Source organism: Medicago truncatula, chromosome 4 (genome assembly GCF_003473485.1).
Source record: "Medicago truncatula cultivar Jemalong A17 chromosome 4, MtrunA17r5.0-ANR, whole genome shotgun sequence".
In the NCBI taxonomy this organism is placed as follows: Eukaryota; Viridiplantae; Streptophyta; class Magnoliopsida; order Fabales; family Fabaceae; genus Medicago; species Medicago truncatula.
In genome coordinates, this window is record NC_053045.1 from 20,334,746 (window position 1) to 20,406,834 (window position 72,089).

General features: G+C 35.7%; 2 protein-coding genes and 1 long non-coding RNA gene across 6 annotated transcripts; 1 reads left to right on the forward strand and 2 right to left on the reverse strand.

The window, feature by feature from the left end:
• Positions 1-4,109: 4,109 nt before the first annotated feature.
• On the forward strand, positions 4,110-14,175 carry LOC11434903 (uncharacterized). 3 transcript variants are annotated; one of them, XR_003013179.2, is made up of 4 exons: positions 4,110-4,295; positions 4,382-5,016; positions 11,691-11,771; positions 12,281-14,175. XR_003013179.2 is itself a non-coding variant. In XM_003618253.4 (3 exons), the coding sequence occupies exon 3, from the start codon at positions 13,027-13,029 to the stop codon at positions 13,780-13,782; it is 756 nt and encodes a 251-aa protein (XP_003618301.1). In that variant the 5' UTR covers positions 9,402-10,484; positions 11,691-11,771; positions 12,281-13,026; the 3' UTR covers positions 13,783-14,175. The 3 variants fall into 3 exon arrangements, 2 of the variants coding, with proteins under 2 accessions (XP_003618302.2, XP_003618301.1); XM_003618253.4 differs by lacking the exons at positions 4,110-4,295; positions 4,382-5,016 and adding an exon at positions 9,402-10,484; XM_003618254.4 differs by lacking the exons at positions 11,691-11,771; positions 12,281-14,175 and having other exon boundaries at positions 4,382-5,252.
• A 920-nt stretch (positions 14,176-15,095) lies between these two features.
• On the reverse strand, positions 15,096-17,125 carry LOC11434425 (uncharacterized). 2 transcript variants are annotated; one of them, XR_003013181.1, is made up of 3 exons: positions 16,796-17,125; positions 15,476-15,595; positions 15,096-15,386 (listed from the first exon to the last, which is right to left on the reverse strand). It is a non-coding gene; the product is annotated as an uncharacterized lncRNA (long non-coding RNA). The 2 variants fall into 2 exon arrangements; XR_005645664.1 differs by having other exon boundaries at positions 15,476-16,351.
• Positions 17,126-20,126: 3,001 nt separating this feature from the next.
• LOC11433963 (probable polyol transporter 4) lies at positions 20,127-22,634 on the reverse strand. The gene is made up of 2 exons (XM_003618251.4): positions 22,161-22,634; positions 20,127-21,931 (listed from the first exon to the last, which is right to left on the reverse strand). Exons 1-2 carry the CDS (start codon positions 22,372-22,374, stop codon positions 20,553-20,555), a joined length of 1,593 nt encoding a protein of 530 aa, XP_003618299.1. The 5' UTR covers positions 22,375-22,634; the 3' UTR covers positions 20,127-20,552.
• Between the last annotated feature and the right edge of the window lie 49,455 nt (positions 22,635-72,089).

The following is a 72,089-nucleotide window of genomic DNA, read 5'->3' on the forward strand; positions in this document are numbered from 1 at the left end:
AACAATGTTTTTTTCTAAAACTAGGTCTATCTCTTATATACATCTTCCTAATATCTTATCTTATCTCACTTTCTCCCCCAAAACTATCTAAAATCTCAAAACAGCCCTCAACTAAATACTTTTAATTTCTTATCAAATCTTATTTTATTTAACAATAAAATAAGTCTCATAATCTCATCAAATCATCAAAACACATCAATGTTGGTGTAAGCCCTAGAGGCCAATAGTTTATGTTAAATCTATCTTATGTATCATGACTTTTATTATTGAATAATATATGGCACTCTTTATTATATTTAGATAATGTTAATAAAGTCCTTAGAATAGATAGTTCGTGTAATAATATATTAAGTGTGACTTAATCATGAGATTACATTATCTTATAGAACACTATTCTTAAATGTATCCGTAGTCAAAGCTTTAATATGAATAAAGGATAATAATAAAGCGTCGAGACTATTATGTATGTAGACTGATGACCGCATCTCATGGGTCATAGATATGAGATATTAAGTCTATACATAGATATAAATATTAGAAGTAATATTTATATTGGATTGACCCACTGTGAGAATACTACATAGTAAGTTATGAAATTGTCATAAGATATTCTCACAATGATAATAATGTATATTGCTCTTAGACCTGAAACCACTATGATCTCTAGATGTGGACTCAAGTGCTTTGTTGCCATTCTAACGTTGTCTGTAAAAGGATAACAATAACGTTGGTTGATGGGTACTTGATGAATCATGCTGAGGGGCATGAGTGTTCCAGATGGGATTTGTCCCTCCTCATAAACAGGAGATATATCTTTAGGCCTCTTGATGAAATATGACTATAAATATGCATGGCCATGCCGAACTAAGTCAATATAAGATATTGGACTTATTCGTTAAATAGTATATTTCGGAATCAAGATAAATAAACATTGATCTATACAAGGGTGACGCTATCTATGCCTTGAGATCAATGAAGATATTGAGACAAAGGAGTAATTATACACATATGTGTTATCATGAAAGGTTTCGTCAGATCACTTGACATTCTTGTCACTTGGGTAGCAATGATGTGTTGCTAGATACCGCTCATTGTTTATGGTATTAGATATTAGATTTAATATCATTGCCAACGTGACTAGAACCTAAAGGGTCACACACAAAGAACAGTCAAAAGAGATATATATATAAGTACGACTTATATAAAGGGTGCGCTTAGTAAATAATGCTAATGATTTAGCAAAATTTGCTAAACTCGTATTGGGCTTAGTGAAGTCAAAAACGAGTTTGACTTGCAAAGCACATAAGGAGTTCTATAAATAGAAACCTAGTGCAATAGTTTGCGGTTACGTTTTTCTTTGCAGAAACCCTAGTTCTCTGACTTCCGTCTTCTTGGCTAGCACCGAGGTTTTGGAGGAGCACTGTTCGTGTGGACTCAATAGAGGCTCTGCTGTTTGCTTGGCTGTGATCGAGATTCCAGTTCGCAGATTCCACCGATCGTTTTCAGACTTTCATTCTAAGGTAACAATCGAATCACTGGTTCAAGTTTCAATTCGTAATGATCCAAGGAAAGTAAATCGAAATTTTATTCTGCTGCTTATTCTGTTAATGTCGTTTTACCTTCAATCAAATCATCCAAATCAACCTAAATCATCTTAATTCAACAAAACTCACACATATATTACAAAAAATATAATATAATCGCTTAAACTCGATTAAATAAATAATTAAACGAAAGTGGGCGTTACACAGAATCATATAACACTTTTGTAATCAGTTTTGGGAATTGAATTGGGGAAAATTGGGACTTTTGTTGAAAAACTGCAGAGTTCACGTAGTTGATCTGACGCGACTTGCCAGGGCGAAGAGCTGTTTCGCCTAGCGAGAGAGTCCATCCATTGCTCGCCACAACGAAGGATTGCTCGCCATGGCGAGCTAACCAGTAGGGGAAATTATGATTATTTTAAAACGTTGTTTAGGTCGTGGGTTGGATGGTTTTGAGTGTCTATAGAAAAGACTAGACAAGTTTTTGGATCAAAAAGGGAATTAGGAAGCTTAAAAATGGGGATTTGGTGTGAAAATGATCAAATGGCCGAGAGTACCCAGAATTTGCTCACCACGGCGAGAGACCTACTCGCCATGGCGAATTTCCATTTTTTCTTGAGCTCGCCAGGGCGAGCAGTGCACAGTGGCTGAAGCCACATTTCGTATTTTGTGTACCTAGTCGTACGTACTGTTTGATTGATTCTTTTGGTTGCAATAATGATTATATGCGATTACATTATTTTACCAAGAACATGATTGATTGTTGATTGTTGAATTATGTATGATTGTATTTAAATAGAATGTACAAAAGTTGTTGTGTCACAAGTTGACCATGTTGAGGTGTAAGTCATATTTAAATATGCACTGTTGAGTAGTAGATGTTGTTGTCCATGTTGTAGATGTTGTAGATGAGTTGTATGTTGATATACACAAAGTTGAGTCCATTGCATGCTCATAAACTGTTGAGGGCTCATGCCCTGTGAATGCTTAATCATTCAAACTGTTGAGGGCTTATGCCCTGTGAATGCTAGTTCATTCAAATTGTTGAGGGCTTATGCCCTCTGAATGCTCGTTCATTCAAACGCGTTAAAATGGTACCACATGCATGTGCATTGTCGCATTTGTCGTTGAATCGTTGCATTGTTGTTGTGTCGTTGCATAGTCGTTGTTGTTGTTGTTGTTGGTTGAATTTGTAGATGTTGTTTAAATTAATAAAGTAAGAAACATGACTGTAGAAATATCTGTTATTTATTAGATCATTAAATATAGTGGATGAATTATATACCTATTATCATTGTTTGTGAATCTCACCCCTTTTGCTTGGAAATGTTGCCCTTCGTATGGGTAACTTGCAGGTGATCCAGAGTAGTAGCTGTTAGTTGCTGTTGTGAGTGGACTTTTCCTCACATGTGTCTTAGGTGCTCTGATACGTAACGGGATGAGAAATATTATCGTTGTATTCATCATTCCTTATGTATCATTATGAACCTGTTAGTGTTAGATTAAATCTTTAAGGATATTTATGTTGAGACCATGTGCCAGATTTATTGGAAGTTGTTTAATTGTTGAAAATAATTTCGCTGCGATGATTTGATATGTTTTACCAAAGCTATTATGTAATAAATAGTATTTTATTCTATTTATGGATTTTTGAAAAGTTGTGACATTCCGTTTGTTGATTAACTCTAATTTTAATTAATATTTACGTTGTTGGGTTAACGGGGTGTTACACCCAGTCTCAATGAAAATGGGTTTGCTACCATACTCCTAGTCTTTCGTGTCGGACACCTGCGCAAGTTCAAACCCCTTCACGAATTTGAAGAGGCAGGTCTTCAATCACCATTCATCAAGGCCAAGTTCTCATCAAATGCATAAGTGTTGGTGGCCTTGACGAAATGGTCCCTAGACCAAAACTTGGGGGAACATCATCATCCCCATCAAGGTCCTCAGCCAGGCACATTCTCCAATGATTTTAAAGGACAAAAATTACTATTAACTCATTTTTTATATAATTGTAGAATATTTAATTACTCTAATATATTTACAATTTTACCTTTTTTTATATAAAAAATGAGTTAATGGTCATTTTTGTCTTTGAATGTGTAACTCTTTTAGTCAAAATAGTCTTTAATGTTAAAATACTCTTTTAATACCAGCATTAACTTTTTTTATATATGGATTGATATGACAATAATTAAATATCTATTGAAACGAAATAATAAATAAACGTATTGAAGAAGTGATATGATAATATTAACACATTGTTTTAACGTCAAAAACTATTTTGACTATTATAATTCACAATCATGAACTATTTTAGAATTTCGACACAAATTCATAATAAAAATTATTATTTACCCTATAAAAATATTAATTCTTTTTTTTTTTTTTTGATTATTAAATTCAATCCACTTATCGGGTCAGAAGAAAAAGGTGTGATTATCCCGTGCGTTTAACTCAATTGGCAGGAATATTGCATATTATATGTAAAGCTGGGGTTCGAATTCGAACATCCATCTTTACACAATTTAATTGTGTGACCTCTGACCCAATAGAGTACCTACCAAAATAAAAAAGAAAGGTGTGATTTGAGTTGGCAGAGAAGTGTCGTGAAGAGAAGCCTCCAACGAAGGAAGAAAATGGCAGAAGCAAATAGCAGAGAAGCCCAAAGACGAAGAAGAAGAATTCTCCAACAAGGATCTGATCGTCTTGCCTTCATCAAGGGTCACATCCAAACCCTCCCTCCTACCGGTACCTTTCTTCTTTCATTCAATCATTCAATTCCAAACCCTATAATTCTGAAACTTCAATTTTAATTTATATAATTTTTTTTGCAGATTTTCAAAATCCCGATGCTTCGGAAACAAGCATTACCCATACACCTACTTTTCCTGAACAACAACACACTCAAACTGATGAGATTTTAAGTTTCCCAGATTCTGAAATTCAACCTGAACCTGAGCCTGAACATGTACAACTACTACCACAAACACTTCCAGATTCATTTAATGAAATTCCTCGGCAACAAACACGTGCCGAGGAACCTCGAAGTTTCAATTTCATAAACCCGAGCGACGTGAGTAATGCTATCGATGCATCAAAGACTATCCGTCTTTGTTGTTCAATTATCGTCGCTCTATTGGTTGTTGCATCATATCTAGGTCTCTCATTGATTAAGACTGTGATAAGTTTTAGGCCACTTTACTTGGTTCTGCTTACCAATTCAACGTTTGTTGTTTCGAAACTTATTTCTGGGAAACAACGAGGCGTTAATGAGAGGTCGAGGAGAAGACTGAACGGTACGGATTCTTCTGATCAGTGGAATGGACAACAACTTGCCAAAACATTGGAAATTGGCTTGGTGGTGAAGAGTGTGGTTGATGCCGTGTTCATGGATTGTGCTGTCTATGCTATTGTACTCATATGCAGTCTTTCGTTTGTGCATCCGTAAAACAACGGTTTCTTTTACTTGGTTTGAATTTTGAACCCTTTTTCTTTTGTTCATTGACTTTGGCGTTTTTGTGAATTATCGCTCTGCTAGGATTGTTAACTATTAGTTCACTGATTTCTTTCCATCATGTGTTAATTTGATTGTTTTTTTTTTTTTTTGCTTCGACTACTCATTACACTAACCAAACTGCAATCTAGCAAATACATAAGTTGTTACCTTAGAATGCCTTGAGATTGGAATTAAGGAATGGTTGTTCATTTTGGGCAGTCATATTCTACTTTTTTTAGGTTGAGTGTATAGCAGAATTTGACTATTTTGAATGAGTATTGTATACTAAAACTGGTCAATGAATACAATTTTTTTTTCGTGAATTACCAATTGTTGGCATCAGGCAATTCAGTCCTCCTAAAATCAAGAAAACTTGAAATCACTCATCAAAGTGAAAATCATTGATCACATTAGTTCATTTTTAGTCGGGCGATTTAGTCTCTGAAATTGTTTTAGAGAGACTTGTGTGATTGGGATCTTTCAGTTTTAGAGATTATTTTGAAATGCTGTTAGTTAATTTCTAGGGATAAATTATTTCAGCTCTAAAATTTCTGTAACTAGATTTTCAATTTACTCATTTCTTTCTTATATTGTTTGTTTTTTATATTAGGCCTAACTCATACATACATATCCGGCTTGTAAGGTGAGTGGTGCCACTCTTTATAATATCTAGTCTTACCTTATCATTAAGATATGAGGGACTTAGTTTTTTCAATACCCCCACACCCACACACACACACAGCATATTAGGATCGGTGCATAGATATAAATGGTGGGTAGCCCGAATCATTAGGCTCTGATACCTTGTTAGCTTTTTATATTGGGCCTAACTCATCCCTAGCTGACCGGCTTGTAAGGTGAGTGGTCTAGTCTTTATAAACTCTAGTGGGACCTTATTTTTAAGATATGTGGCACTTGGTTTTTTCAATATATATCCACTAATTTGATGTATATAAAGTACTTGCCATCAAACTGAGGTCAAGGTTTTGGACTTTATTTGATATGAACCGTCTGAGAGGTTGCCATATGAAAGTTTTAGAACTAGATATTTTACAATGTTTGGCATGTTATGCTGCCTAGAAATTACACCAAACCTAGTGTGGAACCTTCTCTCGGATTTTTTCATGCATTAAAGGATAAATATTATTTCACCTGAGGTGGGATGAGACTTGAGGGGAGGGTGTATGAAAGAAATAGAGAGTGAATAAAATGGAGATTTGAAAGTTATAAGACTCGTTTAGTTTGACTTCAAGTTTTGTTTCTTTAGGCTCTAAATGATTGTTTCTTTGGTGTCAACATACATTTAGACCTTTTAAACATTGAACCTAACATAGCATATTATTTGTATCGCTTAAGCTACTATCTCATTGTGAGTCCTGTGGAACATATTAGTTTAAACTATTTAGCATAAATGCTAGTTTTGAATTTGGAAGAGGGTAATTTTGAGTCTGGTTACCTCTATGGAACCTGCCGTGCATATCCGAAACCCTGTTTTTGATATACTGATGCATAGGTTGTAAGGTTTTAATTGGAGAGCCATAGTGACGGGGAGTTAATGGGATCTACAAAGTCCATGCTTTCCTGATCATCAGCTGATAGTGGTACCACACTGATTTTCACAGTGAAGTGGCAATAATCTTCTTCAGCCCTCCCAGGATCTTGAAATGGGTTGATAATTACTATCAACACATTGGAAGGAATATAAAGATTATGATGCCAGATGGATGTTCTATATGCTACTTACTACCTTGTAATGTAGAGGTAAAGATCCTTAGTGTGTGCTGCTTATATAAACCAGATGGAACTCATAAAATCAAGATAACGAAACTGTATTTTATTGAATGACAAAGGCGAGCTCAAAGGCTCTATAATGGTGGAATAACAGAAAAGAAAAAGATAAACCAGAGTGTGAACACTCCTGCTAGAACACAATGCTCCCTAAGCATAGAGATCCTCTCCTAATCAACTTTTAACAATATTTCTTAATGAGTTAAGAATATTCCTTCAAATCAAGGGAAGTACTAACTGACTCTTATTTTAACCTTCTAGAATATGCGTAGGTGTATACGTGTCCTAGTGTATGCGGTTTGTCGTCCTTCACCTGAACCAGAGCCAGAGGCTCTTACATCCTCTTTCACTCTCTTTCCGACTGCTCAGTATTAGTTAAAGCTGACTTTCAATAAGGGAAAATATATGAGGAAATACAGGCACTCTGGTTTTCTGGGTGGGGTTTAGCATGCACAAGGGAAAGATTTGTGCTCCATGCACAAGTTGTGCAAATTAGTGCTGACATTCATTTTCGGCCGTTGATATATTATTATTAAATTCCAACGGTCCAGATCTGTTGCTTTAATCTAACAGGTTACCTGCTGTTTGCAATGTTGGTTTGGTGCTTGCGGCCCCCACCAAGTGATTAATTCATAATATTTTAATTCTCTTTTTGTTGGTTTATATTGGGCTTGGGCTGATATTTTTTCTACATAGGTTTTTTAGAAGAAAAATATGAAAACATTTTTTAGCATATTTTCTGGTACCTATTAAAAATACGAAAAATATTTTTCTGGTACCAATTAAAAATACGAAAAATATTTTTTAGTACCTATTAAAAATATGAAAAAATCTTTTTTCTGCATATTTTTTATTACCTATTAAGAATAACTTCCATTTTATCTTAATTTTTTTTGGCACCTGAAATTGCATTTTGTATGTATATGGAAAAATCTGAAAATGTATAAAAATTTAGTAGAAGTTGTTTTAGTAAATTGGATGCTTGTAATTGGATTTAATTTTTTTTTTTTGGAAAAATTATAAGATGAATAAAATATGTGTAATATTTGGCTAATAAATACACAATCCGGTCGGTATTATAAACAAAATTTAACATTTTAGGTTTTTGTATGTGATGTATATTAATGACCACGTATATCGTTTATTAATTATCGAATTTTAATTTTTGTATTTTGATGAATTTCAGTTGTTGTATTTTTAATCTTAAGTTTTATTAATAAAATTGTATTATGTTATTTTCTATATATAAATATAAAATTAGTTTTGTCGTTATAATATAATATTATTAATGTTTATTTATATTAAAATACAAATTAATTATAATAATAATTAAATACAAATCAAGATGTGATTATCTTTATAAATCGATTAACATTCATCAAAATACTTTTCGTATAAGATTATTTCTATTAGGGTGAGAGTTGTGAACTCTTGATTGATCAATTAACAATCTTCCAGGTAGTTTAGATCGAAGATTCTTCTTGTTGGGGTTGTAAGCTTGATTAATCGATGAACAATTTGATTAGTCATTGAACATTCATTAAAATACTTTTCGTATAAGTTTCTTTCAATATATGTAAGAGTTGTCAGTTTGATAAGTCAGTTTGAAGTCTTGGAAGTAGTTTAGGTCGAAGAATTTGGTCATTAGGGGCAGCATTTTAAGCTTGATTAGTCGGTAAAGAGTTTGATTAGTCATTGAACATTCATCCAAGTACTTTGACTACATGATTCTTTCAGTTGGGATAAGAGTTGTGAGTTTGAAGAGTCATTCTAAAATCTTGGAAGTAGTTTAGGTCGAAGAATCTTGTTATTAGGGTTAGAGTTTTAAGCTTGATTAGTCGGTAAAGAATTTGATTAGTCATTGAACATTCATCCAAGTACTTTGACTACAAGATTCTTTCAGTTGGGGTAAGAGTTGTGACTTTGAAGAGTCGTTATGAAATCATGGAAGTAGTTTAGGTCGAAGAATATTGTCATTAGGGTTAGAGTTTAAGCTTGATTAGTCGATAAAGAATTTGATTAGTCATTGAACATTCATTTGAGTACTTTCACTACAAGATTCTTTCAGTGAGGGAAAGAGTTGTGACTTTGAAGAGTCGTTCTGAAATAGTTTAGGTCGAAGAATGTTGTCATTAGGGTTAGATTTTTAAGCTTGATTAGTCGGTAAAGAGTTTGATTAGTCATTGAACATTCATTTGAGCACTTTCACTGCAAGATTCTTTCAGTTAAAGTAAGAGTTGTGAGTTTCAAGAGTCGTTCTGACATCTTTGAAGTAGTTTAGGTTGAAGAATATTGTCATTATGGCTAGAGTTTTAAGCTTGATTAGTCGGTAAAGAGTTTGATTAGTCATTGAACATTTGTTTGAGTACTTTCACTATAAGATTCTTTCAGTTAGGGTAAGAGTTGTGAGTCTGATCAGTCGTTCTGACATTTTTTTTTTTTTTTTTTGTAAATAATTTAATTTGTTTGGATACAACTATATTATACCTCCTCTAACAAAAATCTATTTTTTAATTTAATTTTTTTTAAAACAGATTTTTTGTTTTTTTTTTTTAAATTAGTTTTTTTTAAAAGAGATTTTTTGTTATAAAATTAGTTCAATCTTTTGACCATTATATTATCTCTCCTCTAACAAAAATCTATTTTTTTTAGAAGCCGCTCTTAACTTTTTATTTGAAGGTGTTTTTAGATTTTTGTTGGATTCTGCCTTTTTTGAAAAACCGTAACAAACGGATGCACAATTTTTAAAATTGAATATTTTTTTTCTTAAAAATACTATAACAAACGAACTCTATATCATAGAACAATTTAAGTTTTTTTTTTTTTTTGTCAAAGACTAAATTAACATGCAAGAATATCATAAGGAAATGAATTAAGTTTTCGCTAAAAGATAAAAAACTTAATTTCATTTTAACCACATTTTTTTGGGGAAATTATTTCACTTTCCCTCTTCTCCTAAAATAATAAAATTTCATCTCCCTCCTTATTTACCCTCCTCGCGATTTTGTCTCTAACATATCGAATTTATTTAATTTTTAAATTAATTTAAAATTTATTAACAGAGGAGTCTCCAAAATACTCCATTCGTCCTGAAATATAAGCAAAAAAAAGCTCATTTTCTTTATCCTAAAATATAAGAAAAAAGATAAATTTTTATTCTAATTAATCTTATTTTTAAAAAAAAATCATCTTTTTCAATAATCTAATTTCACCACTTTGACAAATGGCTCCAACATTTACCCCCATATAATTTTCACAATGAGAGCGCGTGTAATGAAAGTGAAAGTAGCGGCCAATGAAATCCTTTTTTTTTTGAAGGAAGCGCCAATGAAATTTTAGACCGGGAAAGTCCCCTTTTCCAATTTTTCACCTCTAAATACATAATCCAAATCAAAAAAACCATTTCTTTTGTTCCAAACTGAAACCCCTCATTCCACATCTCTCGTTCCAAATCTGCAATGGCCAAATCTAAACATCACTCATTCTTCACCGATTGAAACTGAACCAAATCCCTCTGTTCTTCACCGTTCTCAAATCTCTTGTTCTTCACTGTTCCCAAATCGCAACACTGTTCATGGGTCAAAAAATCTGAACCAAAACCCTCTATCTTAAATCCCAACACTGTTCATCGGGTTCAAAGGGTTGAAGCTTCTGTAAGTCTAATCCCAAAATTTCATTATTCTTCTATTTTGACTTTCTGTGGCATGATTCAGTTACCGTGTTTTCACCTTTTTCACTTGTTATCATTTTTTATGTATTTCTCAAGTTTAATCAAATAGGGTAGTTCAATTTCATAATTTATCTTTGATTTTTTGATTTGTTTTTACTATAATATGTTAGGTTTTAAGAATAAGAACTACTTTTACTTGAAATTTCAATTTATCTAGGGCACACTCTAACAATAAGTAGTAACACTTATTGTAATGAAAAGTGATTTTATTTTTATGGTTAGTCTTTCATAGAGATTTCGTAGGTTTTGGGAGTGTTTGGATTGATGTATTTTCTCTTATATAGTCGCAAAAGTTGTGAGAATGTTGTTTGGCAAGAACTTATGAAAACAACTTATGACATGTTCATAAGCTGTTTTTAACTTATTTTCATAATTCAAAGATAGGTTATGAAAATAGCTAATAGGTTATGCAAATACAATATAACTTGATATTGGCACTAACTAATTGTTTTGTGACAAGAACTTATGAAAACAGCTTATGAACATGTCCATAAGGTGTTTTCAACTTATTTTCATAATCATTGAAGATACTGGCTTAACTTGATTTTCCCATTTGCTCTTTGAGAAGGATACAAAGCTACCTAAGCCACCAAAGTCCCCTGCCAAACCCTAAATTTTGTTACAGTTTGAAGTTTGGAAATTTTGTTATGAATTAAGTTGATCTTTTCAAGTGTTTCCCTTGTTCTGCTCCATTTAATATCTAAGAAACATTAGGGTTCAAAATTGGTTGGGGTCTTGTTCCCAATATTTCTCAACTCTCTTAATAGAACTGGTCTATATATTCCTTACAAGAATCACGAAAGCTCATGAATTCAAATTATCTATCTTATATTTAAGATTGTTTTACTTTTCATTGGACTACACTACTTTTATTCATGTCATATTACCAATTTTACTAGTTGGAACTGAGATGTCTCGGCGTTGCATTTGGCATAGCATAATTGACCCAGTTGAGAACTTCCTTTTGAGTTTGGCATTAAAATATTTATGCATGTTGATGCTTATTTAGTGCTCAATTCTAGTGTAATGTGAAAAAAGAAATAAGACATTTCTAAACATTTAGCGCTGGTATAGTACTTAGTTATAATTGAAATTTGATATCTGACTGGCCGTTCACTGTTCCTATCAGATTTGTCCTGTGTGTGATAAAAATTTAGGGGAGGATGTAATCAGGATGGTGCAGAGTTCAAGCTTCCCAATCTCGCCAAAGGTATTTGTTACCTGTCTTGTGATTTATGTGCTTAAATTGTAACATAGGTTAGTTTCATGTAGGAGTTCGAAAGATATGGGAGGTGCGTGTATATGATATCATACTCTCGAAAATTTAAATGAATCATGTAACTAGAGATTTACTCCATAATCTATCATTATTGGCTTTCGGAATATGCAACCTCTCATTCCAAACTATGAATAAATTTATGTTGCTAGAATTACTTGACTGTTAATGCGGTGTGACAGTGGTTATTATATTCCTGCGATATGGTTTACAATTACATATATTTTTTTCTCTTTGACTATGCTTATTCAATTACTTGCAAATTGTGGAGCAATATCTAACCTGTAACACATTCCATACATTTATGTATTAAATATCCGACGCATTGAATTTTGACTTTGCTTTAGTGTTTTTTGAAATTAGTTATTGAAATAAGGTTTATGAAAAGTATCTTCCTAAACACACCCAATGCTGAAATTCTGGTGATGGTTTTATGTTTGCAGCTCTGGCGGAGCAGAAGTACCGGACACCGGCCATGAAGAGGATGTTCAAGAGAGAAGTAACTAGGCTGCTTTTGCTCAAAAGCTGTTTATTTCAGCTTTATACTCAGAATAATTAATAGAACAATTAGTCAATACATTGTGAGGAATTGCTTAATTACATCTTGAGATAGCTTTGATGCTTGTAAACATTACAACATTGGCTTTTATTCTGGTGCATGAGTTATCATTATAGGATCATACTAAATATTGTTCATATCGGATAGCTAGAAAATTGGATGGTTAGCTCTATTTTGGGGCCATGTGTTAGGTATCCGGTGGTATTGATAGGGTGACTGCTGATGCAGTCAGTTATTTTAATATATAGTTATTTAGGAGCAGTTAGCATTTTGTGTAATATGCAGTATTTGTGTTGATTAGGAGCAGTTAGGCAGTTTATGTAGTAATTTGTATTGATTAGGAGCGGTTACAGGCAGTTTATGCTCTTAGTTGTATAAATAAAGCCATTTGACCACAACAGTAGGAGAGGATTTCAGAATTATTCAATTAGGAACCTTATTGGTTTTGGGCAGAGAGAGAGAGTGATGTCTCTTCTCTGAGGAGCTTTTGCTCTGGGATTACAGAGGGATAATCTTCTGTAATATTTTCTATTCAATCTATAATACTATTTATTCTGTTTCTCTTTAATTCGGGTTCCTATCAATTGGTCCGACCTACCGGATACGAGAAGGAAACCAGTGTTATCGGAGATGGATGGAATATGGACTTTGAAGTATAAACTATCACAATTTACTGGGACGGATCCTGCTGGATGGATCACAAGGGCTGAAATGTTCTTTGCAGATAATGAAATCCACTCATGTGATAAGTTGCAGTGGGCTTTCATGAGTATGGAGGATGAAAAAGCGTTGTTGTGGTTTTATTCTTGGTGCCAAGAGAACCCAGATGCTGACTGGAAGTCATTTTCTATGGCTATGATTAGAGAATTTGGAGCACGTATGGAGCACCGAACAGATAAACAAATGGTGCAAAATCATGATCAAGAATCTGAACCAAAACTGTGGAAGATGGCAGAAAAACACGATGAACCAGTATTAGAGAAGATCATCAACGATGGAGAAGGAAGGTACGTCAATGAAATTTCACCTTCTTCGGAAAAGGTTGTTGATGCAGAAATGGAGAACTTTGAAACAAAGAAGAGTCGCAAGGATAATAGAATTGGGGGAAGAGTATTGAACGAGAAAGGGACAAATGAAGAAACAAAAGCAAGAAGAAAATCTTACATGACAATTAGAAAAAGAGAGCAAGAGGGTGGGGTCTACCCACAACCACCGCCGGAGCCATTCCCTCTGAATTTGAAAGAAAGGAGTTGCAAATATAAAACTTTGTATGTGGCTTGGTTGTTTGAAGGAGGCTTGTCAGGGTTCCAACAATGGGATCCTGGGGGCAAAAGAATTCAAGTTAGTTTCTTTAACTCAGCCTTGAGGACAAGGCTGTTTTTCTAGCGGCCGGTAATGTTAGGTATCCGGTGATATTGATAGGGTGACTGCTGATGCAGTCAGTTATTTTAATATATAGTTATTTAGGAGCAGTTAGCATTTTGTGTAATATGCAGTATTTGTGTTGATTAGGAGCAGTTAGGCAGTTTATGTAGTAATTTGTATTGATTAGGAGCGGTTACAGGCAGTTTATGCTCTTAGTTGTATAAATAAAGCCATTTGACCACAACAGTAGGAGAGGATTTCAGAATTATTCAATTAGGAACCTTATTGGTTTTGGGCAGAGAGAGAGAGTGATGTCTCTTCTCTGAGGAGCTTTTGCTCTGGGATTACAGAGGGATAATCTTCTGTAATATTTTCTATTCAATCTATAATACTATTTATTCTGTTTCTCTTTAATTCGGGTTCCTATCACCATGTGTTACTGATCAATTTAGTGACATTTATATATAAGTTTATGCTTTACATTTCTTTATTATCAGTATGATTTGCATACTTTCATGGGGCAATGTTTTGAAATTTAAATTGGAAATCAAATCGGCAAGACTTCTTGGTCGTGATTCGATAACTAAACCTGATATCCCTACATGGATTGAAGACAGAACTTGTGTTTTTTTTTCGGATAAACGAGGCTACCAAGTTTGGTGGAAATGGAAATAGTGAGCAGCAATACTCACTATGACCTCCTGCATTTTATAATTTATGTTCAGCAAAACTTAGTGATAAAGTATTTTTCGTTTTTGTTAGATATGGTTTGATAGATTTGATAATTGGACTGATGCCTTTGTTTCTTTTATAAACGGATGTCTTTGCTTAGCTTCTAATGAAAATGAACAAAAGTTTTATCTATCTGCTTGAATTGGTCATCTTATCCTAGGTGTAGTGATGCAATGCTTTGCTGCTTTGGAAGGGATGTATTTGTGGCTTTGAGAGGATATAGTTTAATTATAAGTAGCTGAGTTAGGAATATTTAAGCTGTCATATTGTTTGTAAGAGTTGGATCAATGCTTGTAAAAGGGATTTATGTCTACTATAATGTATAATGTAAAACTTTCTTACTCAATAAATTAAGTGACTTTTGTTCTGGAAATTGAGGATATATTTATGGTTATGTTCTGAAGTTGAACAAACTGCCGCGATGAATGAAGTGTCTACTATAATGCTTAATATGATAATGTTATGAAGTTGAACAAACAGCCGTGCTATACACCAAAAACTAGGCCTACTGAAGTTGTTTTAACAGCAGAACTGCAACATGTTTCTGCCAAAAAACCAGAAAAAGAGAAGCAACCATAACAGAAATCCAAAACACCACTGCAGACCCCATAACAGATAACCATCGATTCATAATTTGATACCAAATATCATTGTGTTGTGCATCTATAATGATAATTTCATAAGTACATTTGAGAACACTAACTAAATCAAAGCATAACACTCAATCAATAACACAAAAAGTCAAATTGTTTACAACTGTATCAAGTGCACTTGTTTACACTAAATCAATAACATGTCCAAATGCTTCTTCAAGATGATAGAGATATTTCTTTAAGTGAATCAATGTAAACCAATGGTTTTTCCCTTCCTTGCCATGTAATTTCAGTAGTTTGCTACATCAAACATCCAAAACCAGTTAAATAAATTGACTATCAGTAAAAGTATTAGCATGCTCGAGAATTAAATTTCACTGCGGCCTAACCTTGGCACGAGGTATTGGACTGGCAAGACATTGGTCAAAGTGAATATTTTCCAAAGCTTTCTTGGATATCTCTGGTTGCTCCACCCCAACTTCAGTTAGCACTGACAAATCTGAGCTTCCCTACACACATATGATCAATTTAATGACAATGGATTGTAAATGTGGTAAAAAGATTACAGTTTAAATGATCGATGAAGGTTTTCATGATGGAGACATAGGTTTTGATTGGTAAAAGTAGGAGATAACGGGTAAGCTAGCTGATGACATATAGAGGATAAGTTATCTAACTGATTTTGAAGTGTTTAGTAAAACTAGCGTTTAAACTAAGAAATATAAAATATAAAATGACATAAAAAGATATTTTCAATTAATATTTTTAAAAAAACCAATTAAGATAATGAGGGTAAGTTGAGAGAGAGAAAATGATATGTTAAAAGCTATAAGTTCAAATGCTAATTGAAGTAGCTTACCAAAAACGCTATAAGGTAGTGAAAAAAAAAAAACACTTTAAGCTAGTGAAAGAAGACAGTTACCAAACAAATCTATTTTAACCATACGAACTTATAAGCTCGTGGCGGTTTGGCCTTGTCATCTAGAGCCACGCAACGCAAGAACGGTAATACAAATAAAAATATAATACAAGCATTTCCGAGGCAAGTTAAATATCTCCCTGAACTCAATAATAGAGCTAATAACTAAAAAGTAGAGAGCAAATCGCCTGAATCCAACTTTCTGCATTCCAAGTGCTAAGACCATGCCTTAAAAGAGTGACTTTCTTTGATGAAGTGATTAACTCATTTGTTAGTGATGTTGTTGCTTTTGTGAAATCATATGCACCACCAGTTACAGGAAAATCAATACTATTTGGAAGGTTGTCTGCATGAAGACACCACAAAACAACCTTCAGCCCATGTTGGAGTAAATGTCTATAACAACTATTCCAGTATTTCTTTACAAATAGCTCTCCTCACTCATTCAATTAAAATAATTATGGTTTAATTAGATTGCCTTAACTTATTCAATAACAGTAACTCACGCACGACCATGCCAATATACAAGACGACTGTGCGTCTGCAATTATGAAGCTTTGATAGCAACCATCCAGTGCAAACCAACACGGTCGTATCAATATTACACACGACCGTGTGTTACGGCAGAACAGCAAATCGAAAATTGAAAATGGAGAACACTCAAGAACAGCAACTTCAATGGTGACCAGCTTGTTCAAAATGCATTTCAAAAATGAAAACTACTGCTAGTCTTCAACAACCATACATCATAATAAACAATTAAATATGTTTAACAATTTCTTATACATACCTTCAAGTTTCAGAAATCAACCAACAGCTTATATGAATCCAGATCTAGAAACCAAACTAAGTTGCAATCTCCAAACTTCAATGGAAAGTGAAATAAAATTTAACAATCTTGTTCAAGAAGATGAAATTTAAGTTAATGGGTAGGTTGATAGTGAGTATCAGTTTCTGAAAATATGAAGAAAATGGTGGTAGATGAAAATGATTCTTTGTGAGATTCAAGTGAAGGAAGAGAGAAAGAACTAAGAAGACTCACGTGAGATTCAAAATGGAGGTTGATGGTTAATAAGTTTGAATTGCTGTTCTGCATTTTCAGTTTGGGGGTGTTTCCAGCAAAAACAATAAAACCAATATTTTCTATTATAATATGTTTTCCTTTTATTAATGATTTATTTTCAGCAGGTAATCTCTCCCCCAAAACCGCCAGCTGTCCAAAAATCTTTCCCTTGTGCATGGTGCACAAATCTTTCCCTTGTGCATGCTAAATGCCACCGGTTTTCTGTGTTTTCTTGTTATACTATTTTCTTCTATTTGAGATATATGTTGTACTTTGCTATGTAAATACAAGAGAAAAATGTAAAAAACAGATAGCTGAGTGTTAAACTCGTGACCATAGGGGGTCTTTAACACTTGCTTACCGCTGCGACAGCTGAAACTTTTTTGTAGTAATACGACTAATTTAATATATATTGAAAAACCTAGGGGATGCCATGGCACCCATGGGTCTTCACTAAGATCCGCCACTGGTATCGAGTGAAGAGTGCGAGAAATAGATAGAGGGGAAATGGTAAATATAACCCTTTATAAATGTATTTTGCTTGCGGGTACCGGTACCCAACCAAACTTTTTAGTACGTAGGAGGAACCATTCAATAATAGGAACAATATTGGATATTAGACAACCTACATAAGAAAAAATAGTGTTTTTCTTCCAATTTTACCATCCACTTGATTTTTTATCGATCATTGCAAATAAAAGAGAAAACAGACACATTGACGCTAGTGTAATTTATTATTGGGTTAAATAATTATTTGTTACTACAAAATTGGCATAATTTGGTTTTGCTCTCTACAAAATTTTCCTTCGAATGTTATGATTGTCGAAAGACTCATCGTATATGTTTAAAATGTTAAGAATATGAAAGGCTGTGTTTGTTTATGGTACGCAGAGGTGGTGGTCAAGCCCGTTAGAATGTGGGCATTGGCTAATTCGTGTATGTTATGATTTCTTCAAAAAAAAAAAAGAATATGAAACAATTTTAGCTCAATTATAATTATCTAGAGTTTAAATAAAAACGATGTATTGATACTTAAAAAAAAGGTTTATACATAATCAAGCAAGAAACTTCTAAAGGATGACTTGTTTAGGAAAACCTAATTTCGATTATTGAATGGAACAATACTTTGCGAAACTTTAATTACCTCCCGATCGAACATCATATTATTAGAGTTTCTTTATCAAGGAGGGTTAAAAACATACTTACCCTTCAATTATATCGTAGCATTATTTTTTAAAATACCAATGCAAATATCTACATAGTTTCCTTATAAAAAGATCGACATAGTAAAATTTGATTAGTTTGTGAAAGTAAAATTTTGTACACTATTGATATATAGTTGTTTAATGAGCATGTAGTGATGATGGAGGTCATGTAAAACTATTTTGTGCATCTTCTATTTTCTCATCATATAGTTAATTCACATATTAATTATACAGAAAGTAATTAATCATATCATATAACGTTTCTGTGCAAACTTATTAGCATATTCTTCAAACTATGGACTTCACTAAAAACTATGGAAAAATTCATAATTAATTGATAAATAAAATAAAAAAAAAGTGCATGTAATAATCCCTAAAAAAAAAAAAAAAGTGTATGTAATAAAATAATGGTTAATTCAAGTTTTATTCTGTCAAACATATTGGCCTTTAGTTCTCAGAAAAATATACGCGTGTTCCAAAAATTCTACACGAAAATTATTACTATTTCTTTTTTTAATAAGAAAATTATTTGTATTTCTTTAAAACAGTCTAATCTATCTCTGAAAAAAAACTGTACTGTATGCAGTTTAAAATGTAATTACTATGCACGCAGTAAATAATTGTTCAAGTATTTTTTTCCCTAAAATTTTTTGTACAAGTATTTTTATAATTAATATTATCACATAACAAAATAGTAAAAAGACACCCTTAAGAAAAAATATTGAAAGAGCTCTAAAAAAAAAATGGTGAAAGACACGTATACAAAAAAAAAAACAAAAACGCACGTATATAATTATTTTACAATTTTGTTGTATAAAAATTGTTTTACACTAAATTTTTTTTTTTTTTTTGTGGGCAAAATTGTTTCACTTTCTGTACGATATTCGGAGCAGTCATGTTTTCTTATGTCGGGGAGATTCTTTTAGTGTCGGTGTACCTAATATTCATGGGTTGCAATTAATGGCACTCATTTCCCTTTCACATTTTAAAAGGGATTCTGCATACTCCATCAGTAGAAAAATAATTAATTGAAGGATAAAAATATTAGGCTTTGTTTGCGAGTTTGGAGAGGAAAGAAATGAAAGGCTTTGAGGTGCAAAATATGAAGAAAAATAGAGAAATCTTACAAATTTTTTAAAAGAGCAGTTTTTTAGAGAATGGTAAATTAATGCATATGATTACTTTATTTTTAATTTTAAAAATATTATAACAACATAAATTAAATTTGAAGAATTCTTATTAACCCTCCAAAACCCCCAAAATCCCTCATCCAATACAATTTTTTAGTTCCTCCAAATGAGGAGGGTTTTGTATTATGAAGAAAAGTTAACCCCCCAAAGCTCTCCTCTCCCATTTTCTTCTATTTCTTCCACTTGCTCATTCCTTTTTTCCTAAGCCTTCCCCTCCCTTCCCCTCCAAACTCGCAAACAAAACCTTAGATAACTTCAACTCTACGACGAAGTGATAAGCATCATTGAAACTCTCACTCTATAATGTCCCTTGGTTCGAACTCGAATGAAGGCATCCTAACAATTTTGACATTGGCGGTTGAACTACGCTTTACGGAAAATTCTATGACAGTTTTATAACCTTCTTTAAGACTGAAACAGTTTTATAACTGTTCTCTATTATTTTAATTCATGTAACAACTCATAATAAGTAGAGCTTTCCATACCAGAAGGAAGTTTCATCTTCTTGCCTGTAAAAGGATCCACAAGTATACAAAAGTTTTGTTGACTTCATTTTTCACACTCTGGATGTACTGAAATCTTTTCAAGGAACTTGTTGCCGGTCATATTATGACATTAAGCAAATATGATTATATATCCAAAAAAAAAAGAACACAGTTGAGATGCTAAAATTAAAAAGAATATATATAATCTATTAAAAGAATTTTCATATGAATTACATCCCTCATGGAGTACACTGTAATGGCTAATGATGGTACTATAAGTTGTTTCCAAATATCTCAAAGGACCATGTGGAGACAGGATCATCTCCACCAAAAATCTCCGTTCATATACAATCCTATTATTGAGTTACATGAAATTAAAAGAAACAGAATAATTGTACAGCTGGTAAAAGTTTGAGTATACATTAAGAATGCAATTTGCCTTCGTTTTTTCTCATGTCCCTTATCAGATATCAAATTCTCGTGTCGCCGAAGATCATATCCATGTGAGTGATTAAAGCCGCGGACAAAACAAGAGAAATTGAAATATATGTAGCTCTGGAATGACAAAATCCATCAGGGTCGTATAAAGGTGTGGTCTATTTAACTAATTTGTTAAACCAGTTTTGTTCTGCACAAGTTGTTCAACATCACCTAGCTCCATCTCTTTTCCCTGACTCCCATGTTCATTCTCAAACATCATCTCAATCTGTTCCAATGACTTCCCTTTTGTTTCAGGTACTAGTGTGAAAACAAAGACAATGGCAAGAGCAGAAATAGCAGAAAACAGAAAGAATGTCCCGCCGAAAGAAATTGCGTCGGATACAGACAGGAAAGACATGGCTACAAGGCCGCTGCAAACCCTATTCGCTACAGCTCCGAGTGCAGATGCCTGAGCACGCACTCGTAAAGGGAAGATTTCAGATGTCAAAACCCAGCACACAGGGCCGAGTCCAACCGAAAAAAATGCTACATTTCCACAGACAAAAAGAATACCTAATGCTATCACTAAGGGCCCTTTTTCAAATAATGAAAGAGTAACCCCCATACAGAACAAACAAGCAGTCATCCCAATTGTGCTAGTAATGAGAAGGGGTTTTCTACCTACTTTATCGATAAGGACAATGGCCACCAAAATAAAGACGGTCTTTGTTATACCTACGGCAACAGTAGCAGCTAGAAGTTTTGATTTATCTTCAATTCCAGCTGCCATTAAAATTTCTGGACTGTAATACACAGTTGCATCAATTCCAGAGATCTGTTGAAAACACTGAATTCCAAGACCAGTAATCAGCATCCGGCGAAGCGCCGGTGGCGGAGAGAGCAATTCACGCCACACGGGTTTGTCCTCGTATTTACCAGAATTGGCAAAACCAGCAGCCTGTTGTATTTCTGCTAGCCTCTCTTCCACTTCTTTCTCGTCTTCGTTTGTTTTCAACAGCACCGATCTTGCTTCTTCAATTCGGTTCTGCATCACCAACCATCTCGGTGACTCAGGAATAATGAAAAGAGCAAAACCAATGAACACTGAAGGCAAGATTCCAACAGCAAGCATTACTCTCCAACTTATGTGTACCGAAAGGCCGGAAAACGCGTAATTGGATACATAACCAAGCATAATTCCTACATTTATAAAAATCTCTGGAAAAGTAGTAAGTGAGCCTCTAGTGAGATTTGGTGATATCTCAGCAATATATATAGGTGAAATCATAACTCCAAAACCTATTCCAATTCCAGCTAACAATCTTCCAATCATTAGTACTTGATATGAAGGGGCAAGAGTCATTGTAATTCCACCCATTTGGAATACAACTGCAGCCAATGCCATTGTCCATTTTCTACCAATAATATCTGATGTTCTTCCACCACCCAAACTACCCAATAGAGATACAATACTCAAAATACCAATCAAAAATTCTACCTGAACCTCAGTTATCTTTAGATCTTCTTTGATAAATATAACTGCACCACTCATCACACCCACATCTGCAAAAATTCACAAAACAAAAATCCCGTAAAAATCATCTCAATAAAACTCTCATAATTAATAACAAATACACAATTGATGAGTTATTATTTTAGATCTGTTATTATCTTAGCTACTAGAAATGCAAAAATGAATCAAAATCATTGTAGATCATCAAGAACAATCTAAATAGAATCAAAGTCAACGCAAAAAATCAACAAAGTCAAAGACTTTTCAAAGAAAGCATACCATAGCCAAGAAGAACATTGTTGAGAGAAGCAAATATAGCACAAGCAATAACATATTTCCTAGTACTGTTCCTCTTATCTTCCAATTGTTGTTGGTGCAAAACATCATCATTATCATCAACAAGGTGTGAATTCATCCTCTTGTACTTGTTCTTTGTTCCTAAGGGAATTCCAGATAAACCCATTTCCCCATTACCATTTTCTTGGAACATCATCTTTTTAATTTGAAGAAAGACTTGTTTTTTTGTTGTATGAGGTTGCAAACCTTTGTGTATGAACAAGGTTGTTTATTTTTGTGTTTGGTTGGACTAAGTTATGACATAACTTAGACTACCAAAAACATGGAATGTTGGATTTTGAGGTTTTAGATCTGAAATTGAAAGAATGATATGTTGAAATTAAAGAACATGACTAGGCAACAATAGAGGGCCAACCCTCTTTTTGTCACGCAAGCAATGGTTAGAACTACAGAAGGAAGCAACCCAACTTGACTATTATTTTTTTAATTAATTATATTTTTTAATATTCGATTTGTCATTGGAGAATGGATGCATCACATAGTTTTAAAGATTTGACCCTAAACTTTAATTTAGATTAAATGGCGCTTTCCAGGAAACAAAGTAAGCAAGTAATTTTTTTAGTAAATAGGCATTTATTACCCGCCTGAAATTTATAAAACTTCAATTATCCTATTGAAATTGCACAACATTAATCAATTTACCTAATCCGTCAAATTCTTCTGTTAGTCAACATGACGTTTTGTAAATATCCCCCTTAACGTTTTGCACTTATGTGCAAAGTGTCCCTTGAACTTGAAAATTTATATTTTTTTTTCTTATCTTTAAAAGTGATTGCATTACTGAATTGTGGAGCATATTAGATAAGTTTTGACGGTATACAACCATATATGTTCCCTGAACCGATCAAACATTAACCATCCATTAGAGCCTAATGATATAAAAGTCAGCATAGCAAAGAACAACCCTGTCAAATAGAAAAGTAATGCATATCATACATAATGAAGCACATAAATGACATATGATTGGCATAACCAAGAATTACCGAGATGTCGAAATATATGGCTTTGTTATTGCTAATCTTAACCACACCAAAAATTTCCACTTCCTTTATATTGTGAGCACTGCACACCGTACACCACCACACTTCTCTCATTTTCAAGAAAAAAAATACATAAACTTGTTACTTCTCTGATTTTATAAAAGATCTTGAAGGAATCATGGTCTTTTTCCCCCGTTAGGATTGAAAGGAGTGGTAATAATATTATATTATTTATATTTCATTATGTTTTTTTTTTAAGAGAATAAAAAAAAACATGATAGAAACCATCCTTTTGATCGTTAATGGGATGAAGGACAACTTGAAAAAAGAAAAACCAACATCTGATGTTGGAACAAAGAAATGCTTTTATGTTTGTTTTGTAACTATTCTTGAGTTTTGAACATTATTGTAGGGTTTACAAAATACTGTCAATTTGTTCTACCATACTTCCAATATATGGTTGTATACCGTTAAAACTTGGCTAATATGCTCCACAATTCAGTGATAATGCAGTCACTTTTAAGGATAAGAAAAAAAACATAAATTTTTAAGTTCAGGGGATATTTTGTACATAAGTGCATAACTTCAGGGGGTATTTGCAAACGTCATGTTGACTAACAGAAAAATTTGACGGAGGGGGTAAATTGATTAACGTTGTGCAATTTCAAGAGGGTAATTGAAGTTTTGTTAATTTCGAAGAGGTAATTAACGAAACTTACAATTTTAGGAGGGTAATTGCCTATTTACTCAATTTTTTGTGTGGAAGCAAGCAAGTAATTTTCTAATGCATTCATATTATTACATAACTACCGTTGGAGTGTCCATCTATATGCTTTTTTTAATGTGTTATCATGTGTGAATTATGAACAATTTTTTTTTTAAATTAGTTAAATTTTAAAATTTTATGTATAGATATATGATTTTAAATTATAATTAACAACATGTTTATCTTTTAAAATTAAACCAACAATATAACAAATATAATATAAAGTTTTATATTTTTCATACATTTTATGGTGAAGAACGTAATTGTAGATGTTTATTATGTAACGCCCTTTTTGAATTATTTAATTATTTAATTGAGTCTAGAAGTTATTTAGATGAGTGTATATTATATTTATATAATATATGTGTGATTTATTTGATTTATATGATTGAGGTGGATTTTATGAGGAGTTGTGACTTATTTTATTGTTTAATAAAATAAGATTTGAAAATAAAATAAATATTGAGTTTAGGGGCTGTTTTGAGATTTTAGAGAGTTTTGGGGGAGAAAGAGAAATAAGATAAGATAATTGGAGGAGATATGAAAAGAGAAAACCTAGTTTAGAAAAACATAACGTACGTACGATCAATTTTGGAAAAAGGGAGAAAAAGCCAAGAGAAGAGGGAGAAGACCTAGAGGCTGCGATTTTCTGATTATAAGGTAAAGGTGAGACTAACTTTGCAATTCTATTAAGTCTATGAATCAACGGTTACATTTAACATGAATTAGGATGAGTTTAAGAGGAATCAGAAATTAGGTCAAATTGAGAGAATTGATGATTAAACGGTGAAAACTTGTTAAAAAGATGTAGAAACTATCCTTAGACCTTAGATAATGATTATGATGAATTCTGGAATCGAGATTAGGCTTAAAACCATGAGAGTTGATGATTTTAGGTGAAAACTGCATTCTGCCCGTAGCGACATTCATCGCTCGCCTCTCGAGCTATGATCCTCGCCACGGCGAGTGATGAACTTCATCGCTCGCCCCGCGAGTAACTTTTCCCCGCCTCGCGAGTTGCACGTCGCATCTCGCCATGGTGAACACTTGAACTCGCCTAGCGAGCTTGACCAGAGAGCATGCAAGATTTCGTATTTTTGACTTTTGAGTTGAACCTTAGATGCTTTTGAGTGCCTGAACATGTCTAATAATGATTAGGAAAGAAAGTAGAATGAGATTGAACCTGGAAAAACTTAGAATGAAAACTTTTGAGAATCTGACCGAACTTGCCACGGCGAGCATAGGCTCTCGCCTCGGGAGCACTTGTTTTACATAATGCCTTGTTTAGGTTAAATGCGATCTTTGTCGCACGAGTTGATGTGAGTTGATCCTAGAGGTTAGAAACTAAGTTGTTTATCTTGCTGTTAATATTCCAGTAAGACTGATGCATATGAATTTAATGTTGCTTATAATGTTATATAATTGTATATACATTACATGACTTATGTTTGATATTTGAGTTGTTGATTTGCATTCGATATTATTATATCATGATGGTTTGCATACTACCTATATTGTTATTTGTTATTTAACTAAGCTGCATGAGTCAGTCTAAGTTGTTGAAGATGATGATGTTCCAAATAATTGGATTAATATACGAGATTGTCGAATTAAGTTGTTTTAAGAGGTCGAATCCATGCATTAGCATTCATTGTTGGGGGCTTGATGCCCTGGAGCTTTGTACTCACCACGTTGGAGCATTAGCTCAAATTAGCGATGGGGGCTTGATGCCCTGGAAGTATATTAATACTCAAATAGCGAGAAGGGCTTGATGCCCTGTATTGGTACCACATGCATATAAGAGGTCTAAGTTGCATAGTTGCATTTGTCGAGTCAAAGATGATAAGTTGTGGAGTTATGATTAATTATATGAACTATGAATGAAGTGAATTATGATATGCTATTATCCATGATCAATATTAAGATGTTTATATGTTGTTAAATATAATTGTTGAATTATATGCTTAATATTATTGTTTTGTGAAATCTCACCCCTTTTGCTTGTAAATGTTGCTCTTCGTATGAGTAACTTGCAGGTGATCAAGTTTAAGTAGCTGGAGTTGCTGTCGTGAGTGGTTATCCCTCATTGTGTCCTTAGGGTGCTCTGATACGTAACGGGATGGGATCTTTTGTGGCTATTTCTTGTTCCTTTACGTATTTAATTTATGAATAAGTTGTTTAACTGATTTTATGAGATATTTTTGATGAGGCCTGCGTGCCAAGACTTTTTATGATGTAGAATTAAATCTGCTGCTATTTTGTTGATGAAGGATAAATTATTATTTATCTATTTAAGATTTTTAAGTAATGTTATATCCCGTTTATGTGATGTTTTACTCTGACTATTTATGAAATTTTTAAGTTGGGAAAACGGGGTGTTGCATATTACGTTAGCGGATTCACACGGTAAAATTATCTCCAGAATTTTAATGGTACCACATGTATATAGAAGAGTCTAGAACATTGCAAGCAATTGTTAATTGATGAATCGAGTCATACTTGAATATGCAAATCAGTGTATATGTGCATTGGTGAATGTTTGGTGATTGTTGTGAATTCTTGAGAAAAGTGAATTGTATGCATTGCTTGATTATGCTTGTATACTTGATGGTTTAAAATGATGCTGAATTTGTTAATCATGTGAATTTAAATTATATCGCTTACTTTCATTTGATTATGATTAATTTGTGGATTGTGAACTAACCCCAGTGGTTGTTTGATTGACAACATGCCTTATTCTTATGAATGAGTAGACAATGTGCAAGAGTAGTTTTGCTCTGCTTGGTGAGTTGTTGGAGGTTAGCTTTGGAGCAACCTCGTCTTTTGCTTATGGAGATTTAGAGTCGGGCTCTGATTAGGGGTGTCTGTCTTTTACTTACATGTTATGATTTGTTGAGATATTTATCACTCAGTATGTTGAGATGAGATTTTATACTTGGTGTTCTATTGAGATTTATATGACATGGGTACTTAGAGATTTTATTAGTTGTTTTTTGAGATGTAATGATATTATATTCCAGTGCGATGTTTTGAGAAAAATTATTTATGTATGTTTTGGAAATTATAGAAGAAGTAGCATCTAAATCCTTGTATGATTTGTATTTTTCGCGTAATTTATCGCTTTAAGGGTTTACGGTGTTACAATAAAACTCTGAACCTGGAAGTTTTAATTTGTTTAAACCAGACTCTGATTGATTGATTCATTATTATTGTCCTTAAAAAGGATCATTTAATTAACCTAGATAGGACTTCAAGGGTGCTTACAAACCTCACCTTATGGACTATCAGACTCAAGGGGAACTTTTAAACCTCAGACTCTGAAGTCAACTTCTTAATTAAATCAACAACAATTGTCTTAAATACTTATGTTTGTCATCATAAAAAAAGAAGAGATTGTTCGAATGAAACTGGATTTGTACAATACATCTAAAGTTTTGATGATAATAATGCATTAAAGAACAATTTGAATATGCTAATATATATTCAAGTGTGCATGACCATAAATAAAAACTCATGGTATAAAATCAAGTTTTGATCCTGAAAGAATATATACAGGAGCACTTGGAAGCTAAAGATCTGTATCAGACTCAAAAAGACAGAAGACTCTGAGGGACCCAGAATCCACCTGAAACTTTGTCCTCTTCTGAAGTTGTCTCTATCAGACTTAAATAATACAATTTGTCTTCTTTTGATTATGTGCAGATAGGGTTGGGAATAGGCCAGGCCAGCCTACAGGGGCCTACGGCCTGGCCTGGCCTGGACTGTTTAGTAGATAGGCCTAGGCTTAGGCTTTTTGGAAAGCCTGTTTAGTTAAATAGGCCAAGCTTAGGCTTCAAAAAAAGACTGTTAAGCCTAGTAGGCCGGCCTATTAATACTTATTTATTAAAAAATAATTTTTTTATATTAAAATAATTGCATATATTAAAAATATAAACATCTTTTTCTCTATCTATTAGTCCCTTAATAGGCTTTGTTGTTATAGACTTTTATGTAGGTTTTAATCTAGTTGAAATTTACTTGTAGTGAAATAGGCTTTTAAGTAGGCTTTAAGACATGTTTAACCTATTTAGTAGGCCAAATGAACTATTTGATGGCCTTAATGTGTAGTAGGCCTGGAAGTAGGCTTTCAGGCCAGTCCAGGCTTATAAATAGGCCAGGCCTATAAAAACGGCCTATGATAAGCCATAGGCCAGGCTCAGGCTTGTGATTTATTTCGTAGGCCAGGCTCAGGCCTATCAAAGCCTGACCTGGCCTGACCTATTCCCACCCCTATGTGCAGATACAAACAAAGAAATTTAAGGACTAAAAGAATGAACAGACAATTCCAGTTGCAGTAAATGAACTTCAAATGTCTCATCAACGACTCTTAAGACACTGTTGATATCTGACTTTGAGTCAGACTCTGAATAACTTAAAACTTTAACCAATTTTAAAACACTTAGAAAGTTTTGAAAAAGCCAACATAAATCAACCCCCCTTCTTGTCAAGGCAGAGGATCTTCATCATCCTCTTGTTATCTCTAGGATATATTTTTCTATTATTTTGTAATGATGTCGGTTTCCATGAACAAATAATCTTCTTTGATTAAGGTTCCTTCATGAACCCTTCTTATTTTTTAGATTTGATTAATAAAGTTTTTATTCAGTTTATAATGTAAAGTCTTATTTAATTCTTATATGTCCGCTTTTATCAAAATCATAGATGGAGCAATATTAGGATTAACAACCCTCGCCTCCATTCAAACAAGATAATAGTGAATTGCTTAGTTTATAATATAATTGAATATAAGAATTTAGGGCTATAACTCTGTTAGCCGATATTTGTGAAAAGAGTATCATTTAATATAGTCAAAGGTTTGACCTAAAGAAGATGGACTTGACTTTATTAAAAAATCTATCGAAGATATGTTCGCGGCAAGAATCGAAGACGCTAATTCTGGTTCGATGAGTAGAGAAGTTATCGAAGCGCTATCATCTTTGTGGATAAGTTAAAAAAGATAGTAACGACTATATTCGATATTCAAATCAAATGGATATGACTAGGTAGTTATATGTCTATCTGTATAAATAGTAGTTTTTCTTAGGAAAAAGAGGTCACAATTCAATCATACTCAAAACTTACACTCAATATTGTCCGTATGGAAGCGACAAACGAGTCACAAGTTGCAAAGTATGAACATGTGTACCAAATTTCATTAAGTCTTTACAATTTTAATACATGTCTTTAAACATCTTTTCAATTTACTTAAGCATTCTTTAAGTATTTTCTTTACTGTTATTTACACTAAACTTCGATTGAATTCAATTGAGTTGGATTCGATTGTTTGTATTTTATCTTCATTTTAACCAAGGTTCTTTAAGAACAATTATTACATTTTTGAAGCGAATAATAAAAAGCACAAGATGCTCTTAAGATTTACTGGTTGATCTTGCAAGTAAACATCTTTGAAACCAGCGATTGTTTACCAAATTTCGGTGTAAATAAATTGGCACGCCCAGTGGGACTTTTTGTGCTTTTTACTTTTGAACTTTAAAATCTTAAAAACTTTTGGTCTGCGTTGTGCATGTGTTTAAGGAACAACAAATTACTTCCTGAAATGACGCATTCTCCTCCCATTCTCGGCCAGGCCAGTACGTCACAGGCCAACACGACTTCACAAACGTCATAGGCCAGTACGTCGAATACAATGGCCAACACCACTTCTCGAGGCAGCCCGGCGGTTACGGCGGCTGCTCAAACTACACAGGCCGCGGGAAATGTGTTTTCTCAATCTTGGAAACGGCGGAAGGGGGTCCTACGGGATACCGACCTCTTCGACGCAAAATTCCCAGACAAGTCCTTTGGTATTTTCTGAGAATTTAAATACAACCATACCACCATTATTCAACCAAGGGGAAAACATCCCTTTTGGGAGACCCCAACAGGCGTTTATTCCATTCGGTTCGCCTCAACAATCGTTGACCAACGTTTCGATAAATGCGTTATGTAACAGCCCGATTTTTAGCTAGATTTATTTTAATTACTTTTATTATGTGTTTGTGTGTGATTATTTGCGCTTGTGTGTAGTTAATTGTCATTGGGTGCATTTACATGGATTACCGTATTAGAAGGGTATTTTGGTCATTTGGCGGGTAAGGGTAAAATGGTAACTTTGGTGCGAATTATTTTAATATTTAGTGAGAACCCTTATTTTACTAAGTTACTAGTTTAGTGATTAGTTTTTACCGTTTAGTGACCGTTGGTTATGTTTTACCGTTGTTAGTAATTACCGTTGAGTATATAGAAACTTTTTAGAATTATGTTAGAATGGGTTAAGCCCATTAAGGTCTAGAATTGAGTCCATTAAGGGAGATAACATTAGGGTTGTCATAGAAAAATATCTTTCATTCACTTCATAAAATTTTCCTAGGGAAAGAGGTAGAGAGAGAAAGAGGTGAAGAAAAGAACAAGGGTTTTGAAGAGAATAGCTTGAGGAATCAATTGGGGTAAGCTTAGGAGCTGAATTGAAGCAAGAGTTTGTGTTAATCTTCTTCTAAGGTAAGGGGGTTAGTTATCATCATAATCATGTTCAATTTTTGCATTTTCTCATGTTGTATGAAAATGGGTTGATGAACAATTGTTGCTAAATTCGTGCTCTTGCTGTGATGCTATTTTCTTGTGCATGAATTGATGATTATGGTATGTTTGTGGGTGAAATTACATGTTTCAAAGTATGTATAAATGTTAAGTTATGAAATTATACTTAATTGATGAAATTTGATATGTTTTAATTGAAATGAGATGTAATTCATATTCCATTGATGTTGTTATTGTTAACTGATGTTATTGTGAGTGAATTATGAATTGGGTATACTTAATTGTGGATTGATGATGAGAAATGAGATGTTGTTGTTGTTTTGTGAAAATGAGTCAAATGGTGATTTTGTTTAAAATGAAGTTTAATTCAAGTTTTTATATGGATTTGAGTGTCTTTTCATGTTTAGAAGCGTTTAGACGAACTTTGGGATCAATCTGGGCATTGGGAAGTCAAAATTGAGATTTTGGGGTGAAAAATGGATTTTTTCCCGTAACAGAACTTTTGCATACTGTCATAACTTGCCGCGGCGAGCTTGAGGCGAGTTGGGGGCAAGTGGCCACTATGTCAACTCGCCATGGCGAGTGATGCACTCGCGGGGCGAGTTGCACAGTGACAGCACCCCCTGTTTTGCGTTCTTGCATCTTTTTCACCTAGTTCTGTTTTGAATTGGACTTTGGTGTAAACATGAAAGTTTTAAATAATTTTGTTAGCTTTCTAATGGCTTTGGTTTGACGTCCAAATGATTTTTAGAACTTGAGATATGATTAAATTACTACACATGGGTCATGTGGATTTTTGTGAAAACTTATCATAACTTTTTCTTTGAGCCGTGGAACTTTTCCAAACTTAATATTGGGTTTAATGAATTACTTAGAGTGAATAATTGAGTATGCATTTATGTATTTGGGAATGTGAATGTGTTGATGGTTTAGGAAATATTTTGGGCGGAGTTGAATCGGTGAAAACGGGTTTTGAGCTAAATGTCATTTTGTCTTGTATTTTCTCATACGAACTTAAGCTATCCTTTGAACTAATTTCTAATAGTTTTTAAGTGGCTTAAGTCCTTGACTATATGATTGATTAAGATTGTTCGGTGAGTTTTCAAATTTCATAATGTTACTTTGTTTTGGGGATTTATCATTGTTGGCCGTTTGCCACTTGATATGGATTTTATCGGAATTGGTTCTTAAAAGCCAATTGCCTTATAAATCTTTCATGACTTGTTTTGTATGACTATATGGAAGTACTTGATTATTAATTGAATGTTGAATGAGAAGTTATCTCAAGGTGATGTATTTTCCTTTTTACTTGGAATGTGAGCAAATCATGTAAGTGATGTGAAATTATGTGAAGGTGATGATTTTGGTGAATCCATATACATTGTTTATTATGATATGGTGGGTGAATATATATATATATATATATATATATATATGATGTTGAATGACATTGTTGATTATTGATAATCATGTTGATGTATGATGAATCGTAGATGTTGAATATGATATTTATCATGAGATGTTATTTTCCCTCTTACTTGGAATATGAGAATGCTTGGAAATGGTGAAACTATATGTGATAGTCGATGTTGGGTAAAATTGTTGATTATTGATGATCATGTTGATGTGGTGATGATGAATGCTATGATTTAATTGTGTATGGACATGTTTTCTTGATAATGCAAATGATGCGGAGATGAACAATATAATTGGGTGTTGTCCTATATATTGTGGAGAAATTGTGATTGTTGTCGCATTATCGAGTCTTGTTACATGTCCATGCATCATAGTCGTGTAGTTGTAAAAGGGTTGAACTCTTTTACTTCGGAGATTATGTAAGGCGGGTGTGAACCCTTACATACGATGTGTTTTATCATCGAAGGTGACGACCTTTTGGAGATTTGGTACCACATGCATTTATGCGTCAATAAGTGCATATCATAACATGAGTCTTATTTGATAAATGTGGTTGGTGATTATTCATGGAATATGATTGGTGATTATTCATGATAAATGTGATTGATGATTATTCATGATAAATGTGGTTGGTGATTATTCATGATAAACGTGATTGATGATTATTCATGATAAATGTGATTGATGATTATTCATGATCTATGTGGTTGGTGATTGTTCATGGGATATGATTAATGATTGTTCATGATAAATGTGTTGGTGATTGTTCATGATATGTGATCGGTGATTGTGTATGAATAATTGTGAGTTGATAATTGTTCATATGATCGATGATTATTGATGTGAGATATTGAGGTTTTGATGTAAGTATATGCATGTGAATATTATTATTGATCATGTACGTGATGTTTAAATTGAAATATCCATGTTAACTGTTATTTTGATTATGTTGATGTAATACTCACCCCTAGTGGTTTTAACCGCTTACTTGCATGTATGGGTGAGTAGACGTTGTGCAGGAGTAGTAGCTCGATGAGTTGTTGCTGTTGATGGATAGTGGGAGCTTTCTCCACTATCGAGTCTTAGAGTAGAGTCGGCTCTGATCTAGGGTTTTGTTGTTAGCTCTAGATTCTGTTGGATTATTTCTATTCATGTTTGGATATTGTCCACTTGTCGGACTTGGAGATTTATGCTTATGCATTTTATTTGAGATCTTATGACATGTATGCTTGATGTATAAGAATTTATATCCGCTGCGACTGATGAAGTTTTGTATGCATGCATGTTAATTCCGATCTTTGGTTTTACTTGGTGAAGTAGCGTCTATTTCTTGAATATATGAATTATTCGCATGTTTAATTGCTTTAATAGAAGTAGGGCGTTACACGTTAAGGCAAACTATGGCAGAAACTAACCACGACATGGTTAATATGGTTACTCAACAAGTATCGACGATTATCAATCTTTTGATCCGAGAAACCAATAGCAGTTATCAAGCCCTATCACAATAGATGGGGCGAATAGCCGATTTTCTGGGCGCACCCCCAGTGCGCGTCACGCCAGCGGTGCGAAATACGAATGTCAGGCAAAGAGAGGCAACTGTCGAAGAACAGATAAACCAAGGGCCTGAAAACCAAGCACAAGAAGTGCAGCCCGAGATACCAGAGGAGCCTGTTAGGATTTCTGTAATGGTAAATAGACACCAGAATGCAGACCAAGTGGTCATGCAGGCCCGTCGAAACAATTACGAGGGCCAGAATAATATAGCTAACATAGTTGAAGCATTGTTGGCCCAAAATGGTTCCAATACCGGATTACACCGTCTGAATTTCGTTTCAGCTTTATCCGAATTCGTGTTAGAAACGAAAATGCCTAGAAACCACAAAATCCCCAAATTCGCTGGGGAAACAAATGAATCAACCGTCGAGCATATTGCTCGATACATTATGGAGGCTGGAGATTTGGCAAATAATGAAAATTTAAAATTGAAATATTTCCCAAGTTCTCTGACAAAGAACGCATTTACATGGTTCACAACATTGCCTCCACACTCCATAGTCAGTTGGAATCAATTGGAGAAGGCATTCCATGAACAATTTTACATGGGCCAGTCTAAGATTAGTTTGAAAGAATTGGCTAGTGTTCGACGGAAGATACATGAGTCAATAGATGACTACTTGAACAGATTTCGACTCCTTAAAGCCAGATGTTACACATCTGTGCCAGAACATGAGTTGGTCGAAATGGCCGCTGGTGGCCTAGATTATTCTATTCGAAAGAAACTAGATACACAATATCTTAGGGATATGGCACAATTAGCAGATAGAGTCCGCCAGTTGAGAGACTTAAGGCTGAAAAAGCCAGAACAAATAGGTTCCCTAAGAAAGAAAAAATTGCTTATATCGATACTGGAGATAGTGAGCCAGAATTCGATTGGGGATCAGATTCTGTTGAGGATAACGAAGTAAATCTCGCAGAATTAAAAGATGGACCGCCTTATACTTGTAAGTTACTAAGGCCATTGAATGGAAAAAATATAGAAGAACCTAAAAATGATAAGTATCCCCCAAAAACATATAGTTTTGATGTATCTAAATGTGAAGAGATTTTTGATCTTCTAGTTACTGATGGCATAATTCTAGTGCCAGACAACATGAAACTTCCTTCTCTGGAACAGAGGAAGAAGAGAGGTTTTTGTAAATTCCATGGTTTTTTGGGACATAACTTATCCCGTTGCACACGTTTCAGGGATTCTGTGCAGAAGGCTCTCGATGAAGGAAGACTGAAATTTGGAGAAAAGTCTAAAACGACTACAAAACCTGATGTCGAATCTTCAAAGAAAGCCGATTCCATGTATGCTGAAGTAATTGGCATAAATATTGTAGACGTTGCAGAGTCAAGCAATAACAAACTACCATGGGGAAAGGCACCACCGAATGACGTTGAGATGGTTACTGAAGACCATATTCCAGATAACAATGTGGTCACTGAAGACCAATTTAATGAAAATATGAAGGGGGCATGTCCTAAAGATGAAGAGGATTTAGTTGATTTTCTCAACCGCTGCAAGATTTCCAACACCAATGCCATGCTTTGTCCCAGATGCAGCGCAGTCTTCGATAAGGAAGCCGCAAAAGCAATCGAGAGTTCTCAGCCGCAGACAAGGTGGAAAGATGTCGCGTCATTTTTTGGAGATCAAGGCTATTTGATTAGCTTTTGACTCACTAATTTATTTCACGACTAAACATTTAATTTTTTTAAGAAAAAGGGGACAAAAGTTCAAACTACCCCATATTGAAAAGATTTTGGGTTCGGGGGTTAGTTACATAAAGGGAAGGTATTAGCACCCTTTATGTCCGTAGTACTCTACGGGAACCTCTTGGTTTTATTTAATTTAATGTGCTATAACTTGCTTGCTTTTGAAAAAGGAGTTAATGTGATGATTAAAAGAAAAAGAAAGTGAGACCTAATTTATCTACATTTTTTATTGTTTGGAAGGACATGGTCCTCTGCCTACGTACCCGTGAAGGATCAAAACCTCGTAGTTCGGGGTAGAAATTGACGTTTGATTGGTTGTGTGTTTTATATTAGTTTTGAAAGAGGTTTTAAAATGAAAAGCCAAGTGGCAAATGAGTATTTGTTTGTGTTTTTTGATATTGAAAATAAACTCGAAGTAGAATTAAATTGATTGATGTTAGATTAAGAAAAGAAAATAAAAATGCGGTCACTTGATTTGGATCAAGGTTTATTATGAAAAATGTTTGCGATTTTTTGGTTATTTGCATGTTTTGGTGGTTTTTGAATAATGGCTAAACTAACGGAGCAAGAAAATAAAACGTAGGAATTTAAGCTAGAAGCACGAAAATAAAGCATACACGCACACACGCACACATGCATGATTTACATTAAGCCTACTATACATTCTAAGGTCTGCGGAAAATAAATGACAAGAAAATAATGAATTATTTACATTAAAACCTAATTTACATTCTAATATCCTTGTATTTTTAGTGGTATCCTAGGCACACCTTGTGCTTGGATATTGCTGTTTGGTGTGTTATATAATTTCATTTTGATTTCTTCAAAAAGAAATATCCTTGCTATAAATGACATAAATAAATAAAACGTGCATGAGAGGATAATAATTACAATGCCAAAAGATAAAAATAAAATGCATGCGAGAAATAATAAAAGAATAGGGTTCAATCACAACATGGGGGTGCAACAGTATTCAGGGGTGTGTAGAATAGCAAGCAGAAAAAAAAGAAAGGGAATTGGGCCAAGGAGCAACTTCGAATTTGGGCTTAGAGGACAGACTGGGGCGCTGGGCTTGGGCAAAGAACCGATTTTGGATCGGTTCAGACTTGGTCCGGGTTCAAAAGAACTGAACCGGCTCAGGGAATATATAACGGGTGTAACCCTATTTTCTCTCATTTCCCTCTTGTCTTTCTCTCTCTATCTCATAAGCTCTCTCCTCTCTCTAACTTCTTCTTCTCCGGCGAGAAGGGTGGTTGGGTTCTTTCTGGCGCGGTGGCTCGCCGGCCAAATGCGGCGCCGCCGCCGCGTCAGACACTCAAAGTCCTCTTTTTTTAATTATTTTTTTCGGTTTTCAAACCCTCTTTCCACTCTCTATTCGTTTCTAGCCCTAAAATTTCCAAATAGTAGACCTAGACTTCTAGATCTAAAATAAGAGAAAGAAAACTACCTTTGATTTTTCTGGAACGAATCCGGTTGCTTGTTGTCGTTTGTGACGGCGACGGATCTGTTGTTGCTGTAGTCGACTTGTGGCTTGAGTGGCTTTTTGTGTCCGTCTGGCTCTTGTGTGTCTCCGGCTTCTTTTTTCTTGATTTTTTCCTATATTAAAACAAGACAAACAAAAAAAAAAAACAAAATATAAAGTCCTAGATCTAAATGTCTTTCGTAATGGGATTTGTTTGGTTCGAGGTTCTGGACGTGTTGGATGTGGTTTAGAACGATGGTGTATTGGTTGTTGATGATTTGTGTGATGATTATAACGGCTGTGTGTTGCTGTAATTTTTGCAGGTTTATGGTGTCGTGTGACTGTTTGTGAATGGCTTTGACTGGTTTCCGATGTTGTATGTTTTTCTTGGTACGGTGGGATTGGAAATTGGTTTTGATGATTGAGGCTTGTGATGGCTTCTGGTTTAATGTTGAATTGTACTGGCTTTTGGTTGAATTTCGGCCGTTTTTGGTTCTCTCTGCTCTATGAATTTTGGCTCCCTTGACTGTGCTGCAGACTGCTCATTTTATAGTGTTGATTTTATGTTAGGGTTTGTTTGAAAGATGCAGGAAAACCTGCACTTCGGATGGGGATTGAAACTGCCCGTGGACTGGATTTTGGATTGGATCGCCTCATCTGAGGCGTGTGAATGAAAACCTTTTTTTGGATTTTTTTTAATAAAATAACAAAGTAAAAATAAACTAAACCAAAAAAGTAAATTAAACTAAAATAAAAAAGAATTAATATTAATTAAAAACAAAGATGGAAATAAAGGATGGAAACAAAAATAATGACCAACTAAAAAAAAAATGAGAAGAGGGCCCGACTCGGAATCCAAAAATGAGGTATTTTAAAATACCTCCCTGCCGAATTTTTTTTGAAATGTTAAAGTCCGATCGACACGTGTTAGTGGGACCTTAGGTCAAAAATTGGGGTATGACAGATGCCCCTATTTAAGTTTCTTCGTCCAGAGATTTGAAGATGAAATCTTTGATTCGATGGGCTGAAGAGACTTAAATACAAAAGTACACCAATTTTGACCTAAGATGTTATGAATGCTCATGATGTAATTATGAATGCACGACGAAAAAGATGACTTGACTCGAATGAGAAATGACAACGGATACCCAAATTCTTTAAGAAAGGGATCCGACTCCACTAGGGGGATGCTGTAGTTTTACTGGGGGAAAAAAAGTTGTCTATTATCTGTATGATAGATGTATGAAGACAAGAGTTGTATTACCTTACTACCCGTATGATAGTTGTATGAAGGCAAGATGAAAGAAAACATTGTCCACTATCTGTATGATAGCCGTATAAAGACAAATGAATGAGATTACCTACTACCCGTATGGTAGTCGTATGAAGGTAAGACACAAAAGACATTGTCTACTATCCGTAAGATAGTCGTAGGAAGACAAATGACATAGATTACCTACTACCCGTATGGTAGTCGTATGAAGGTAAGATGAAAAAATACATTGTCTACTATCCGTAAGATAGTCGTATGAAGACAAATGACATAGATTACCTACTACCCGTATGGTAGCCGTAAGAAGGTAAGATGAAAAAAGACATTGTCTACTATCCGTAAGATAGTCGTATGAAGACAAATGACATAGTTTAGACATCCTTTGACTTCACGCCTGGGATGACACTTTAGAAATTGAAAATTTGAAATTGAAATTGATTAGTGGCATGACTAGCACGGCTTCACGCCGGGGATGACACTTTAGAAATTGAAAATTGAAATTGATTGACCAGTGTCATGACTAGCACGGCTTTACGCCGGGGATGACACTTTGATGATAAGAAGGTAAATGGAAGACACTTATTTATAGAAACTTGCGGCGCATGATGATAAGTTAAGACCAAACTGAAGAGACACAACCGAAACGAGATTCTGGATGACTGATGCAATTATGTGTGAATTGATGTTATGCATATGTTGTGTACGCATGAACGTGTGAAAATAATGGTGAATGCATGATTGTATGAATGTGTGGATGTGTGAATGTATGAATACGAATGTGCAACTGCTTGACTGTAAAGACTTTATGTGATAGGTGACTCGATGAAACGAGACAAGACATGTAAGATGGGAGGTGGACTGACATCGCAGTACAAACACTCAGAAAACTTCCTTGGTGATGATCCTATTGTGAACAAATCAATCCGTTGACAATGTAAGATCCGGCACAGGGTAGCAACTGATGCCTCTTGGGGGTAAAGCCCATTGTTGATAAAAGGTATGGAAGAAGTCGCCATTTGTGAACCGGCATAGAGTGTCCTTCCATTGGTATGCTTCAACAGTCATGCTTGTTTTATTTTTCTTTGAAAATCCCTAACTTTTGCCTGGACCACCCTTTTGGGTTTTCAGTCCATCGGGAATATATTCTTTTTCCTGCCCCTAATTTTTGCCTGGACCGCCCTTTCGGGTTTTTAGTCCACCGGGACGCTCTCTATTGCCTAAGTCGCCTTTTCAGGTTTTCAACTTAGCGAGCTTTGATTTTTTTTTTGTATTTCTTCTTTTTTTTTTTCTTTCTATTTTTCGACTGCGACAACATCTTGCTCAAGGCAGAGGTCCTTTCCATAGTGCTTAGCCATGTTTCTCTTCCGGAGTGTAACCGTTCTCGAGGCGAATGTTGATGTACGCTTCACCTACTCACGAGTTCGTAGAGAGTGTGTTTGTTGTTCACACTTTTCAAAAGATGTAAAACAAGTTTTTGTATTTTGAAAATCTTTGCTTTAAGTATTGCCATAAAAAATAGAAGAAATTATGCAAATAGAATAAATGAGAGTTCCAACTAAATGGGCACAGACTCAAATTTGATGAATTTAATGGTGACTTGCCAAGGGCATGGCTCCACGGATTTTTGAAAATTTTGGAAAAAAGGTAAATGTATTGGGAAGGGTACATTGAACACAATAACCGCTATTCTCCCTAACAACTTTGAATGCCCCTGTTCTGAGTCTTTGATCTGCAGATGTTTCGAATCGGAGGTCTTTTGATAACTGGATGCCCCAAGTGGATTGTGCCCAACCGGATGCAGTTACTTTGTCTTTTGATCCTTAACTTTTGCATAGATCACCCTTTCGGGTTTTCAATCTATCAGGATAATCATTTTTGTTCATGTCTCTAACTTTTGCCTGGACCGCCCTTTTGGGTTTGCAGTCCACCGAGACGCTCAATTTTTCCTAAGCCGCCTTTTCAGGTTTGCGACTTATCGAGCTTTTATGTTTGACAGAGTATTTCTTGACTGCACCGACATGAGTTTGTCACCATTTGTAGTCACCAGAGAGAGTCATTGCACATTGAGCCGTCATAATTAGGCATCCATTTGCCCCTGGAGTCTGGTTGGAAAGATAGTACCTTTTTAGGCACAGAGTCTCCTTCTTGAAAGTCACGGGGACGAACCTTATTGTTGGAAGTTTGTTTCAACCTCTTGTGATTTTAAGTTCGTTCAAACTTGGATTTCAGCAGAACTCCTATTGTTGGGACTTCGACCTCCACGAGAAGCACGACCTTCATGTTGTATACTTGAGGGAAGGAGGGGGATGCCCCTGTTGAAATGTGTACTGAAGCATGATATCTGAGCAAAGCGAATGGTAGCACCTCGAGCTAGTCTTTGTAAGCGATTGCCATCTTCTGGACTATCTTCATGATTTTTGTTTGTAGCTTTGACGGCTTATGATGCCCCTGTATGTGAGAGATCTCGTCGGGAGCCTCTTCATTTTCCTCTTCTTCATCTTCGGTTACAGAGAACTCAAAGTTGGAAGAGAGTACACGGTAAATGTGTTCAACGGGTTTATTAATGCATGATTTATTTATTGATTTTGACAAGTAAGTACAAGTTATGATTATGCAGATATTTGAGAATGATTAAAGAATTTTTTGGTTTTGTTTTTGTATTACCATTTTCCAAGAAGAAGCACAAAATAAAAATAAAGTTGGGATCAAAACGACCTTTTTATTAATGATGACAATTCTTAAAGCAAAAAGCCCTACCCCAGTTCACTTTTATCTCGGGCGGGACGAAAGGATGTTTTTTTTGAAAAGCGAAAAGCAACAAACAAACATTATTTGAACAAAAAGTAGCGGAAGGAACGTCAACAACGACCCAATTACGGCTAATCCAGGTAGTAGATGCTGTAACACCCCGTTTTCCCCATATAAAAATTTCTTAAATCATTTATCAGAGTAAACATCACAAACAACGGGATATCACATAAAACATAATCCAAAACAGTTAAATAATAATTTAACCAATATCTTAAACATTGCAGCGGAAATTATATCATAGACATAAAACGTTTTGGCACGCAGGCCCCATCAGAATAATATTTCAAATCATAATCCACAACATTATAAAAATAACATATTAGTCACGTAAGAGAATGAAGCATGCATATAACCCCATCCCGTTACGTATCAGAGCGACCTAGACGACACAGTGAGGCAAGGCCACTCACGACGGCAAACTGCACACTAAACACGATCACCTGCAAGTTACCCATACGAAGGGCAACATTTTCAAGCAGAAGGGGTGAGATTTCACAACAAAATAACATTAATCAATGTAATTACGAATCATAAGTTAACATCATAATCATTTCTTTAACAACTTTGAATAATTGTTAAACAGTTATCACGTAATCATATATTCAACTATCATGAACAACATAACATATTTGACAAACACTTATCACGTAATCACATATTCTATCATTATCAACAAGGCATCTTAATCATGACAATGCGACAATGCTCTTAGACTCCTTATATGCATGTGGTACCAATCGTCATCATAAGTATAAATATACTTTATTCGTGCGGAGGACAAAGCTCCTAATAAACGTGCGGAGGACAAAGCTCCTAATAAACGTGGTGAGGACTAAGCTCAATGATATGCTATGCATGGACTCTTAACAACAAAACACGTAATCATCGTAATCAACATGCATCCAATAATTTGGAGCTAAACGTCATCTTATTCATTACACATAATCATTATGCACTTAGTTAAATAACAGCAGCAGCATAATCAAGTCACATAACAGGATGATATCATTATATCAATAGCAAATCATTTGCATCATAATTAAACTTTCATATCTTACATGATTGTACAATACATTAATCATGCTCAATTAATGACAACATGTCTTAAAAGGCTTTACAGATTGCATTAAACGTCATCATTAGGTTTCATTACCAATTAGGGGTTCACTCTTGATCAACACGTGCGACACCGATCGCACAAACACTCAAGAAACTACATTCTGGTTGTGCTCGCGAGGCGAGAGTTCTTACTCGCCATGGCGAGTACCACTCAACTCCCAAACTAGTGTTGTTCTGGGTTCAATCTGATCCTACATTCATTCCTAATCAATACTAGGTATGTTCAGGCACTCAAAGACACTCAAGGTCCAACTAAAAAGTTGAAAACAGAAAATCTAACATGCTCTCTGCCTTAGCTCGCTATGGCGAGTAAGGTTGCTCGCAGTTGCGAGCTGCGTTACACAACTCGCGAGGCGAAGGGAATTGCTCGCCGTGGCGAGTTGCACCAAACAACTCGCGAGGCGAAGGGAAAAGGCTCGCGTGGCGAGCGATGAAGTTCATCACTCGCGAGGCGAGGATCATCCCTCGCCAAGGCGAGCGATGAACATAGGCTCGGGCAGAATACGATTTTTCTCAAAAATCAAACAACTAACATGGTTCAAAGCCTAGTTTTGATTCCATAATTCATCCTAAACATATTCTAAGGTTATAGGACGGTTTCTACATCAATCTAATCAAGTTTTACCGTTTGATCATCAATTTTAGGGATTCGACCTAATTTCAAAACTTCTCTAAATCAATCCTAACTTTGTCAATTAATCATCAGAATTACAATAACTAACATTACTGAGTTATTAGTCTCACCCTTACCTTGTTTTGCAGAAATCGCAGCCCTCTCTCTTGGTTTCTCTTCTCTTGGCTTTTTCTCCCTTTTTCTCCAAAAACGTACGTACAACAATGTTTTTCTAAAACTAGGTCTAACCCTTTTATACCTCCTCTTAATTACTTATCTTATCTCACTTTCTCCCCCAAAACTATCTAAAATATCAAAACAGCCCTCAACTAAATATTTTATATTATTTTCAAATCTTTATTTTATTTAACAATAAAATAAATCTCATATCTTTATCAAAGCCTTCAAAATTCATAACTTATCACGTCATCAATCAAATCACCAAAATCATCGTAAATCATCAAAAAATATCAAAATCATGTATATATTATATAATTATAATATAATCGCCTAAACTCGATTAAATAAACGATTAAACGAAAGTGGGCGTTACAACTCTCCCCAACTTAAAAGATTTTCGTCCTCGAAAATTTACCTCAAGCAAACAGCTCTGGATAGGACTCCAGCATCTTACTCTCAAGCTCCCACGTCAAGCTTTCACCAGTCGCTCCCGTCCAAACGACTCTCACGAGAGGTATCTCCTTGCCTCTCAACGTCTTCACTTTACGATCATCAATACTCACCGGTAAAGTCTCTACCGTAAGGTTGTCTCTAACTTGCACGTCGTCACTCTGGATTACATGAGATGGATCCGGAACATACTTCCGAAGTTGCGACACATGGAAAACATTGTGCAAATTCGAAAGATGCGGTGGTAAACCCACTCGGTAAGCCACCGTTCCAACTCTTTCCAATATCTGATACAGACCAATGAACTTCGGGGTCAACTTCTTTGACTTCAAAGCACGCCCTACACCAGTCATAGGAGTGACTCTCAAAAATACGTGGTCTCCTTCCTGAAACTCAAGATCTTTTCTGCGCTTATCATGGTAACTCTTTTGTCGACTCTGGGACGCTTTCATTTTCTCTTGAATCATCTTAACTTTCTCAGTAGTTTGCTGAACAATCTCTGGTCCTAAGACCACTCTTTCACCTGACTCAAACCAGCACAACGGAGTTATGCATCTCCGACCATATAAAGCCTCGAAAGGTGCCATTCCAATACTAGAATGATAGCTATTATTGTAAGTGAACTCGATCAACGGAAGATGACTATCCCAAGCTCCTCCTTGCTCAAGAACACAAATTCTCAACAAATCCTCTAGTGACTGAATTGTCCTCTCCGACTGACCATCTGTCTGTGGATGATAAGCCGAACTCAATCTCAACTTCGAACCCAAAGCCTCTTGCAAACTTTTCCAAAATCTAGAAGTAAATCTTGGATCTCTATCTGACACGATGCTCGAAGGAACACCATGCAACTTCACAATCTCCTTAATGTAAATCTCTGCCAACTGGGCAACGGGGAAACTAATATTAATCGGTAGAAAATGAGCCGACTTCGTCAACCTATCAACAATAACCCAAATTGCATATTTCCCTCTGGGAGTATTCGGCAAACTCGTCACAAAATCCATTGATATACTATCCCATTTCCATTCTGGCACATCTAAAGGTACCATCATTCCAGCAGGTTTCTGATGCTCGACTTTCGACTTCTGACAAACTAAACAGGAATACACAAACTATGCCACATCTCGTTTCAAACCAGACCACCAGAAAATCTTCTTCAAATCGTGATACATCTTCGTAGCTCCCGGGTGAATACTCAAGCTACTTCTGTGACTCTCTTCAAGAATCATCTTCTTAATCTCTTCATTGTCTGGAATACAAATTCTCTCTCGGAATCTCAACAGACCTTGATCATCGATTTTAAAATCACTGTCTTCAGTCTGGTCACTAGCAACCAACAAGTCCACAAACTTGACATCAACTTTCTGTGCTTCCTTGATACTCTTCAGGAACTCACTATCAATCTTCAGCATACCCAGTTTCACACTCTGAGGTGACCATTCACAAACCAAACTCATATCTCTAAACTGTTCAAGTAACTCGAACTCTCTAACCATCATAGCGGACATATGCAATGTCTTCCGACTCAAGGCATCTGCAACAACATTAGCTTTACCTGGATGGTAATTCAAACCAAAGTCGTAATCCTTTAACAATTCAAGCCATCTACGCTGCCTCATATTCAATTCCTTCTGATCGAACAAATACTTCAAACTCTTGTGATCACTAAACACCTCAAATCTCGAACCATACAAGTAATGTCTCCATATCTTCAATACAAAGACTACGGCCGCCAACTCGAGATCATGCGTGTAACACCCCGTTTTCCCAACATAAAAATTTCGCATAAATAATCAGAGTCTTTCAACATAAACGGAATGTCACATTCTTTTCTTAAAATCATAAACTGAATAAATAATTATTTATCCTTTAAAATTCAAATACAAGATCTTTAATACTTCGCAGCGGAATTTATTTCAATAACTAAAACAGTCTTTGGCACGAAGGCCTCTTCATAAATGTCTCATAAAAATCCAATCTAAAAACATAGTCATAAATCTTCAAAAACAATACGTAAGGAATAGAAAAGCAATAACAAAGTTCTCATCCCGTTACGTATCAGAGCACCTAAGACACACGAGAAGGAAAAGCTCACACGACATCAACTATTCTTGGTTACCTGTTAGTTACCCATGGTGGGCAAACAGAAGGGGTGAGATTTCACAAATAATAATATTAAGCATATAATTCATCAATTACATTTAACAACATAAGCATCATCAATCATAGTTTAACAACTCATAGACAACATCATGTAATCATCATAATATTCATCATAGATAATAATATATCATAATTCACTTCTTTAATAGTTCATATAAAGAATCACAGCTTTAAACAATTTCATGATTTAACAACTTAACAACTCGACAACTTGACAACTTGACAACTTAACCTCTTGACTATGCAACTTAATCTTCTAATCATGCATGTGGTACCAATCTTTGAGCGTAAATAGGCTCCAGGGCATCAAGCCCTCAACTTTATTTGAGCGTAAAAAGGCTCCCTGGGCATCAAGCCCTCAACTTAATTGAGCAAAGGCTCCAAGGCATCAAGCCCCCAACAATGAAATGCTAATGCATGGACTCGACCTCGTAATATCTTAAATCGACAACCTCTTATATAATCCAATAATTTGGAACTTCATCATCTTAATCAACTTAGATCGACTCATGCAGCTTAGTTAAATAACAACAGCAACACAACAGTATACAAAAACAGTATGACATAATAATATCAAATGCAAGTCAACAACGTCTCAATTATTCACATATAATTCAAGTAATGCATATACAATTACATCACAATATAACAACATCAAATAATAATCAACATCTTAAAACATCATATATACATATAACACTTCATCAATCATGGACAATATCGTATTCACAACATATACATTCATATACTAATTCATCAATCATATTCAATTATTCACTGTGACCTACGTGCAGTAATTTGACTATAACTCAAGTTCTATAAATCCTTTTGAAGTCAAACCAACGGCATTAGAAAGCTAACATTTATACCTACAACTTTCGTGTTTACACCTAAGACCAATTCTATACCAATCAATACCAGTTTGCATTTCAAATTCGGACAAAGTTGTGCTGAAATTCATAAAAATTCACTAAGACCTCCTTGGAGTATTTTCATCATAACGCCTAAACCAAAACTCATTTTTATGCCACACCAAAGCCATTGGAAAGCTAACAAAATTATCTACAACTTTCATGTTTACACCAAAGGCTAATTCAAAACAGAAACGTGTGAACAAGACGCAAGAACATGAAACATGACATGCTGTCAGAGAGCAACTCGGGAAAAACACACTTTTCACCCCAAAATCCCAATTTTAACTTCCCTATGCCCAAATTTGATCCCAAAGTTTGTCTAAACATTTATATAAATCAAAAGAGACTCAAAACCATATAAAACTTGACCAAAAACATTATTTTAGAAAATCATCAATTAATCACTTTTAACCCTAATTCCCAAATTCTCAAAAACTAAAACCTACAACATGTTAAATCCAATTTTTAGAATCAATGACTTAAGATTATTGAATGTTTGTCTCACCCTTACCTTATAGATGAAAATCGCAGCACTCCTAGGTCTTCCCCCTCCTCTAGGCTTTTTCTCCCTTTTCTCCAAAATTGGTCGTACGTTATGTTTTTTCTAAACTAGGTTTCTCCTATTTATAACCCTTTTTCTATTTTATCTTATTTCTCTTTCTCCCCCAAAACTCTCTAAAATCTCATAACAAACTCTCAACTCAATCTTATTTCTATTTTCAAATCTTAATCTATTAAATAACAACATAAGCCACTTAATAAATCACATAATCAAATAAATATATTTTAAACTCTTCTTAATAAATTTTAAACTCAATTAAATAATTAAATAAATCAAATAATTCAAAGAGGGCTGTCATACCCCAAATTTGGCCCGTTTGAAATCTTTTATCCGTTTCTTTTACCATTTAAAACTCGTTTTTGTGTCGTCTTTAATTATTAAAAAAAAACTGTCATCTTGCATTTAAGTCTCTGCTCGCTTTTTACAACAGTTAAAATCACTTCATCCGTTTTTTTTTATAACTTTTAGACGCATTTTATTTTTAAAAGTTTTAGTCGTAACGGTCAAGTCTTTTTTTAAAAAAGGTCTAATTGTATTTTAAAAGTCGCATTTTTTTTAATCATTTCAGACAAAATTTCGGCAGGGAGGATACTTTGAAGTACCTTAATCAATGTAATTACGAATCTTAAGTTAACATCATAATCATTTCTTTAACAACTTTGCATAATTGCTAAACAGTTATCACGTAATCATATATTCAACTATCATGAACAACATAACATATTTGACAAATACTTATCACGTAATCACATATTCAATCATTATCAACAAGGCATCTTAATCATGACAATGCGACAATGCTCTTAGACTCCTTATATGCATGTGGTACCAATCGTCATCATAAGTATAAATATACTTTATTCGTGCGGAGGACAAAACTCCTAATAAACGTGCGGAGGACAAAGCTCCTAATAAACGTGGTGAGGACTAAGCTCAATGATATGCTATGCCTGGACTCTTAACAACAAAACACGTAATCATCGTAATCAACATGCATCCAATAATTTGGAGCTAAACGTCATCTTATTCATTACACATTATCATTATGCACTTAGTTAAATAACAGCAGCAGCATAATCAAGTCACATAACAGGATGATATCATTATATCAATAGCAAATCATTTGCATCATAATTAAACTTTCATATCTTACATGATTGTACAATACATTAATCATGCTCAATTAATGACAACATGTCTTAAAAGGCTTTACAGATTGCATTAAACGTCATCATTAGGTTTCATTACCAATTAGGGGTTCACTCTTGATCAACACGTGCGACACCGATCGCACAAACACTCAAGAAACTACATTCTGGTTGTGCTCGCGAGGCGAGAGTTCTTACTCGCCATGGCGAGTACCACTCAACTCCCAAACTAGTGTTGTTCTGGGTTCAATCTGATCCTACATTCATTCCTAATCAATACTAGGTATGTTCAGGCACTCAAAGACACTCAAGGTCCAACTAAAAAGTTGAAAACAGAAAATCTAACATGCTCTCTGCCTTAGCTCGCTATGGCGAGTAAGGTTGCTCGCAGTTGCGAGCTGCGTTACACAACTCGCGAGGCGAAGGGAATTGCTCGCCGTGGCGAGTTGCACCAAACAACTCGCGAGGCGAAGGGAAAAGGCTCGCGTGGCGAGCGATGAAGTTCATCACTCGCGAGGCGAGGATCATCCCTCGCCAAGGCGAGCGATGAACATAGGCTCGGGCAGAATACGATTTTTCTCAAAATCAAACAACTAACATGGTTCAAAGCCTAGTTTTGATTCCATAATTCATCCTAAACATATTCTAAGGTTATAGGACGGTTTCTACATCAATCTAATCAAGTTTTACCGTTTGATCATCAATTTTAGGGATTCGACCTAATTTCAAAACTTCTCTAAATCAATCCTAACTTTGTCAATTAATCATCAGAATTACAATAACTAACATTACTGAGTTATTAGTCTCACCCTTACCTTGTTTTGCAGAAATCGCAGCCCTCTCTCTTGGTTTCTCTTCTCTTGGCTTTTTCTCCCTTTTTCTCCAAAAACGTACGTACAACAATGTTTTTCTAAAACTAGGTCTAACCCTTTTATACCTCCTCTTAATTACTTATCTTATCTCACTTTCTCCCCCAAAACTATCTAAAATATCAAAACAGCCCTCAACTAAATATTTTATATTATTTTCAAATCTTTATTTTATTTAACAATAAAATAAATCTCATATCTTTATCAAAGCCTTCAAAATTCATAACTTATCACGTCATCAATCAAATCACCAAAATCATCGTAAATCATCAAAAAATATCAAAATCATGTATATATTATATAATTATAATATAATCGCCTAAACTCGATTAAATAAACGATTAAACGAAAGTGGGCGTTACAACTCTCCCCAACTTAAAAGATTTTCGTCCTCGAAAATTTACCTCAAGCAAACAGCTCTGGATAGGACTCCAGCATCTTACTCTCAAGCTCCCACGTCAAGCTTTCACCAGTCGCTCCCGTCCAAACGACTCTCACGAGAGGTATCTCCTTGCCTCTCAACGTCTTCACTTTACGATCATCAATACTCACCGGTAAAGTCTCTACCGTAAGGTTGTCTCTAACTTGCACGTCGTCACTCTGGATTACATGAGATGGATCCGGAACATACTTCCGAAGTTGCGACACATGGAAAACATTGTGCAAATTCGAAAGATGCGGTGGTAAACCCACTCGGTAAGCCACCGTTCCAACTCTTTCCAATATCTGATACAGACCAATGAACTTCGGGGTCAACTTCTTTGACTTCAAAGCACGCCCTACACCAGTCATAGGAGTGACTCTCAAAAATACGTGGTCTCCTTCCTGAAACTCAAGATCTTTTCTGCGCTTATCATGGTAACTCTTTTGTCGACTCTGGGACGCTTTCATTTTCTCTTGAATCATCTTAACTTTCTCAGTAGTTTGCTGAACAATCTCTGGTCCTAAGACCACTCTTTCACCTGACTCAAACCAGCACAACGGAGTTATGCATCTCCGACCATATAAAGCCTCGAAAGGTGCCATTCCAATACTAGAATGATAGCTATTATTGTAAGTGAACTCGATCAACGGAAGATGACTATCCCAAGCTCCTCCTTGCTCAAGAACACAAATTCTCAACAAATCCTCTAGTGACTGAATTGTCCTCTCCGACTGACCATCTGTCTGTGGATGATAAGCCGAACTCAATCTCAACTTCGAACCCAAAGCCTCTTGCAAACTTTTCCAAAATCTAGAAGTAAATCTTGGATCTCTATCTGACACGATGCTCGAAGGAACACCATGCAACTTCACAATCTCCTTAATGTAAATCTCTGCCAACTGGGCAACGGGGAAACTAATATTAATCGGTAGAAAATGAGCCGACTTCGTCAACCTATCAACAATAACCCAAATTGCATATTTCCCTCTGGGAGTATTCGGCAAACTCGTCACAAAATCCATTGATATACTATCCCATTTCCATTCTGGCACATCTAAAGGTACCATCATTCCAGCAGGTTTCTGATGCTCGACTTTCGACTTCTGACAAACTAAACAGGAATACACAAACTATGCCACATCTCGTTTCAAACCAGACCACCAGAAAATCTTCTTCAAATCGTGATACATCTTCGTAGCTCCCGGGTGAATACTCAAGCTACTTCTGTGACTCTCTTCAAGAATCATCTTCTTAATCTCTTCATTGTCTGGAATACAAATTCTCTCTCGGAATCTCAACAGACCTTGATCATCGATTTTAAAATCACTGTCTTCAGTCTGGTCACTAGCAACCAACAAGTCCACAAACTTGACATCAACTTTCTGTGCTTCCTTGATACTCTTCAGGAACTCACTATCAATCTTCAGCATACCCAGTTTCACACTCTGAGGTGACCATTCACAAACCAAACTCATATCTCTAAACTGTTCAAGTAACTCGAACTCTCTAACCATCATAGCGGACATATGCAATGTCTTCCGACTCAAGGCATCTGCAACAACATTAGCTTTACCTGGATGGTAATTCAAACCAAAGTCGTAATCCTTTAACAATTCAAGCCATCTACGCTGCCTCATATTCAATTCCTTCTGATCGAACAAATACTTCAAACTCTTGTGATCACTAAACACCTCAAATCTCGAACCATACAAGTAATGTCTCCATATCTTCAATACAAAGACTACGGCCGCCAACTCGAGATCATGCGTGTAACACCCCGTTTTCCCAACATAAAAATTTCGCATAAATAATCAGAGTCTTTCAACATAAACGGAATGTCACATTCTTTTCTTAAAATCATAAACTGAATAAATAATTATTTATCCTTTAAAATTCAAATACAAGATCTTTAATACTTCGCAGCGGAATTTATTTCAATAACTAAAACAGTCTTTGGCACGAAGGCCTCTTCATAAATGTCTCATAAAAATCCAATCTAAAAACATAGTCATAAATCTTCAAAAACAATACGTAAGGAATAGAAAAGCAATAACAAAGTTCTCATCCCGTTACGTATCAGAGCACCTAAGACACACGAGAAGGAAAAGCTCACACGACATCAACTATTCTTGGTTACCTGTTAGTTACCCATGGTGGGCAAACAGAAGGGGTGAGATTTCACAAATAATAATATTAAGCATATAATTCATCAATTACATTTAACAACATAAGCATCATCAATCATAGTTTAACAACTCATAGACAACATCATGTAATCATCATAATATTCATCATAGATAATAATATATCATAATTCACTTCTTTAATAGTTCATATAAAGAATCACAGCTTTAAACAATTTCATGATTTAACAACTTAACAACTCGACAACTTGACAACTTGACAACTTAACCTCTTGACTATGCAACTTAATCTTCTAATCATGCATGTGGTACCAATCTTTGAGCGTAAATAGGCTCCAGGGCATCAAGCCCTCAACTTTATTTGAGCGTAAAAAGGCTCCCTGGGCATCAAGCCCTCAACTTAATTGAGCAAAGGCTCCAAGGCATCAAGCCCCCAACAATGAAATGCTAATGCATGGACTCGACCTCGTAATATCTTAAATCGACAACCTCTTATATAATCCAATAATTTGGAACTTCATCATCTTAATCAACTTAGATCGACTCATGCAGCTTAGTTAAATAACAACAGCAACACAACAGTATACAAAAACAGTATGACATAATAATATCAAATGCAAGTCAACAACGTCTCAATTATTCACATATAATTCAAGTAATGCATATACAATTACATCACAATATAACAACATCAAATAATAATCAACATCTTAAAACATCATATATACATATAACACTTCATCAATCATGGACAATATCGTATTCACAACATATACATTCATATACTAATTCATCAATCATATTCAATTATTCACTGTGACCTACGTGCAGTAATTTGACTATAACTCAAGTTCTATAAATCCTTTTGAAGTCAAACCAACGGCATTAGAAAGCTAACATTTATACCTACAACTTTCGTGTTTACACCTAAGACCAATTCTATACCAATCAATACCAGTTTGCATTTCAAATTCGGACAAAGTTGTGCTGAAATTCATAAAAATTCACTAAGACCTCCTTGGAGTATTTTCATCATAACGCCTAAACCAAAACTCATTTTTATGCCACACCAAAGCCATTGGAAAGCTAACAAAATTATCTACAACTTTTATGTTTACACCAAAGGCTAATTCAAAACAGAAACGTGTGAACAAGACGCAAGAACATGAAACATGACATGCTGTCAGAGAGCAACTCGGGAAAAACACACTTTTCACCCCAAAATCCCAATTTTAACTTCCCTATGCCCAAATTTGATCCCAAAGTTTGTCTAAACATTTATATAAATCAAAAGAGACTCAAAACCATATAAAACTTGACCAAAAACATTATTTTAGAAAATCATCAATTAATCACTTTTAACCCTAATTCCCAAATTCTCAAAAACTAAAACCTACAACATGTTAAATCCAATTTTTAGAATCAATGACTTAAGATTATTGAATGTTTGTCTCACCCTTACCTTATAGATGAAAATCGCAGCACTCCTAGGTCTTCCCCCTCCTCTAGGCTTTTTCTCCCTTTTCTCCAAAATTGATCGTACGTTATGTTTTTTCTAAACTAGGTTTCTCCTATTTATAACCCTTTTTCTATTTTATCTTATTTCTCTTTCTCCCCCAAAACTCTCTAAAATCTCATAACAAACTCTCAACTCAATCTTATTTCTATTTTCAAATCTTAATCTATTAAATAACAACATAAGCCACTTAATAAATCACATAATCAAATAAATATATTTTAAACTCTTCTTAATAAATTTTAAACTCAATTAAATAATTAAATAAATCAAATAATTCAAAGAGGGCTGTCATACCCCAAATTTGGCCCGTTTGAAATCTTTTATCCGTTTCTTTTACCATTTAAAACTCGTTTTTGTGTCGTCTTTAATTATTAAAAAAAACTGTCATCTTGCATTTAAGTCTCTGCTCGCTTTTTACAACAGTTAAAATCACTTCATCCGTTTTTTTTTATAACTTTTAGACGCATTTTATTTTTAAAAGTTTTAGTCGTAACGGTCAAGTCTTTTTTTAAAAAAGGTCTAATTGTATTTTAAAAGTCGCATTTTTTTTAATCATTTCAGACAAAATTTCGGCAGGGAGGATACTTTGAAGTACCTTAATCAATGTAATTACGAATCTTAAGTTAACATCATAATCATTTCTTTAACAACTTTGCATAATTGCTAAACAGTTATCACGTAATCATATATTCAACTATCATGAACAACATAACATATTTGACAAATACTTATCACGTAATCACATATTCAATCATTATCAACAAGGCATCTTAATCATGACAATGCGACAATGCTCTTAGACTCCTTATATGCATGTGGTACCAATCGTCATCGTAAGTATAAATATACTTTATTCGTGCGGAGGACAAAACTCCTAATAAACGTGCGGAGGACAAAGCTCCTAATAAACGTGGTGAGGACTAAGCTCAATGATATGCTATGCATGGACTCTTAACAACAAAACACGTAATCATCGTAATCAACATGCATCCAATAATTTGGAGCTAAACGTCATCTTATTCATTACACATTATCATTATGCACTTAGTTAAATAACAGCAGCAGCATAATCAAGTCACATAACAGGATGATATCATTATATCAATAGCAAATCATTTGCATCATAATTAAACTTTCATATCTTACATGATTGTACAATACATTAATCATGCTCAATTAATGACAACATGTCTTAAAAGGCTTTACAGATTGCATTAAACGTCATCATTAGGTTTCATTACCAATTAGGGGTTCACTCTTGATCAACACGTGCGACACCGATCGCACAAACACTCAAGAAACTACATTCTGGTTGTGCTCGCGAGGCGAGAGTTCTTACTCGCCATGGCGAGTACCACTCAACTCCCAAACTAGTGTTGTTCTGGGTTCAATCTGATCCTACATTCATTCCTAATCAATACTAGGTATGTTCAGGCACTCAAAGACACTCAAGGTCCAACTAAAAAGTTGAAAACAGAAAATCTAACATGCTCTCTGCCTTAGCTCGCTATGGCGAGTAAGGTTGCTCGCAGTTGCGAGCTGCGTTACACAACTCGCGAGGCGAAGGGAATTGCTCGCCGTGGCGAGTTGCACCAAACAACTCGCGAGGCGAAGGGAAAAGGCTCGCGTGGCGAGCGATGAAGTTCATCACTCGCGAGGCGAGGATCATCCCTCGCCAAGGCGAGCGATGAACATAGGCTCGGGCAGAATACGATTTTTCTCAAAAATCAAACAACTAACATGGTTCAAAGCCTAGTTTTGATTCCATAATTCATCCTAAACATATTCTAAGGTTATAGGACGGTTTCTACATCAATCTAATCAAGTTTTACCGTTTGATCATCAATTTTAGGGATTCGACCTAATTTCAAAACTTCTCTAAATCAATCCTAACTTTGTCAATTAATCATCAGAATTACAATAACTAACATTACTGAGTTATTAGTCTCACCCTTACCTTGTTTTGCAGAAATCGCAGCCCTCTCTCTTGGTTTCTCTTCTCTTGGCTTTTTCTCCCTTTTTCTCCAAAAACGTACGTACAACAATGTTTTTCTAAAACTAGGTCTAACCCTTTTATACCTCCTCTTAATTACTTATCTTATCTCACTTTCTCCCCCAAAACTATCTAAAATATCAAAACAGCCCTCAACTAAATATTTTATATTATTTTCAAATCTTTATTTTATTTAACAATAAAATAAATCTCATATCTTTATCAAAGCCTTCAAAATTCATAACTTATCACGTCATCAATCAAATCACCAAAATCATCGTAAATCATCAAAAAATATCAAAATCATGTATATATTATATAATTATAATATAATCGCCTAAACTCGATTAAATAAACGATTAAACGAAAGTGGGCGTTACAACTCTCCCCAACTTAAAAGATTTTCGTCCTCGAAAATTTACCTCAAGCAAACAGCTCTGGATAGGACTCCAGCATCTTACTCTCAAGCTCCCACGTCAAGCTTTCACCAGTCGCTCCCGTCCAAACGACTCTCACGAGAGGTATCTCCTTGCCTCTCAACGTCTTCACTTTACGATCATCAATACTCACCGGTAAAGTCTCTACCGTAAGGTTGTCTCTAACTTGCACGTCGTCACTCTGGATTACATGAGATGGATCCGGAACATACTTCCGAAGTTGCGACACATGGAAAACATTGTGCAAATTCGAAAGATGCGGTGGTAAACCCACTCGGTAAGCCACCGTTCCAACTCTTTCCAATATCTGATACAGACCAATGAACTTCGGGGTCAACTTCTTTGACTTCAAAGCACGCCCTACACCAGTCATAGGAGTGACTCTCAAAAATACGTGGTCTCCTTCCTGAAACTCAAGATCTTTTCTGCGCTTATCATGGTAACTCTTTTGTCGACTCTGCGACGCTTTCATTTTCTCTTGAATCATCTTAACTTTCTCAGTAGTTTGCTGAACAATCTCTGGTCCTAAGACCACTCTTTCACCTGACTCAAACCAGCACAACGGAGTTATGCATCTCCGACCATATAAAGCCTCGAAAGGTGCCATTCCAATACTAGAATGATAGCTATTATTGTAAGTGAACTCGATCAACGGAAGATGACTATCCCAAGCTCCTCCTTGCTCAAGAACACAAATTCTCAACAAATCCTCTAGTGACTGAATTGTCCTCTCCGACTGACCATCTGTCTGTGGATGATAAGCCGAACTCAATCTCAACTTCGAACCCAAAGCCTCTTGCAAACTTTTCCAAAATCTAGAAGTAAATCTTGGATCTCTATCTGACACGATGCTCGAATGAACACCATGCAACTTCACAATCTCCTTAATGTAAATCTCTGCCAACTGGGCAACGGGGAAACTAATATTAATCGGTAGAAAATGAGCCGACTTCGTCAACCTATCAACAATAACCCAAATTGCATATTTCCCTCTGGGAGTATTCGGCAAACTCGTCACAAAATCCATTGATATACTATCCCATTTCCATTCTGGCACATCTAAAGGTACCATCATTCCAGCAGGTTTCTGATGCTCGACTTTCGACTTCTGACAAACTAAACAGGAATACACAAACTATGCCACATCTCGTTTCAAACCAGACCACCAGAAAATCTTCTTCAAATCGTGATACATCTTCGTAGCTCCCGGGTGAATACTCAAGCTACTTCTGTGACTCTCTTCAAGAATCATCTTCTTAATCTCTTCATTGTCTGGAATACAAATTCTCTCTCGGAATCTCAACAGACCTTGATCATCGATTTTAAAATCACTGTCTTCAGTCTGGTCACTAGCAACCAACAAGTCCACAAACTTGACATCAACTTTCTGTGCTTCCTTGATACTCTTCAGGAACTCACTATCAATCTTCAGCATACCCAGTTTCACACTCTGAGGTGACCATTCACAAACCAAACTCATATCTCTAAACTGTTCAAGTAACTCGAACTCTCTAACCATCATAGCGGACATATGCAATGTCTTCCGACTCAAGGCATCTGCAACAACATTAGCTTTACCTGGATGGTAATTCAAACCAAAGTCGTAATCCTTTAACAATTCAAGCCATCTACGCTGCCTCATATTCAATTCCTTCTGATCGAACAAATACTTCAAACTCTTGTGATCACTAAACACCTCAAATCTCGAACCATACAAGTAATGTCTCCATATCTTCAATACAAAGACTACGGCCGCCAACTCGAGATCATGCGTGTAACACCCCGTTTTCCCAACATAAAAATTTCGCATAAATAATCAGAGTCTTTCAACATAAACGGAATGTCACATTCTTTTCTTAAAATCATAAACTGAATAAATAATTATTTATCCTTTAAAATTCAAATACAAGATCTTTAATACTTCGCAGCGGAATTTATTTCAATAACTAAAACAGTCTTTGGCACGAAGGCCTCTTCATAAATGTCTCATAAAAATCCAATCTAAAAACATAGTCATAAATCTTCAAAAACAATACGTAAGGAATAGAAAAGCAATAACAAAGTTCTCATCCCGTTACGTATCAGAGCACCTAAGACACACGAGAAGGAAAAGCTCACACGACATCAACTATTCTTGGTTACCTGTTAGTTACCCATGGTGGGCAAACAGAAGGGGTGAGATTTCACAAATAATAATATTAAGCATATAATTCATCAATTACATTTAACAACATAAGCATCATCAATCATAGTTTAACAACTCATAGACAACATCATGTAATCATCATAATATTCATCATAGATAATAATATATCATAATTCACTTCTTTAATAGTTCATATAAAGAATCACAGCTTTAAACAATTTCATGATTTAACAACTTAACAACTCGACAACTCGACAACTTGACAACTTAACCTCTTGACTATGCAACTTAATCTTCTAATCATGCATGTGGTACCAATCTTTGAGCGTAAATAGGCTCCAGGGCATCAAGCCCTCAACTTTATTTGAGCGTAAAAAGGCTCCCTGGGCATCAAGCCCTCAACTTAATTGAGCAAAGGCTCCAAGGCATCAAGCCCCCAACAATGAAATGCTAATGCATGGACTCGACCTCGTAATATCTTAAATCGACAACCTCTTATATAATCCAATAATTTGGAACTTCATCATCTTAATCAACTTAGATCGACTCATGCAGCTTAGTTAAATAACAACAGCAACACAACAGTATACAAAAACAGTATGACATAATAATATCAAATGCAAGTCAACAACGTCTCAATTATTCACATATAATTCAAGTAATGCATATACAATTACATCACAATATAACAACATCAAATAATAATCAACATCTTAAAACATCATATATACATATAACACTTCATCAATCATGGACAATATCGTATTCACAACATATACATTCATATACTAATTCATCAATCATATTCAATTATTCACTGTGACCTACGTGCAGTAATTTGACTATAACTCAAGTTCTATAAATCCTTTTGAAGTCAAACCAACGGCATTAGAAAGCTAACATTTATACCTACAACTTTCGTGTTTACACCTAAGACCAATTCTATACCAATCAATACCAGTTTGCATTTCAAATTCGGACAAAGTTGTGCTGAAATTCATAAAAATTCACTAAGACCTCCTTGGAGTATTTTCATCATAACGCCTAAACCAAAACTCATTTTTACGCCACACCAAAGCCATTGGAAAGCTAACAAAATTATCTACAACTTTCATGTTTACACCAAAGGCTAATTCAAAACAGAAACGTGTGAACAAGACGCAAGAACATGAAACATGACATGCTGTCAGAGAGCAACTCGGGAAAAACACACTTTTCACCCCAAAATCCCAATTTTAACTTCCCTATGCCCAAATTTGATCCCAAAGTTTGTCTAAACATTTATATAAATCAAAAGAGACTCAAAACCATATAAAACTTGACCAAAAACATTATTTTAGAAAATCATCAATTAATCACTTTTAACCCTAATTCCCAAATTCTCAAAAACTAAAACCTACAACATGTTAAATCCAATTTTTAGAATCAATGACTTAAGATTATTGAATGTTTGTCTCACCCTTACCTTATAGATGAAAATCGCAGCACTCCTAGGTCTTCCCCCTCCTCTAGGCTTTTTCTCCCTTTTCTCCAAAATTGATCGTACGTTATGTTTTTCTAAACTAGGTTTCTCCTATTTATAACCCTTTTTCTATTTTATCTTATTTCTCTTTCTCCCCCAAAACTCTCTAAAATCTCATAACAAACTCTCAACTCAATCTTATTTCTATTTTCAAATCTTAATCTATTAAATAACAACATAAGCCACTTAATAAATCACATAATCAAATAAATATATTTTAAACTCTTCTTAATAAATTTTAGACTCAATTAAATAATTAAATAAATCAAATAATTCAAAGAGGGCTGTCATACCCCAAATTTGGCCCGTTTGAAATCTTTTATCCGTTTCTTTTACCATTTAAAACTCGTTTTTGTGTCGTCTTTAATTATTAAAAAAAAACTGTCATCTTGCATTTAAGTCTCTGCTCGCTTTTTACAACAGTTAAAATCACTTCATCCGTTTTTTTTTATAACTTTTAGACGCATTTTATTTTTAAAAGTTTTAGTCGTAACGGTCAAGTCTTTTTTTAAAAAAGGTCTAATTGTATTTTAAAAGTCGCATTTTTTTTAATCATTTCAGACAAAATTTCGGCAGGGAGGATACTTTGAAGTACCTTAATCAATGTAATTACGAATCTTAAGTTAACATCATAATCATTTCTTTAACAACTTTGCATAATTGCTAAACAGTTATCACGTAATCATATATTCAACTATCATGAACAACATAACATATTTGACAAATACTTATCACGTAATCACATATTCAATCATTATCAACAAGGCATCTTAATCATGACAATGCGACAATGCTCTTAGACTCCTTATATGCATGTGGTACCAATCGTCATCATAAGTATAAATATACTTTATTCGTGCGGAGGACAAAACTCCTAATAAACGTGCGGAGGACAAAGCTCCTAATAAACGTGGTGAGGACTAAGCTCAATGATATGCTATGCCTGGACTCTTAACAACAAAACACGTAATCATCGTAATCAACATGCATCCAATAATTTGGAGCTAAACGTCATCTTATTCATTACACATTATCATTATGCACTTAGTTAAATAACAGCAGCAGCATAATCAAGTCACATAACAGGATGATATCATTATATCAATAGCAAATCATTTGCATCATAATTAAACTTTCATATCTTACATGATTGTACAATACATTAATCATGCTCAATTAATGACAACATGTCTTAAAAGGCTTTACAGATTGCATTAAACGTCATCATTAGGTTTCATTACCAATTAGGGGTTCACTCTTGATCAACACGTGCGACACCGATCGCACAAACACTCAAGAAACTACATTCTGGTTGTGCTCGCGAGGCGAGAGTTCTTACTCGCCATGGCGAGTACCACTCAACTCCCAAACTAGTGTTGTTCTGGGTTCAATCTGATCCTACATTCATTCCTAATCAATACTAGGTATGTTCAGGCACTCAAAGACACTCAAGGTCCAACTAAAAAGTTGAAAACAGAAAATCTAACATGCTCTCTGCCTTAGCTCGCTATGGCGAGTAAGGTTGCTCGCAGTTGCGAGCTGCGTTACACAACTCGCGAGGCGAAGGGAATTGCTCGCCGTGGCGAGTTGCACCAAACAACTCGCGAGGCGAAGGGAAAAGGCTCGCGTGGCGAGCGATGAAGTTCATCACTCGCGAGGCGAGGATCATCCCTCGCCAAGGCGAGCGATGAACATAGGCTCGGGCAGAATACGATTTTTCTCAAAAATCAAACAACTAACATGGTTCAAAGCCTAGTTTTGATTCCATAATTCATCCTAAACATATTCTAAGGTTATAGGACGGTTTCTACATCAATCTAATCAAGTTTTACCGTTTGATCATCAATTTTAGGGATTCGACCTAATTTCAAAACATCTCTAAATCAATCCTAACTTTGTTAATTAATCATCAGAATTACAATAACTAACATTACTGAGTTATTAGTCTCACCCTTACCTTGTTTTGCAGAAATCGCAGCCCTCTCTCTTGGTTTCTCTTCTCTTGGCTTTTTCTCCCTTTTTCTCCAAGAACGTACGTACAACAATGTTTTTCTAAAACTAGGTCTAACCCTTTTATACCTCCTCTTAATTACTTATCTTATCTCACTTTCTCCCCCAAAACTATCTAAAATATCAAAACAGCCCTCAACTAAATATTTTATATTATTTTCAAATCTTTATTTTATTTAACAATAAAATAAATCTCATATCCTTATCAAAGCCTTCAAAATTCATAACTTATCACGTCATCAATCAAATCACCAAAATCATCGTAAATCATCAAAACATATCAAAATCATGTATATATTATATAATTATAATATAATCGCCTAAACTTGATTAAATAAACGATTAAACGAAAGTGGGCGTTACAGATGCCATGATCCAGTAGTAGATTGGCTTGCACATTTGGGTTCAATTCTTTTTGGCTTGAACCAACTTCTGGATTTCGACTTTCAAAGCGTAACAGTGCTCAATGTCATGGCCGGGTGCCCCTTGATGAAAGGCACATGAGAGATCAGATCTGTACCAAGTTGGCAACTTGTCAGGCACCCGAGGAGGCGCTCTAGTTTGGACCAGGTTCTTCTCAAGCAATATTGGGAGCAACTCCGCATACTTTATGGGAATTGGATCATAACGTGTTCTCCGAGCCTGATTTTGTGGGTTGGATTGCTAAGGGGCCTGTTGTCGAGGCTGTTGCATGCACAACGATGGATATGGTGGCTGGGGCCCTCGCTGGAACTGTGGTAGATCCTTTGTAATCGTTAGCGAAGATACCAGGTTGGTTAACTTCTCTACCTCGGCCCAAAGTGTAGTCACCTCCTCACGAAGCTCATGGACCTCTTCTACGAGTTGATCCATATTTTGTGTTTGCACGAGTGTTTGCATATGCGAGCTGAAGTTGAATGAAGACATCAGACCACTTTTGACATTTTGATGGAAAAGAAAATTCGGTGAGACCTGGATTTGAAACTATGAAATGCGGGATGATGCATGATGTTATGCAAAAAAAAATAGACATATTTTATTTGAAGGACTTGTCAAAGTAATTGTAAACCTCATAAGGAACATTGTTTTATTTGAAAATCGTGAAGATGTTGCAATTGGTTCCCATTTCAAAGGTAAGAACGAAACCAAGGAAAAGTTCTTAACAAAAGCTAAAGCTTAGTTAAGATTTTTGAAGTTGTATTTCTTGGTGTTCCTTGTAACACCCCGTTTTCCCAATATACAAATTTCATAAACATTTATCAGAGTAAAAAAACCATAAACGGGATATCACATAGAAACGTAATCCAAAAACAGTTAAATAATAATTTAACCTTCACAATATCTTTAACATAGCAGCGGAATATTAAATTCAAAATCATAAATCAGTTTGGCACGTAGGCCCCATTCAAAATAGTTCATATTCCATAACTTAATAAAAATGACATATTATCCACGTAAGAGAATGAAGCATGTTATAGCATATAACCCCATCCCGTTACGTATCAGAGCGACCTAGACGACACAGTGAAGGCAAGGCCACTCACGACGGCAACTGCACACTAAGCACGATCACCTGCAAGTTACCCATACGAAGGGCAACATTTTCAAGCAGAAGGGGTGAGATTTCATAATAAAATAACATTAATCAATGTAATTGCGAATCATAAATTAACATCATAATCATTCCATTATTAACTTTGCATAAATGCTAAACAGTTATCACGTAATCATATATCCAATCATTATAAACAACATAACATAATCAATGAACACTTATCACGTAATCACATATCCATTCATCATCAACAAGGCATCTTAATCATGACAATGTGACAATGCTCTTAGACTCTTTATATGCATGTGGTACCAATCGTCATCATAAGTATTAATATACTTTAATCGTGCGGAGGACAAAGCTCCTAATTTTCGTGGTGAGGACTAAGCTCAATGATATGCTATGCATGGACTCTTAACAACAAAACACGTAATCAACGTAATCAACATGCACCCAATAATTTGGAGCTAAACTTTATCATATACTTATGCACTTAGTTAAACAACGGAAGCAGCATAAACAAGTCACATATCAAGATGATATTATTATATCAATAGCACATAAATTGCATTATTATCAAACCTTCATATCTTGCATGAATATACAATACATTAACTCATATTCAATTAATATCAATATAACCTAAACAACTCTACAGGCTGCATTAAACGTCATCACTAGGTCTCATTACCAGTTAGGGGTTCACTCTTGATCAACAAGTGCGACACAGATCGCACAGACACTCAGGAAACTACAATCTGGTTGTACTCGCGAGGCGAGAGTTCTTACTCGCCATGGCGAGCACCACTCAACTTCCAAACTAAGCTTGTTCTGGGTTCCCTCTGATCCTACATTCATTCCTAATCAATACTAGGCATGTTCAGGTACTCAAAGGCATCCAAGGTCCAACTAAAAAGGTCGAAACACGAAATATGACATGCACTCTGCCTAAGCTCGCGAGGCGAGGAAGGTTGCTCGCCATGGCGAGTTGCACCAAACAACTCGCGAGGCGAAGGGAAGGGGCTCGCGTGGCGAGCGATGAAGTTCATCACTCGCGAGGCGAGGATCATCACTCGCCGTGGCGAGCGATGAACAGAAGCACGGGCAGACTAGGGTTTTTCTCAAAAATCCATCACACAACATGGTTCAAAGCCTAATTTTGATTCCAGAATTCATCCTAAACATATTCTAAGGTTAAAGGACGGTTTCTACATCAATCTAAACAAGTTTTACCGTTTGATCATCAATTTTTAGGGTTTTGACCTACTTCCAAAACTTCTCTAAATCAATCCTAACTTTGTCAATTAATCATCAGAATTACAGTAATTAACATTATTGAATTATTAGTCTCACCCTTACCTTGAATGAAGAAAATCGCAGCACTCTACCTTGATTCCTCTAGACTTGGCTTTTCTCCCTTCTTCCAAAAGTTTTCACGTACAATGAGTTTCTAAAATATTAGGTCTTCTCCTATTTATATCTTTTTCTAATTACTTATCTTATCTCACTTTCTCCCCCAAAACTATCTAAAATATCAAAACAGCCCTCAACTAAATATTTTATATTATTTTCAAATCTTTATTAACAATAAAATAAATTCTCTAATCTTATCAAATCCTCCATAACTCATAACTTAACACGTCATCGATCAAATCACCAAAATCACCACAAATCATCAAAACATATCAAAATCATACATATATTATATAAATATAATATAATCACCTAAACTCGATTAAATAACTATTAAACGAAAGTGGGCGTTACAACTCTCCCCCACTTAAAAGATTTTCGTCCTCGAAAATTTACCTCAAGTAAACAACTCTGGATACGACTCCAGCATCTTACTCTCAAGCTCCCACGTCAAGCTTTCACCAGTCGCTCCCGACCAAACGACTCTCACGAGAGGTATCTCCTTGCCTCTCAACGTCTTCACTTTACGATCATCAATCCTCAACGGTAAAGTTTCTACCGTAAGGTTGTCTCTAACTTGCACATCGTCACTTTGGATCACATGAGATGGATCCGGAACATACTTTCGAAGTTGCGACACATGGAAAACGTTGTGCAAATTCGCAAGATGCGGTGGTAAACCCACTCGGTAAGCCACCGTTCCAACTCTTTCCAATATCTGATACGGACCAATAAACTTCGGGGTCAACTTCTTTGACTTCAAAGCACGTCCTACACCAGTCATAGGAGTGATTCTCAAAAACACGTGGTCTCCTTCCTGAAATTCAAGATCTTTTCTACGCTTATCATGATAACTCTTTTGTCGACTCTGCGACGCTTTCATCTTCTCTCGGATCATCTGAACTTTCTCAGTGGTTTGCTGAACAATCTCTGGTCCTAAGACCACTCTTTCACCGGACTCAAACCAACGCAACGGAGTTCTGCATCTCCGACCATACAAAGCCTCGAACGGTGCCATTCCAATACTAGAATGATAGCTATTATTATAAGTGAACTCGATCAACGGAAGATGACTATCCCAAGTTCCTCCTTGCTCAAGAACACAAATTCTCAACAAATCCTCTAGCGACTGAATTGTCCTCTCCGACTGACCATCTGTCTGTGGATGATACGCCGAACTCAATCTCAACTTCGAACCCAAAGCCTCTTGCAAACTTTTCCAAAATCTAGAAGTAAATCTTGGATCTCTATCTGACACAATGCTCGAAGGAACACCATGCAACCTCACGATCTCCTTGATATAAATCACTGCCAACTGGGCAACAGAGAAACTAATATTGATCGGTAGAAAATGAGCCGACTTCGTCAACCTATCAACAACAACCCAAATTGCGTCACTCCCTTTAGGAGTATTCGGCAAACTTGTCACAAAATCCATGGATATACTATCCCATTTCCATTCTGGCACATCTAAAGGTACCATCATTCCAGCAGGTTTCTGATGCTCGACTTTCGACTTCTGACAAACTAAACAGGAATACACAAACTGTGCCACATCTCGTTTCAAACCAGACCACCAGAAAATCTTCTTTAGATCATGATACATCTTCGTAGCTCCCGGATGAATACTCAAGCTACTTCTATGACTCTCTTCAAGAATCATCTTCTTAATCTCTTCATTGTCTGGGATACAAATTCTTCCTCGGAATCTCAACACACCTTGATCATCGATTTTAAAATCACCGTCTTCAGTCTGATCTCTAGCAACCAACAAGTCCACAAACTTTACATCAACTTTCTGTGCTTCCTTGATACTTTTCAGAAATTCACTATCAATCTTCAGCATACCCAGTTTCACACTCTGAGGTGACCATTTGCAAACCAAACTCATATCTCTAAACTGTTCAAGCAATTCGAACTCTCTGACCATCATGGCGGACATATGCAATGTCTTCCTACTCAAGGCATCTGCAACAACATTAGCTTTACCTGGATGATAATTCAAACCAAAGTCATAATCCTTCAACAATTCAAGCCATCTTCGCTGTCTCATATTCAATTCCTTCTGATCGAACAAATACTTCAAACTCTTGTGATCACTAAACACCTCAAACCTCGAACCATACAAATAATGTCTCCATATCTTCAATACGAAGACTACAGCCGCCAACTCGAGATCATGCGTAGGATAATTCTTCTCATGAATTCTCAACTGTCTTGAAGCATAAGCTACCACTTTACCTTCTTGCATAAGTACACCTCCTAAACCCAACTTGGACGCATCACAATATACCACAAAAGGTTCATCTGACTTCGGCAAAATTAACACTGGAGCAGTCGTCAAACGCTTCTTCAATTCACCGAAACTTTTCTCACAATGAACGTCCCACACAAAAGTTTTACCTTTACAAGTCAACTGCGTTAGCGGAAGAGCTAACTTAGAAAACCCTTCAATAAACCTTCTATAGTAACCAGCTAAACCCAAGAAACTTCTAATCTCAGTAACTGACTTAGGAGTCTCCCACTGTGATACCGCTTCAACTTTAGACGGATCCACTGCAATTCCATCACCAGAAATAACATGGCCTAGAAAACTCACTTCTTTCAACCAGAATTCACACTTAGACAATTTAGCATAAAGTTTCTTCTCTTTCAACACTTGCAAAACAATCTTTAGATGCTCGGCATGTTCTTCTTCAGTCTTGGAGTAAATCAAAATATCGTCGATGAACACAACTACGAACCGATCCAAAAATGCATGGAAGATGCGATTCATATACTCCATAAACACTCCAGGTGCATTGGTAACTCCAAAAGGCATAACTTTATATTCATAGTGACCATAACGCGTTCTGAAAGCCGTCTTCTGCATATCCTCATCCTTTACTTTAATCTGGTGATAACCTGACCTCAAATCAATCTTGCTGAAAACTCGTGCACCCACTAGCTGATCCATCAAATCATCAATTCTCGGAAGTGGATACCTATTCTTGATAGTTACCTTGTTCAACTGTCGATAATCAATACACAACCGCATACTACCATCTTTCTTCTTTACTAGCAAAACCGGCGCTCCCCAAGGTGAAACACTTGGTCTAACAAACTTCTTCTCAAGCAAGTCTTCTAACTGTTTCTTCAACTCCGATAACTCAGAAGCAGACATACGATAAGGTGCCATCGAGACCGGCTTCGTTCCAGGAACAAGATCAATAGAAAACTCAACTTCTCTCTCTGGAGGCACATCAGGAATCTCATCTGGAAAAACTTCAGGAAATTCACACACCACCGGTAACCTGTCAATCACTGCTTGATTCTCAATAGATAAGGTAGCCATTAACGAAAACATCAAGATACCGTCGCGTTCCAGTTGCTTCAGCTGCTTAGTAGATAAAAACTCTGCACCACTTTCCTCTTCGACGGAAGAGAAATGCACTGACTTGTTAAAACAATTAATAAGAACGTGATTGTACTCTAATCAGTTCATACCCAGAATCACATCCATACCACTCAAAGGTAGACAAACTAAATTCATTTCAAAATCACGACCAAACATAGACAAAGGACATTTCAAACATACGAGAGAAGTAGTCACCGAACCCTTAGCTGGAGTTTCGACAACCATCTCTCCATTCATATCAGACAAATCAAGACCCAAAGCAGAAACACAATCGAAAGCAATAAAACAATGCGTAGCACCAGTATCAATAATAGCAACTAAAGGAGTATTATTAATATAGCAAGTACCTCTGATCAAACGATCCTCATTCTCTGTCTGAGTCCCAGTCAAAGCAAAGACCCTACCAGTAGTCGGCGCCCTCTTAGGCTGAGTACACTGAGAACTAATGTGACCTTCTCCATTGCAGTTAAAGCACACAATGTCAGCACGATTACAATCAGCTACGACATGACCCTTCTTACCACACCGGACACACTTCTTGATTTCCTCAGAACAGGCGTTGCTCTTGTGGCCTTTCTCACCACAATTGAAGCACACAATCTCAGCAGCATCCTTCTTCTTAGGCCGCCTAACGTCGACCATCTTCTGTTTACCCTTGTCAGCGGGGGCACTGTACGGCTTAGGACGACTCTGCTGTCCCTTGCCCTTCCTCTCATTCACTACCTTGTAGTGAGCCTTCGTATCCTCTTCGTAGATCCTGCAGCTATTAACCAAATCCTGAAAAACTCTCAGCTGTTGGTATCCAATCGCCCTCTTAATGTCGGGCCTCAAACCGTTCTCGAACTTGATGCATCTCGAGAACTCAGCATTCTCTGCAGTATAGTGCGGATAGAACTTAGACAGCTCCACGAACTTGGCAGCATACTCTGTCACGGACATATTTCCTTGCTTCAGCTCAAGGAATTCGATCTCTTTCTTCCCGCGAACATCTTCCGGAAAGTATCTTCTCAGGAACTCTCTCCTGAAAACAGCCCAAGTCACAACAGCTCCCTCCTGCCCAAGGGTAGGCAGAAGAGCAACCCACCAGTCGTCAGCTTCTTCGGCTAGCTGATGAGTACCAAACCGCACCTTCTGATCTTCAGTGCACTGCATAACTCGGAAAATCCTCTCCATCTCCTTAAGCCACGTCTGGGCTCCATCAGGGTCATAACGTCCTTTGAAAGTCGGAGGGTTCTTCTTCATGAACGTCTCCAACATCCTAGCTTCAGCATTTGCACCAGCATTTGCGTTAGGTTGTTGTCCCACAGCTTGGGCAACAGCTTGTAGAGCAGCAGCTAACGCAGCATCGTTCCTTCCAGCCATTTCTGATATTCTACAAAAGTAGCAACAACAACATAAGATAGTAATATAAATATTACTAAGACTCGACACGACTCTCTAATTGACCGGACGGATCGACCTGCTCTGATACCAATTGTAACACCCCGTTTTCCCAATATACAAATTTCATAAACATTTATCAGAGTAAAAAAACCATAAACGGGATATCACATAGAAACGTAATCCAAAAACAGTTAAATAATAATTTAACCTTCACAATATCTTTAACATAGCAGCGGAATATTAAATTCAAAATCATAAATCAGTTTGGCACGTAGGCCCCATTCAAAATAGTTCATATTCCATAACTTAATAAAAATGACATATTATCCACGTAAGAGAATGAAGCATGTTATAGCATATAACCCCATCCCGTTACGTATCAGAGCGACCTAGACGACACAGTGAAGGCAAGGCCACTCACGACGGCAACTGCACACTAAGCACGATCACCTGCAAGTTACCCATACGAAGGGCAACATTTTCAAGCAGAAGGGGTGAGATTTCATAATAAAATAACATTAATCAATGTAATTGCGAATCATAAATTAACATCATAATCATTCCATTATTAACTTTGCATAAATGCTAAACAGTTATCACGTAATCATATATCCAATCATTATAAACAACATAACATAATCAATGAACACTTATCACGTAATCACATATCCATTCATCATCAACAAGGCATCTTAATCATGACAATGTGACAATGCTCTTAGACTCTTTATATGCATGTGGTACCAATCGTCATCATAAGTATTAATATACTTTAATCGTGCGGAGGACAAAGCTCCTAATTTTCGTGGTGAGGACTAAGCTCAATGATATGCTATGCATGGACTCTTAACAACAAAACACGTAATCAACGTAATCAACATGCACCCAATAATTTGGAGCTAAACTTTATCATATACTTATGCACTTAGTTAAACAACGGAAGCAGCATAAACAAGTCACATATCAAGATGATATTATTATATCAATAGCACATAAATTGCATTATTATCAAACCTTCATATCTTGCATGAATATACAATACATTAACTCATATTCAATTAATATCAATATAACCTAAACAACTCTACAGGCTGCATTAAACGTCATCACTAGGTCTCATTACCAGTTAGGGGTTCACTCTTGATCAACAAGTGCGACACAGATCGCACAGACACTCAGGAAACTACAATCTGGTTGTACTCGCGAGGCGAGAGTTCTTACTCGCCATGGCGAGCACCACTCAACTTCCAAACTAAGGTTGTTCTGGGTTCCCTCTGATCCTACATTCATTCCTAATCAATACTAGGCATGTTCAGGTACTCAAAGGCATCCAAGGTCCAACTAAAAAGGTCGAAACACGAAATATGACATGCACTCTGCCTAAGCTCGCGAGGCGAGGAAGGTTGCTCGCCATGGCGAGTTGCACCAAACAACTCGCGAGGCGAAGGGAAGGGGCTCGCGTGGCGAGCGATGAAGTTCATCACTCGCGAGGCGAGGATCATCACTCGCCGTGGCGAGCGATGAACAGAAGCACGGGCAGACTAGGGTTTTTCTCAAAAATCCATCACACAACATGGTTCAAAGCCTAATTTTGATTCCAGAATTCATCCTAAACATATTCTAAGGTTAAAGGACGGTTTCTACATCAATCTAAACAAGTTTTACCGTTTGATCATCAATTTTTAGGGTTTTGACCTACTTCCAAAACTTCTCTAAATCAATCCTAACTTTGTCAATTAATCATCAGAATTACAGTAATTAACATTATTGAATTATTAGTCTCACCCTTACCTTGAATGAAGAAAATCGCAGCACTCTACCTTGATTCCTCTAGACTTGGCTTTTCTCCCTTCTTCCAAAAGTTTTCACGTACAATGAGTTTCTAAAATATTAGGTCTTCTCCTATTTATATCTTTTTCTAATTACTTATCTTATCTCACTTTCTCCCCCAAAACTATCTAAAATATCAAAACAGCCCTCAACTAAATATTTTATATTATTTTCAAATCTTTATTAACAATAAAATAAATTCTCTAATCTTATCAAATCCTCCATAACTCATAACTTAACACGTCATCGATCAAATCACCAAAATCACCACAAATCATCAAAACATATCAAAATCATACATATATTATATAAATATAATATAATCACCTAAACTCGATTAAATAACTATTAAACGAAAGTGGGCGTTACAACTCTCCCCCACTTAAAAGATTTTCGTCCTCGAAAATTTACCTCAAGTAAACAACTCTGGATACGACTCCAGCATCTTACTCTCAAGCTCCCACGTCAAGCTTTCACCAGTCGCTCCCGACCAAACGACTCTCACGAGAGGTATCTCCTTGCCTCTCAACGTCTTCACTTTACGATCATCAATCCTCAACGGTAAAGTTTCTACCGTAAGGTTGTCTCTAACTTGCACATCGTCACTTTGGATCACATGAGATGGATCCGGAACATACTTTCGAAGTTGCGACACATGGAAAACGTTGTGCAAATTCGCAAGATGCGGTGGTAAACCCACTCGGTAAGCCACCGTTCCAACTCTTTCCAATATCTGATACGGACCAATGAACTTCGGGGTCAACTTCTTTGACTTCAAAGCACGTCCTACACCAGTCATAGGAGTGACTCTCAAAAACACGTGGTCTCCTTCCTGAAATTCAAGATCTTTTCTACGCTTATCATGATAACTCTTTTGTCGACTCTGCGACGCTTTCATCTTCTCTCGGATCATCTGAACTTTCTCAGTGGTTTGCTGAACAATCTCTGGTCCTAAGACCACTCTTTCACCGGACTCAAACCAACGCAACGGAGTTCTGCATCTCCGACCATACAAAGCCTCGAACGGTGCCATTCCAATACTAGAATGATAGCTATTATTATAAGTGAACTCGATCAACGGAAGATGACTATCCCAAGTTCCTCCTTGCTCAAGAACACAAATTCTCAACAAATCCTCTAGCGACTGAATTGTCCTCTCCGACTGACCATCTGTCTGTGGATGATACGCCGAACTCAATCTCAACTTCGAACCCAAAGCCTCTTGCAAACTTTTCCAAAATCTAGAAGTAAATCTTGGATCTCTATCTGACACAATGCTCGAAGGAACACCATGCAACCTCACGATCTCCTTGATATAAATCACTGCCAACTGGGCAACAGAGAAACTAATATTGATCGGTAGAAAATGAGCCGACTTCGTCAACCTATCAACAACAACCCAAATTGCGTCACTCCCTTTAGGAGTATTCGGCAAACTTGTCACAAAATCCATGGATATACTATCCCATTTCCATTCTGGCACATCTAAAGGTACCATCATTCCAGCAGGTTTCTGATGCTCGACTTTCGACTTCT

Coding starts and splice junctions, on each gene's coding strand:
- LOC11434903 (XM_003618253.4), top strand. CDS start 13,027: ATGGATGGAATATGGACTTTGAAGTATAAACTATCACAATTTACTGGG.
- LOC11433963 (XM_003618251.4), bottom strand. CDS start 22,374: ATGATGTTCCAAGAAAATGGTAATGGGGAAATGGGTTTATCTGGAATT. Junction 21,932..22,160: donor CAATGTTCTTCTTGGCTATG/GTATGCTTTCTT, acceptor GAATTTTTGCAG/ATGTGGGTGTGATGAGTGGT.